Source organism: Zeus faber (assembly GCF_960531495.2).
Source record: "Zeus faber genome assembly, chromosome: 14".
Classification (NCBI taxonomy): Eukaryota; Metazoa; Chordata; class Actinopteri; order Zeiformes; family Zeidae; genus Zeus; species Zeus faber.
The window spans coordinates 20,844,636-20,914,138 of record NC_137200.1 but is presented as its reverse complement, the minus strand read 5'-3'; the positions used below and the strand labels follow the sequence as shown (position 1 = coordinate 20,914,138).

At 43.8% G+C, this 69,503-nt stretch overlaps 9 protein-coding genes across 12 annotated transcripts in view; 5 read left to right on the top strand and 4 right to left on the bottom strand.

Annotated features, from left to right (window-relative positions):
- Positions 1 to 7,851, bottom strand: part of LOC307239936 (complement factor B-like) — a gene marked incomplete at both ends in the record, with an annotated part of 18,213 nt that extends 10,362 nt beyond the window's left edge. The window contains 7 exons of the mRNA XM_080013513.1: positions 260 to 394; positions 499 to 609; positions 3,858 to 3,944; positions 4,578 to 4,754; positions 5,411 to 5,596; positions 5,688 to 5,863; positions 7,610 to 7,851. Coding sequence (XP_079869639.1) covers positions 260 to 394; positions 499 to 609; positions 3,858 to 3,944; positions 4,578 to 4,754; positions 5,411 to 5,596; positions 5,688 to 5,863; positions 7,610 to 7,851 — 1,114 coding nt within the window. The remainder of the gene's footprint in view (positions 1 to 259; positions 395 to 498; positions 610 to 3,857; positions 3,945 to 4,577; positions 4,755 to 5,410; positions 5,597 to 5,687; positions 5,864 to 7,609) is intronic.
- Positions 7,852 to 10,071: 2,220 nt separating this feature from the next.
- chek1 (checkpoint kinase 1) lies at positions 10,072 to 15,759 on the top strand. The gene is made up of 13 exons (XM_080013715.1): positions 10,072 to 10,269; positions 10,537 to 10,651; positions 10,808 to 10,916; positions 11,446 to 11,510; positions 11,596 to 11,665; positions 12,075 to 12,263; positions 12,443 to 12,547; positions 12,637 to 12,735; positions 13,077 to 13,155; positions 13,261 to 13,429; positions 13,515 to 13,646; positions 13,843 to 13,944; positions 15,431 to 15,759. Exons 1-13 carry the CDS (start codon positions 10,205 to 10,207, stop codon positions 15,524 to 15,526), a joined length of 1,395 nt encoding a protein of 464 aa, XP_079869841.1. The 5' UTR covers positions 10,072 to 10,204; the 3' UTR covers positions 15,527 to 15,759.
- A 352-nt stretch (positions 15,760 to 16,111) lies between these two features.
- Positions 16,112 to 24,440, bottom strand: vsig10l2 (V-set and immunoglobulin domain containing 10 like 2; the record flags this gene model as incomplete). Its single annotated transcript, XM_080013512.1, has 11 exons — positions 24,110 to 24,440; positions 23,387 to 23,662; positions 22,599 to 22,874; positions 20,428 to 20,715; positions 19,227 to 19,484; positions 18,824 to 19,117; positions 18,340 to 18,702; positions 17,193 to 17,315; positions 17,051 to 17,075; positions 16,848 to 16,948; positions 16,112 to 16,242 (listed from the first exon to the last, which is right to left on the bottom strand). Exons 1-11 carry the CDS (start codon positions 24,279 to 24,281, stop codon positions 16,112 to 16,114), a joined length of 2,307 nt encoding a protein of 768 aa, XP_079869638.1. The 5' UTR covers positions 24,282 to 24,440.
- A 4,588-nt stretch (positions 24,441 to 29,028) lies between these two features.
- Positions 29,029 to 32,224, bottom strand: nectin1a (nectin cell adhesion molecule 1a). 2 transcript variants are annotated; one of them, XM_080013230.1, is made up of 9 exons: positions 32,122 to 32,224; positions 31,467 to 31,725; positions 31,261 to 31,378; positions 30,970 to 31,151; positions 30,746 to 30,863; positions 30,350 to 30,501; positions 30,075 to 30,207; positions 29,913 to 29,976; positions 29,029 to 29,426 (listed from the first exon to the last, which is right to left on the bottom strand). In XM_080013230.1, the coding sequence occupies exons 1-9, from the start codon at positions 32,209 to 32,211 to the stop codon at positions 29,106 to 29,108; spliced, it is 1,437 nt and encodes a 478-aa protein (XP_079869356.1). In that variant the 5' UTR covers positions 32,212 to 32,224; the 3' UTR covers positions 29,029 to 29,105. The 2 variants fall into 2 exon arrangements, with proteins under 2 accessions (XP_079869356.1, XP_079869357.1); XM_080013231.1 differs by having other exon boundaries at positions 29,029 to 29,294.
- Positions 32,225 to 44,350: 12,126 nt separating this feature from the next.
- Positions 44,351 to 46,246, top strand: LOC307240308 (uncharacterized protein). The gene is made up of 4 exons (XM_080014051.1): positions 44,351 to 44,548; positions 45,021 to 45,077; positions 45,252 to 45,578; positions 45,745 to 46,246. The coding sequence occupies exons 2-4, from the start codon at positions 45,041 to 45,043 to the stop codon at positions 45,849 to 45,851; spliced, it is 471 nt and encodes a 156-aa protein (XP_079870177.1). The 5' UTR covers positions 44,351 to 44,548; positions 45,021 to 45,040; the 3' UTR covers positions 45,852 to 46,246.
- Positions 46,247 to 47,074: 828 nt separating this feature from the next.
- bud13 (BUD13 homolog) lies at positions 47,075 to 59,590 on the top strand (the record flags this gene model as incomplete). Of its 2 annotated transcripts, XM_080013141.1 has the most annotated exons (10): positions 47,075 to 47,208; positions 47,673 to 47,760; positions 55,069 to 55,153; positions 55,255 to 55,506; positions 56,283 to 56,542; positions 56,690 to 56,792; positions 56,924 to 57,062; positions 57,181 to 57,371; positions 58,736 to 58,817; positions 58,946 to 59,590. In XM_080013141.1, the coding sequence occupies 10 exons, from the start codon at positions 47,075 to 47,077 to the stop codon at positions 59,037 to 59,039; spliced, it is 1,428 nt and encodes a 475-aa protein (XP_079869267.1). In that variant the 3' UTR covers positions 59,040 to 59,590. The 2 variants fall into 2 exon arrangements, with proteins under 2 accessions (XP_079869267.1, XP_079869268.1); XM_080013142.1 differs by lacking the exons at positions 47,075 to 47,208; positions 47,673 to 47,760 and adding an exon at positions 53,744 to 53,913.
- A 737-nt stretch (positions 59,591 to 60,327) lies between these two features.
- On the top strand, positions 60,328 to 61,257 carry snrnp35 (small nuclear ribonucleoprotein 35 (U11/U12)). Its single transcript, XM_080013949.1, has one exon. The coding sequence runs from the start codon at positions 60,414 to 60,416 to the stop codon at positions 61,164 to 61,166; it is 753 nt and encodes a 250-aa protein (XP_079870075.1). The 5' UTR covers positions 60,328 to 60,413; the 3' UTR covers positions 61,167 to 61,257.
- Positions 61,258 to 62,345: 1,088 nt separating this feature from the next.
- On the bottom strand, positions 62,346 to 67,070 carry LOC307239934 (uncharacterized protein; the record flags this gene model as incomplete). The annotated part of the gene is made up of 4 exons (XM_080013511.1): positions 62,346 to 62,482; positions 65,340 to 65,631; positions 66,790 to 66,885; positions 66,980 to 67,070. 4 exons carry the CDS (start codon positions 67,068 to 67,070, stop codon positions 62,365 to 62,367), a joined length of 597 nt encoding a protein of 198 aa, XP_079869637.1. The 3' UTR covers positions 62,346 to 62,364.
- Positions 67,071 to 68,982: 1,912 nt separating this feature from the next.
- arhgap42a (Rho GTPase activating protein 42a) overlaps positions 68,983 to 69,503 on the top strand; it is a 25,380-nt gene continuing 24,859 nt past the window's right edge. For both annotated transcript variants that reach the window (XM_080013924.1, XM_080013923.1), the window contains exon 1: positions 68,983 to 69,192. In XM_080013924.1, coding sequence (XP_079870050.1) covers positions 69,039 to 69,192 — 154 coding nt within the window. In that variant the 5' untranslated portion in view covers positions 68,983 to 69,038. The remainder of the gene's footprint in view (positions 69,193 to 69,503) is intronic.

The following is a 69,503-nucleotide window of genomic DNA, read 5'->3' as shown; positions in this document are numbered from 1 at the left end:
AACAATAACATGTAAGCCATATTTACTACATCTTTGACTGAAGTTTGTCATTTTTAGTTCTTCTTTCCCTTTGGGCCAGGTTCGGTTCCCGTCTGTGGCTCCCACATGCAAGGAAATGTACATTTCGCTCATTATACCTCCAGTTGTAGAACGTTTTTGTGGAAGGACAGTCACTCCTACATGGAGTCTAGTACAAAAACACACAAATGAGAAGCTCCTTCCTAAAAATGCATCCTTATTTTTTTCAACAAGCACTTACTGATTATCTTATCAAAGGCCTTATCTAAATTGAATAGATCCTTGAGTCTGAAGTAATGCCTTCCTCCGGTACCCGTGGTGAGGGGCTGAAGGTCAGAATCATAAATAGAAGCGCCGATGCCAAAAATGTAAATGTCTGTAAAATAAGGGAAATTGAAGGCAATTTAATGTTTTAAGACATAGATTTTATACAGACCACTTCCAGATATGTCTTGGATATGAAATTCATTTAATCCTCACCAAGATGGTCATATCTTTTTTCTATGTCGGGTATACCACGGTAGTTCTTGTAAACCAAGTCCTTTATTTGTTCGACAGTGGGCCCTGGTATACCACCCGTATTAAAACCACCTGCAAATGAAAGGGATGCGTGAACACAGATTTTGAAGGTCTTGATCAGATGTGCAATACAAATTTGATCAATGACCTTTCATCGATCATATTTATTTCTCACATAAACTAACAAAAAGGAAGGGGTGGAGGACTCGAGTGAGTCTTTGGTTTTGCTGAAGTAACCAAACAGAGGGAAGTACATCAAGCGAAATCAGTGAGTAAAAATCGGATACTTTGTGTTTGCAGAAAAAAGTGAAGTATTCAGAGAGAGTCAAATTACCGTCAGTAAACAGTAGGAGGACGTGGTAGTAATCATCAAATTTTGTTACATTTTGTCTCTTTAAAAGAGCGAGTCGTTCGTTGATGGTTGAGAAAGCTAGGTTCAGATTTGTCCCAATGTTTTCTCCCTCTGGGACCAAACAAACAAATCCGTTAGATAGACAGACAGACAGACAGACCGACAGAGAGACAGACAGACAGACAGACAGACAGACAGACAGACAGAGAGACAGACAGACAGACAGACAGACAGACAGTTAGATACATAGACAGATATGTGGATAGATGGATAGATAGATAGATAGATGGATGGATGGATGGATGATAGATGGATGGGTAGATTAATAGATAGATGGATAGATTCATAGATAGATAGATAGATGATACGTAGATGATACGTAGATAGATAGATGATAGATAGATACGTAAATGGATACGTAGATGGATGGATAAATAGAGAGATAGATAGATAGAGAGAGAGAGAGAGAGAGATAGAGAGAGAGAGAGAGAGAGAGAGAGAGAGAGATAGATAGATAGATAGATAGATAGATAGATAGATAGATAGATGTACACGTACGTAGATAGATAGATAGATAGATAGATAGATAGATAGATGTACACGTACGTAGATAGATAGATAGATAGATAGATAGATAGATAGATAGATGGATAGATAGATAGACAGTTAAGGGCAATGACTTACCGTGTATTTCAAAAGCGTCCAGCTCATCCAGGATAGTTTGGAGGGGTTTTTTTTTGCCACCAATTTGCGTAACTATGTTGACAATCTCAAATGTTATGGCAGAAAAGAATAGGATATCATAATTTGGACTGACTCCAAAAGAAGAAATCTGCAAAATGAAAGGATTTGTGTAAGTTACATAGAAGGTGGATATCTGCCGTGGCACCCTGTTGTTGACTTGCATTCTTGTTTGAAATCATTCTGCTATTTGGTGTGGCTGTGTGGTCCACTTAACACATTTTAAGCATATATCCATAAGTAATCTACCAATAAAAATTGATTCAAAATTGAAGGTTGGAGTCATATTTCTAACAAGAAAGTATACTAGTAGAAAGTGTAGTGGATGTCATTCCAAAATACAAACTCAGAGTTTGTATTTTGTTTTTAACTCATATTCCTCCATGTGTGAAAAGGCATTCAGCCCCCAAAACTGTTTTCACAACTTTCAAATTTTTGCTCCTGATTCCAAATTTTAAAAATATGTTCAAATACATTTTTTTCCAGTTTATTTATAAAAGCCTGTATCAAATAAAAAGGAGATGTCCAAGGCCCTTCAACAGTTTACCAAAAATTTTAAATGAAATATTGTGAGATCTAAAATGTAATTTGACCTTATAATCATTTTTAATTTCCACAATAAATCTCACAAGTGGTGAGATTCACATGAGATGTACATCACTGTACATCGTAAAGATGATTTTCTGAAGGGGCCAAATAAGCATATCTAAATAGAAATACTGTTCCCCACTAACATGCCAAGAAGATAGCAGTGTGAAACTATATCGAATGAATTTGCTTGGGAATTTTTTTTTAGTTATTTTTCATTCCAAAACTGATTTTAATAATTGGTAAAACAAATCCGTCTGTTGTCAGGATCCTGCCCTGCCTTGTTCTCGCTCTCTAGGTCCCTCTGTCCGTCTCTGGCTCCCTCTGTCTGTCTCTAGGTCTCTCTGTCCCTCTCTGGCTCCCTCTGTCTCTCTCTAGGTCCCTCTGTACCTCTCTGGCTCCCTCTGTCTGTCTCTAGGTCCCTCTGTCCCACTCTGGCTCCCTCTGTCTGTCTCTAGGTCTCTCTGTCCCTCTCTGGCTCCCTCTGTCTCTCTCTAGGTCCCTCTGTACCTCTCTGGCTCCCTCTGTCTCTCTCTAGGTCTCTCTGTCCCTCTCTGGCTCCCTCTGTCTCTCTCTAGGTCCCTCTGTACCTCTCTGGCTCCCTCTGTCTGTCTCTAGGTCTCTCTGTACCTCTCTGGCTCCCTCTGTCTGTTTGTGTCTGGTGTCACATCCCTGTCACTGCACACCTGTTCCCAGTCAGTTATCTCACCACCTGTCTTCACCTTTCTCATCACTCCTTTTGTATTTAACCTAGTCCCCATTTACTCTGTCCTATGATCGCATGTGTTCCTGCATGTGTTCCTGGAACTCTGGGTCCTGATTAAAAGCCGGCGAGCAGGCGCTCCTCGTCCCTGGTTCCCCGAATCCCTGCCTGTCCCTGATTCCCCCATCTGTTGCCTGTTCTTGATTCCCTGTCTATCTGCACATTAAACCCCTGTACCTACTCCCAAGACTGTGTGTCCTGCGTTTAGGTTCACCTGACCGTATTCCGAACATTTGTTTCATTAACTTACCTTGTCTATGAGTAGTTTAACTGCTGATTTAGCCGCTGTAATTTCCTCTTTGGTTATGCTGTTAGAAATATCCACAGCAATGTAGATATTCAGAAATCCACTTTCCTTTGGTATAGTGATAATTCTTCCAGTTGGAATGTCCACTGAAAAACACCAGATGATATTATTCGAATACAATAACATTTTTGGTAAACAAATATGTTTTCCAAATGGGGCAGTTGTGATGGGGGTTGTTTGAAATGGAGATTCAAAATTTTCTGGTGGGGGATTTTTCGGCCGTAGGCTGGCTTTACACTGAATCTGACAAACGGCAACAACAAACCGGAAGTCCATTAAATTCTATGGAGAGTCAGATTTTGCGCACAAAATGCTGTGAAGCTTTGCAGTGCCAGATTTCTGCATCCACACTAGGGTTCGGGATGCGTTTACATTTGTCAGCTCTTGCGATCAGATCTTCTCTTCAGGAACCAACGGCTGACGTGGGAAAATATTTCAAAATTTAATGCCAATAATTCTGACTAATGTTATCATATATACAGTACATGTAAGTAATACTATTTATGCAAGAAGTAACTAGTATTGCGATCACACAAAAGAATGCATGAGAACAAGTACCAAACTCTTACCAGTAGATTTTAAAGCTGTAAGACTTTCTTTGAGTGAACTGCCAAACGCCTCTGAGACCTCCATTGAAGTGTCATAGGTATGTTTGTCTGCGAAAAGCGTCACAAATGTTACATGCAGAAATCCCAATGGATTCTGTAGAAATGATCTGAATTCAATATTGAGATCAGTTGTGGAATGAAGCATGCAGCCTGCTTGCTAACAAAACATTTCATCATAATGTGCTTCACAGCATCCTGACTGATGATAGTGTGGCTTACACACTAAGGATGTATAAGAAAATGAGCACTGGATGACCAAAAGTGGTTGCGCCACAACGCCCCTCTATGACATTTGGAAAATTAGCTGACAGAACCCAGTTTATCTGGGTAACCCTAGTTCAGGAAAATCTATTGACCAATTCTTTCCTGGGTAGTGAAAATACATAGTACCGGTAATAAGGGTCTTCAGTTACCATTCTGGAATTTGCAAGTCCAGCTGGGAATCATGCTAAGTGTCCATAGATCTCATCTAAATAAGCAGACAACATGGTATTGATTTAAGGTCAGCTACAGTATATCAAGCATATAAGGTGATTCCATGACTTCTTAAAATAACACCACCTATTCTCATGACCTGTCCAGGAGCTCTGCCCCAAATTTTCTTGGTGTCATGCATCCATCCATAAGAGATTCTGCAAATGTTGATGTGAAAATTGCGGCACGTATGGTGTAATGTCTTACAGAAGCATGTAGGCTCTATCCCAGTCCAATGGCCATTTTGTTGACATACTCGTTTCTTTGACCCCACCAAGAAGAGGTTGCTTGAACACATGTACTCCACTTCGTCACCAATGTTGAATATATTCCCTGATCGAATTGCCCCAGCAGGAATACCAGGATCAGCACAATGATCCTCAGCTTGTGTAAAATAAGGAAACAGTACATGAGACGGATTAAAAAAAGAAGAAGAATGATCCGAAAAATTGTATCACAGGACTTTGAAATCAATTCTTACGGATACTGGGAGCCAATACAATGTAGCTGAAGTTGGTTTTCAGACCAGATATTGAAAGAAAAGAGACAAGGGAGCTTATGGCATCAGAGAAATAAATACAGTAGTTTTGTATCATAGCTATGGAAATTGATAATATATTCTCTGATATCCCCTCAAGTGAGAAAAGAAGGAAAAACACAATACCCCTTCATAGTACTGTATATCATAGGCCAAGGATATCACAAAGCTGTTTGTATGGTTTGCAATTGTTTTAGTATTGTGAATTTGCGAGTGTTGCAATTCTCGGATTCTTTTAATTATTAACTATAAAAATAAGGTTATGCCTAGCTCTACTTATCCCCCATTATCTGTGATATGGCGAGTTCTGCAACTCTTTATATCAAAATTGCATACAATGACCCTACGTCTCTGTAAGTATTATCATCAATGTTCTCTGTTTGGGTAGCTTTGAATATTACATAATTTGAAGCAGTTTCAACTGGTTGGACAAATAAATTTGTTTAATAAATGAGAGAGAGAGACAGAGAGAGAGAGAGAGAGAGAGACTATTAGGACTTACTGCCACGACTGCATATGGGAGTTTGACCGCTCCACTTTCCGTTTGACTGGCAGACACGTGATTCTGAGCCACGCTGTGTGTACCCAGAATAGCATTCATACGTTGTCTTATTGTTTGCAAAGTACTTTTCCTGGGCTGGGTTGACAGTTCCATACTCTAGAACATCGGGGTCAGGGCATTCAACCTCTACAAATTAAAACAAAACTGAAGTTATGTCAATGTTTCATTTGGCAAGTTGGGCACCATAATATGCATCAAATCTGGGACAGCCACTTACCTCTACATCTCTGAGGAAAAAAACTGCTTGGCAATGGTTTCCATTTGTTACCGAACTGACACAGGCGCGACAAAGCGGGATATGGGTAGAAGTTCTTTTTACAGTGGTAGATCAACTGACTGCTGACATCCAGCCCCTTAGTCAGTGTGTAATAGCCCCCGGCAATTTGCACATCCCTCTCATTGCATTCACATCGAACACCATCACCTAGGAATTTGTTTGAACATAATTTGGATGGATTTGTCAAATACTGTCAAGCAGTAAAGCAAAGCTTCAGCAAAACATTCAGTTAAGTACAGTTAAATATAAAACAAGCAAATGTAAAATATCTGCTGTATGTACAGGATGTTGCAATGTCAAAAGAATGTAGAGAAAATAAACTTATGAGGCATACTTTAAGCTGCAACAATGAAAGTTTATGGAATGGGCTGAAATGTTCTATGTTGATGGCTGTTTTGTAAAAGAAAAAAAAAGTGCATGTATATATATGTATGTATATATATATATATATATATATATATGTGTGTGTGTGTGTGTGTGTTTGTGTGTGTATATATATATATATATATATTTGATAATCTTGAATAGTTTAAAAGTTCGAATATTGAAAGAGAATTAAATACTTTATTGATGTTGACAAATTTTGAAACTGTTACTTGCAACAGCACAGACTGAGTCTCTATCATGGTAGAATCGAGATAATCAATGTGATATGAGAGCGACATTAACATTTAACCAGTCGAGTTTGGAGCACCGTTATCCTGGTATTGTCCTCATATCACTAAATAGTGTGTCACCGACAGCAACAAAGGACTTTAAAAAAAAAACAATACATTTTTTGAAAAGCACTTTTTCAAAATATGAACGATACAAGAACACCAGTCAACCTCAACATAGTATTGCTGGAAAACATTTTTATATAATCAATAGATTTTTCTTAATTTGATGTAAATTAACTTACCCATTAATAGACATAGAACAACAGCAAACCATCCCCAGCAAACAGGAAAGAGCATCTTGACTTCACCACAGACTCTTTAGAAATGAGATCTCGCTGAGGAAGCATGTTTATTTATCTTTGGAAAATGGGACTCTCCAAACTACCATGTTACTTATTAACTTCATGTCAAATAACAAGAGATCAATTCTTACTAAGTGCCACAGAAAACTGTATAAGATGAAAAATGTTCAGGTGTTTTCACCACTACATTTAAATGTTTCAATTGCTTATAATGGTTATTCCGATGGAGCTGTAATATAGTCTAAATACAATATACATTTCTCTTTTTTTTTTTTTTTATTGGAAATTGGTCCTTCCATAACAACATATTCCTTTAGACTCCAACAGAATAATGGCATTAACAGGCACTTTAAGTCACCTTTGAATGAAATGGCGTGAATTGTAGAAGAAAATCTCACTCTTTTACTCTCGTCGGTTAACGAGATGCAAAACTGTTTTGTTATCTGTCCTGATTACGTTTTTTTTTATAATCTTGGGTTTCCTCCTATGTGTAAATAATACAGCTATTGTGAAACTTAAACAAAGTACAAAGACTTGTTCTGTCATTTCCCAAAAGCTTGGCACATATTGACCAACTGTATTTGCACACAACTATTACTTAATGCAGTTGTATGGCAAGCCGTTTTAACATTTAATCCATAAAAACAAACTGCTCACTTTTAAAAAGTCACAAGTACTTATGGTTAACTTACTATTTGCTATTTAAACAGTTAACGGTTTTTATAACAAAATTATCAGATATACCCGGGTTTTCCCCTGGTCAGAGTGAACGAGTTTGCTTTTCTTTTTTAATGGTGTGTCACGTTCGACATCACGAATGCGCCAGAAAAGGGGCGTGTGGTGTTTCCAGTGTGATTGGGGTAAAAGCAGTAGAAGCAGCATGGAGTATCCATGCCCACACCTGCGCACCGGCAGCGCCCGATGCCGGTCCTTCGGCGGCAGGAAGCGATGATGCTCCTCCTGTTCGGAGACCAGCCTGGGGCCATGCTGGAGTCCCTCGGAGCCCAGCGGGGAGTGTGGGGGTTCTCCGCTGCTGTCCCCACGGAGCGGCCCCCACGGATCGGTCCCCACGGACCGGTCCCCACCGTGCGGTCCCCACCGTGCGGTCCCCACCATGCGGTCCCCACACTCAAAACATTTCATGGTCCCGCATGCAGGAAAAAATTCATTAACTTCTGATTTTGATTTTGGATTCTACTTTGTAAATCAGATATGAAATGATGGAATGATACACAGATATTCCTATCTATTTATGCACCAACATCCGCAACTTCACTGCGCATCACATCGTGCCGGTAAAGGGGCGAAAATGAGTGTGTCTACCCGGGTGTCATGTTTCCCATCACCGCCGATCAGAGCTGGGGTCGAAAAATACCCGTGACTATTACAGTGTAATTTTTGCCGGGATTGAAAACCCGGTGTTTCCTTTCCCATTAATAACAAATGCCAGATATTAGCAGGTGTTACCGGGTTTTTCGTGCAGTGGAAATAGTAGGGTATAACTATTAAAAGTTTCGAGTAAACGGTAATTAGTACTAGTACTTATAAGGTACTAGTAGCGATTTAAATTATTAATAGTTACTAGTTCATTGTAACTAGTAACTAAAAATGTAATACTAGAAGGCCTACTTATTCATGTCTCATTCATTCAATTTTATTTGTACTAGTCAAAATTGTGACACTGACTTATTTTAGTTACTACAAACTATACAGATGAGAACTAGTTAAATAGAGAATGATGTATCTTCAGTACATGGTAACTGTCTCATGAATATTAATGAGGACCACAGCAAACCAGAAACCATCTCTTTCTCATCCCAAGGTTCATCTTTCTGGTTCACTGCTTTATAAGGGGTCGAGCCAATAGGGCTAGTTATTGTTATTGTTCGAGGAAGAATTATCTGGATCGATTATCTATTATCTGAATCATTATCTGGATTACTATCTGGATCACCAACTTCCACATAACACAAGAACACGACGTCTTGATTGACTCGTGCTGTCCCAAACACGTCGCTGTCGAAGTTTCCTCCAAATCGATCCACATACAGAGCAGATGTAGGGAACAACCGCAGACACGGGCCAATGCATTTCACCCCGAACAATATGTCCAACCCAGCTGCTTTGAACACACCCCCCGTTTTGTCGATCCATGTTGTTGTCTGATGTTTCTTTGTTTATGTTTTTCCATGTACATGTTGTTTGTTTGTATGTTTATTTGTCTCACCCATGGTGATTCTCCCCCTCTTGGAGAAGTGATTAGTTGTTTTAAGACCAAAGCATGGTAAGATGGTAGATGAAGACTCTGTCGTCCACAGGACAGAGTTATTGCAGCTGTTCTAGATGATTAAGGAATGAATAAAGAGTGGCAGTGCAGGTTGAGAAGTTGAACTCCACTTGCAGACTAACTCTGTCCTCAATGCAATGGCATACAAATACTCTGTGTTGTATGCACAGCATGCTGACAGCACAGGTTGTCGGCCAAAAAACAAAAATGTATATATGACCTCTGTCATCTCATTTGGCCACTTGTTAAGCTTTTACATTTGTGTTAACCACAGACCTTATTTCAGGCGTCGAACCAAAAACCCATTGACTTCGAGATGAGGGAACCGGAAGTGCAGAAATTATAACTCATTTCTGGGTTTTAGGACTCATTCTGCGCCCCTCTTTTATGGGGTGGTCTGCTGTCATCCTGAAGTTCAGTTGGTCTGGGGAAACAGGACGTTTCCTTTTAATATCAATTTGAATCCAGCATTATCATTTGTTGGTGGTAGTTATTATTTTTTCTATCATTCATTTCATTTATTATTTAATAATTATTCATTTTGTTTTATTCATGGCTGTATTTCATCTATTTATTTGCTTATTTATGTATTCCTTCACTCATTATTGACTGGCTGACTTAACGTGAAATATGAAATACGTGATAATTAATACGGAAATATATTTTGAAATCAGTTGTTACGTACCGCAAAAGACCGCTTTTGCCGTGTTTTCCCAAAAGCTATTCAATTTCTCTATAATATTATTATAATAAAATAGCTGCTCTGTGTGTGTGTCTGTGTGTTCCCTACTTCTCGGGAAATAAATAAAGAGGAAAATAAAACAATTAATAACGATAAATAAATCCACAAATAAGTGCAACATGTAATCAATGATTACTTAAAATAATTTAAAAAAAAATAAATCAACAAACGTTTCGCTGTCGTCACCCGAAGCGGACGTGACGGCAGCGGAACGTGGCGGAAGGCGTCGAAACGAGGGGAGCGCGCCAAATTTGTGCGCGCAGTGAGCGCTCGTAGGACGCGCCCGTCGCCGCCGTCGCCCCCGCAGCGCGACCACCTTTCGGCCGCGCGGCAGGAGATCGCCCCGTGAGAGCCGCGGGCTTCGGATCGAGCCGGGGCCGGGCCGACGCGCCGAAAGCTTCGGTGTCGCCCGTCCAACCTTTGCTTGTTGGGTTGTTGATCCCGTTTTGGGTTTATGGTTGCGCAGCATGGCGGTGCCTTTCGTGCAGGACTGGGACCTTGTTCAGACTCTGGGAGAGGGAGCCTATGGAGAGTATGATCAACATGTTCTTCTCTTTGTCGTGTGTGGAGCGGTTTGCATAAAATGTTGTGGCGTGATGCGAGATTCGGTCGTAGAAGGAAAAAAAATATGATGGGGTTTAATGGAATGTGTTTTCTTCCCTTAGACCATTATTTTGTTTTCAACTGTCAGCTGTTATCGAGCGGGACGTTGACCTCACCCCCCCCCCCCCCTATCCTCACCTCCAGCAGGATTTTGTTGATTTGTTCTTCTTCCCCGTGCACGCTTTTCCCTTCCCAGAGTGAGGTTGCTTGTGAACAGACAGACCGAGGAGGCGGTGGCGGTGAAAGTGATTGACACCTCTCAGTCTAAGGAGTGTGCTGAAAATGTCAGGAAGGAAGTGTGCATCCATAAGGTAGGCCAGTCGACCTAACGCTTGATTTTTTTTAATTTATTTATATTTTTTTCGTCATCCGTAAAACCTGTTTGTGGATTCCGAAATAGAAGGTTGCTGCGTGCATGCAGGCGCCTCTGTCCGATGAATTAATAATACTCAAGCACTGTTCAACAGATCCTCACCCATCCCTACATTGTACGTTTCTTTGGCCATCGCAAGGAGGGGCCGACTGTCTACCTCTTCCTTGAGTACTGCACGGGAGGAGAGCTGTTCGACCGAATAGGTGATCAGATCATCAATCATCCCCGAAGGGAAATTGCAATGTCCCAGCAGCTCACATCAACACGATAGCCACAATAATAATAATAAAGCAATACAATAAAATATGGGAAATTTGTATATATACACTTATATATATATACACACAATATACACTAAACCTAATCATAATCATATATAACTTAAAAAACAACAGTAAACAATTTAAATGAAAAGATAAAAATTAAAGCCCTGAAAAATAAAAGGTCATATACAATAACATGAAATAAACAGTGAAGCAGAAAGATGAAAGTACAATAAACCTGACATTAAATACAACTCTTAAACAAATTGTAATGGTTGGTTATAAGCCTTTTACACCAAAAACAACAAATTGACAGGAAACGTACTGTACATGCACCGCTGTATTAGCCAGTTCACATTATGGTGGTTGTGCAAATGTTTTAACGCTTTTTTTTATTATTATTATTATTATTATTATTATTATACACTGTTCGTTGACGCTCCTTAAACTTATTTTTCCTTTGTGTCAGAACCGGATGTTGGGATGGAAGAGAAAGAAGCTCATCGTTTTTTCCAGCAGCTAATGGCAGCTGTGGTGAGTTGTGTGAGGGCATTCCCTACTGGTCAGACCTGTTCCCATTTGTCTCTCCTCAACATTTTATTTTTTGTAATTATTGCAGGAGTACCTTCACAGTATTGGCATCACCCACAGAGATATAAAGCCAGAAAACATATTGTTGGACAACAAAGGTCAGTGTCAAAGAATTTTGAACTGATATGAACTGGCGTAATGATGGGCCATGTTAGTGAATTAGGAATTACATTCTGTCTTCATATACCTTGCAAACAGCCCATTTTGCTGCGCTTGAAATGTTTTAATCCAACCCCTAAAAAAACGGTGATATTGCCCCTGGTTTTGTTATTCAAATTGTGACGTAATGAACATTTTCCTGAAGGCCCATTACAACATATATTATCCCAGGGAAATGTACAAATTATTAGCCTTTAACTACTCTGAGTGATTGTCAAAATAATCTGCCCGATAGTTTGGGGCCCCCTTTCTTTATTTTTTTAATTTTTTTATTTAATCCACAAATGCACTTACTTTATTATTATTATTATTGTTGTTATTAACGGGCTGCTCTATTAAATAATACAGATAACCTGAAGCTGTCAGATTTTGGCCTGGCGACCATGTTCCGTCACAAGGGGAGAGAGCGTCTCCTGACCAAACTCTGCGGAACGCTTCCTTATGTGGCGCCTGAGCTTCTTGGCAAATCCGAGTTCAAGGCTCAGCCTGCAGATGTCTGGGCCTGTGGAATTGTCCTCACCGCCATGCTTGCTGGAGGTAGGACTGTGATTTATAAGTCCAGAGTTGCTTATCCACCTCTGAATCAAATGTATGAAAATCGGACTCAAAATGAGATCTCTAAATACAATGTCGATTCAAGATGACGCCATAGATTTGTTGAGATTACGTGTATTTTGTGTCATCGAGCTGGGGTCTTCTCGGTTGTACGCTTTCAGAATTGCCGTGGGACCAGCCCAGTGAAAGCTGTCAGGAGTATTCTGATTGGCTCCAAAGGAAAACCTACGTGTCCCCTTGGAAGAAAATACAACCAACTCCACTGAGTATGTCCCCCAAAATTAGATTTTTTTTTAACGGAAAAGAAAGGCTTTTCCACTTTTACAATTTTCCATCCACACATTTGACACTTTAGGTCTGCTTTCCAAATTGCTGTTGGCCAGTCCGGCAGAGAGGATTTCCATCCCAGACTTAAAGAAAGACCGCTGGTTCACACAGACCTACACAGCTGGAGGTACGCAACCGATGTCTGCTAACGGTTACCTCAAATTATTAAGTTCAAGTTCAAGTTCAAGAGATTATTTGTCACATACATATACATACGTTCATACATATATGCAGTGAAATGTCATGACACCCGGTGATTACGCACAATAAGCTCTATAAATACTAAAAAATACCAAAATGTGCGTAATCGACACAACTGAATTAAAAGCGATGTTATGTTTAATGGTGTGTGTGTGTGTGTGTGTGTGTGTGTGTGTGTGTGTGTGTGTGTGTGTGTGTGTGTGTGTGTGTGTGTGTGTGTGTGTGTGTGTGTGTGTGTGTGTGTGTGTGTGTGTGTGTGTGTGTTAGCTGGGAGGTGCCAGTCGGTCTTTCTCCGCTCTACAAAGAAGCTTCACACTGGTTCCGGAAGCATTTCTCGAACCACAAGGTCGGACATTCGATCTCGCACCTTGGCATTGCGTGACATATTTGCATTTTATTTTTTTTTTGTTTTTTGTTTGTTTTTGTAAATGTATGCTCTCGTTCTGTGCAGTGATGACAGGATGCAATTCTCCAGTTCCCAGCCTGACCCCGCCGATGGCGTGTCGGAGGCCATGTTGTTTATTAGTCAGGCAGGTGGCCAGGTCAGCTTCTCCCAGCCCACCAAGCCGGAGCATATGCTGCTGGGTAGCCAGCTGTTGGCCACGCCCGGCGCGAGCCAGGTAAGCCAGGACGTAATGACATAACCCTATGTTTGGTTTTGGCATTTTTACTTTATGGACGCACCTATTGTGTATGAATGTGCAGACTCCCTGGCAGAGGTTGGTGCGGAGAATGACCCGCTTCTTCACCACTCTGGACGCTGACGCCTCCCTTTCCGCCCTGAGAGATGCCTGCGTCAACCAAGGACTTGGAGTCAAACACACCTGCATCAACCAGGTGCAGTGGATGACTCACTTAAGCAAGAACCATATGAACCCTCCCCCCTAGCCGAGTACTTGCAGTATAGAAAATTGCCCTTGGGTGGGGGGGAAGTATTATTTAAGAACTAGCTTTGAAGCCGACACATGTTTAATGAACACTTTTTAGAGTGATACAGAGGTCGAGCCTCAATGCCGCTCTACTCTCCCTACAGGTGACCATAAACACGTTGGATAAACGCAACAACAAGCTTATCTTCAAAGTCCACGTGCTGGAGATGAACCAAAAAGTGCTGCTGGACTTCAGACTGTCTAAGGTGCGCTTGTTTTTTGGACGACATGTATTGAAAATCAGTGAATAAGATCCAGGAAAACTGGAACTACAACTGGTCACGTGGCCTGTTCCTGTCATAGTTATAGCAGTAAATGAGGGAGGACCGCCCCACGGCCAACCACGCCCACACACCGACCCGCCAGCGACCGGCCACCCCGGAAAACCCCAGTGCTCAATGTGTGCTGTTGATAATTGCAGTTAAAATTACGGGGTTGGGGGCGCGATTCCTTCAGGCAAGTCGAACCCGAGTCACTCGCACCCCTCCTGCCCCGCAGTCCCCGGTCTGGTGGAGTGTTGTTCGAAGTAGGATAGGTGTGCGAGTGTATGTGTTCTAAGTTAATATGAGTGGGATTAAAATTTCGGGACTGGGCAGGAGGGTGACAGGCAAGATGGCAGCTGCCCACCGCATCCCCACCCAAATAGCCTGCACCCCGCCCATCCCGCAAGCCCTCGGCCGGGGAGCAACCACGCGGACTCCCGGACCCAACCGTGCCCTAGCGTGCCCACCTCCCGTACCTGGTGGCAGACCAACCTACAGCGATCAGCCACGGGTGCAGAGCGGTCCGCCCTGTACCTCCGCCAGGCCGGGCAGCTCCGCGCCCCTGGTCAGCCCCCAGCCGCCGAGCATGTGGACCAGAACAGAGGGTGGTGCGCTTGTGTCGTATGCCTAGTCACGATTGACAGACATGTAACCAGATTACGCACGCGTACGCTTGAACCACATTGCAGGTAGAATTGTAATTAGGAGTGGCATTAACATTTGGACCCACGCCATGTTGAAACATGAAAATATGGTGATCAGTCATTGTGGAGTAAATGAGGCGTAGCTTGCGGAGCTAGTCGAGTCGTCAGACAAGTTGACGGCACCACCCGCTTCCACTCCCCTATGGGCTGGCCCATTTCTACATATCTAGCTCACCAAGCATGCCTATGTTCTCTGTGCGCCTCGCCGGGAGGGGGGTGAGCCCCGATGCCGACCTCAAACAATGCGAAATAAATGAAGGTCATCTCAAAGAAAATCTCAGCTGCTCAAAGTCTGTTGTGGCAGTTGTCGAGAGAATAAGCAGATCTTCCTTAAAGTCTCGATCATCGTCCGAAAACAGACGCGGGTGCGCACCCAGTTCTGCGCATACGGATGTCGTGCATGTTCCACACGTGCGCCGTAGAGATCAAAATTACACCAAAAAAACCCCAACACTAATTCACCGCGGGCCTCCATGTTTCGCCAACCAGTGCCAATAAAATACATTTAGCCCAAGGGGGCAATGCCTCCTCGGACCTACCGGGTTCAGACTTCCAGGGAATGCAGCATTCCTTAGCTTAGCCACCTTTAAAGCGCCTCGTTTTCCGGCAACTTGCCATCCAGTCACCCGAGGCGCACGGTAAACATGACAACACCCGTCATTGTTCTCTCCCTTTACTCGTTCCTGGGAGGCAGGTTATCATTTTTTTTGTGTCTCCGTTTCCAGGGCGATGGTCTGGAGTTCAAGCGCCTCTTCCTGAAGATCAAGCAGAGTCTGGGCGACATCATCAGCAGTCAGAAGATCCTTCTTCCAAACACATAGTCCGCGGTGTTTGTTTGCATCACTACATAATGACCGGACGGGAAGGAATGCGCACTTCAGTCCACCATCATGGTTATGCTCTTGGTTTTGGGGTGAAACCTGTGTATAAACATTGCTGATCTTACCCCCACCCCCCAAGAAAAAGTATCATTATGTCTTGATGTTGTTTTGTCCATATTAACTGTTTGAGATGTTACAGTCTGAGGGTGTTAATAAATTGAGGTGTTTTTTCTGAGAAACTAAGCTTTAATTTTATTTTTTCCCTTCTGTCAAAGCTAAAATCCTAAGCATTTGACAAAATGAACATTTGCACTTATCCGTGGCGAGTAGTAAACAAACAATTTTTATTGTACAAATTAGTCTCCCACCTTTTTTCAGCCTTTATTCAGTAATGCATGTACAGTGAAACAAATAGAATGACAGCTTGTTCATTTTTAAAATGCCCTTTTGCGTGGTGATTATGTGGGCTTGTTTGCATGGATTCAGTGAACGCAATGTGATAATGATGTGGAGTTTGAGGGTGGTTTTGTCAAGTATTTAAAAAAAACAACAAAAAAAAACGCTCTGACATGTTGCCATATACGTCTAGGACCCTGTGGCCTTAACAGTAATGGTTACGTTGACAGGTTCATTATCGTCTCCCGGGAGAGCGGCTTGGCCGGTGGTCGAAGTGGCACCCAGGGGCGAGGCAGCTCTGGGCAATACCATGGCTGGACCTGAGGAGGGCCCATGTTAATTACTGTTCGGTGATTGACAAATCATTTAGGGGACCTTTTGCGGTCGCAGATCAGGCCTCGTCTCAGACTAAATGACAGTTTTAATCTGGGCTAACTGAAATGGCCTTTCTCGGTCCTGGTTTAAACTAGTCTGATTTTGATTCAGCCTAGTCTTGGTTTAAAATCTAAGTCTGATTTCAAGAAGGAAGATTAGCGCTAATCTGGGTCTAAGTGAAGGCTTAAATGAAACCTGACCAGAGGCAGGTTTATCTTTGGATTAATGGACGTGGGGCCTCCAGGTCGACCTTGACAACAGAGGAAATGGATCATCTGGACTAAGACCAGCACCAAGAGCAGACAGAAGGAGCTGACTAGTCCTTCATCACCTCAGTCTAGGACTTCCTAGTCTGCAACTCATTCATCTGAAATTGAGCGACGTCTCAGAAAGGCATTTTTAAACTCTGGATTCATTAAGTAGGATTATCTTAGTCCTGATTTAGATTGAATCCCTGTGCCGAACCACACCACACTGTACTGTTCTTGGAGTACAGTTGGGAGGGCATCAAGCCGTCAGAGGGAGCGGCTTCATGGGGATTTGGGCCTACCTGGGCTGGGTGAAGCACCAATCTCTTCAATGCCTCCCTCAGCTCCGCTGACAACTTCATCCTCTGGGAAATTGATGTTCTCCCGGGACTGGCTGTGCTGCCTTGTAAGACAATAAAAAGTACACGTATCTCCAATAGTACAAGTTTGTGTATATACAGTAGTTGATAAATATCTCAACATGAATTTAAACCTCCATACTCACATGCCAAACAGCATATCATGCAGCCCTACAGGGGAGGAAGCACAACCATTGGCAAAGTTACCGTAGGTTTAATACTAAGAATACAGTCCTTGAAATGGCACAGTCGGGTGGTAGGTGAGAGAGGTGGTGATGGAGGACTCACGAGGGTTGTTGTTGCGGTTGCGTATTATGTACATGAGTAAAAGCGCTGTGATAAGGGCTGCAAAAATCATCCCTCCAATAGCAGCTCCAATCACAGCTGGGTAAGCATTGAAGGGTGGGTCCGCTGCAACACATCAGAGTTACCATAGCAAACCGATACGTCCATTTCAATCAAGAGGTTCAAGCTACTTCGACTCCAAGGGTGTTTCATTGGAGTGGTTCTCAGCTTTTTGTACTCTGTAGCTTAAGCCAGGTATAGATTCCTCGTTTTGTAGCAGTACTCATCCATTTAATGTCACACAATCACATTTTTGGATGAGAGTTTGCACTCAACCATAGCGGCGTAGACTTTAGAAGTAGAAGTGCAATCCAATATCCGATGATCGTTTTTTTTTTTAGTTTTTTTTTTAATATACATACTCTGAGACCGGAACTGTGAGCCGTGCGACCTCACCCTAAATTAAATTGACGGACTGCAATGAGGCCAACCTGCCCTGTCCTCAGCTGCAACCCTGTCAGCGTCACCCGTCCCTGTGACGCGAGCCCTAACCTGATCGACTACCCTGAACGGACAGGGCGGAGGGGAAACACCACACAGGCGAGTCGGAGGACAGGTCAGCAGCAGGGATGCACGTGGAAGGATGTGCAGAGGAAGGAGAGTTGAGAAGTTCAAGGAATGTCGTGAGATGTTACATGGGCGGTTGGGTTTTGTCAGTGTGTGTGTGTGTGTGTGTGTGTGTGTGTGTGTGTGTGTGTTTTTCACCTAAGTAGATAATAAAAGAGAACAGAAAAACATCTGGTTAGACTCAATAATCATTTTCATAACAGTAATCATGGAAGCATTACGGTAAGCTGAGCGGTAAGCTTGGATCAAACCATTTATTTTTATGAATGAATCCTTTACCTTAAGTATACGGATCAATTACTTGTAGGACCAGTGTCGTCACTAGTCAATTTTGGTGTTATTAGAACATAACAAATACTAATATTTAGTTCATCTCCTGCTCTGTCTCCTAACATCATTTGTTCTTGTTTTTTTTAATATATATCATTATTGGGATCCCCCTCAAAAGCATCTTTGTCTTCCTCAGTTTTTTGACCCCTGGGTCCATTTTACAGCGGTACATTACTTACTACCTGACACCTACCTGGGGTCTTGGCCGCTGAAGGATGTCCGATGGTGCGGTGGTTGACGGGGGTGATGCGGAACTGGTAGGTGAACGTGGGCAAGAGACTTCCTTGAGTGTGGCTTCGGACGCCTGGATCCTTGACAGTGGTCAGCTGCCATACCGCGGAACTCTCCTTCGTTTCCCGTGAGACATTGCGGCCTCTCCGTGCCGGTCGCTCGGTCACCCATCTGTGCTCCAAGATGAAGCCAGTCAGAGCTCTGTCTGCCTCTCCTCCGGTCTCCCCCTGTCCCCCCTCCATCCGCCACGCCAACTCCACCTCGCTGCGCTGGCGGCTGCTGTACACCACTTTGACCAAGGTCACGTTGGGTGGCATGGGGTGCTCTGAAGAGGGCACACGGAGGAAAGCGCAGCACAATCTTAGAGAATGTCAGCACCGCGGCCAACAGCTCGCCTTGGTCAGGGAAAATCGGGAGAAATGCTTGGTGGGAATCTGAGTCCTTACTCATAACCAATAATGTGACCGGAATCTCGGTTCCTCCCACCGCGTTGGAGGCGGCGCACCAGTACTGGCCACTGTCGTGCGTCCCGTCCGCCTCCCGCACGGTCAGGTTGGCCCAGGCGGCGGCCCGCTGGAGCAGGTACTTCTTGGGCGTGTCCCACACCTCCTTGCGGCGGTTGTTGAACCAGGTGATTTGACTGGCTGGAGGATAGTTGGCTCTCAATATGCACGTGAGCTCCACATCACTTCCTTCGTATACAGACACGATGCTGCGCTGCGTCACCAGCACAGGAGCCTCTGCACGTCCCCGCCAGAGGAGCAAAATGAGTAAAGGACGCAGTGACACTTTTTTTTTTTTTTTTTACTGCACTGCACCCAGACCGAGGTATTTCCGCGATGTACGAACCTAGAGTGAGCTGGCAAGCCTTGGTGTGGGCCACAAGGGGGTGTTTAGCACGGCAGGTGTAGGCCTGCCCACTGTGGGCCATGCCATAGCGAAGAACTAGTATGTTGGAGTTTTCTTCCCCCTCTTGGCCCCGGCCATCTGGGCCTTCCCACCACAACAGGGCCCTCGGAGCCCCTCCATTCCAAGAGCAGGAAAGCATCAGATACTGGTTGTTGCGAGTCGCGTAGGCAAAACACACTGGCTCTGCAGGGGGAGAATCTGGGGCAGGGAAAGAGGTTTGTAAACGGGGTCGGCTGGATATCAGACTTAAGAACATTCATGAATTCATCCATGCACACTAACGCATGCACATTAGTTAAGGTGCTTTTATATTTAGGCTCAGTCTAGAGCAGGGGTTCGAAATTTTCTTTCAACTAAGGATCCCTTATATGAGAGAAAATAAACCGAGGACCCCCTCACGTGTGTCCCAGAGAATAATCAAATATTAGGCCTATTTCTCACATGTCTACATACAGTAGGTTATGTGGAAAAACAAATGTAATGTATTAGAAATATTTGTACTGCACCATTTCTAAATACAGAATACAAAAGCAATGTGTTCAATTAACATCAATTATATTAACTAGTAAGATTTGTGGCTACACAAAATATCAACACGATTTAAGATCTAAACGGAAATAATTATATATGTATATATTTCATAAAAACAAAAAAATGTTGTTTTTTTTACGATGTACACCTTCAAAGGACACAAAAAGATTTAAACATTTAAAAAATATGTTTTTCACAAACCCCCTGGCCCTGGGGTCCCCGGACCCCACTTTGATTCTCAAACTTTTTCCTATCAAGGGCCCTCAATTTGATACTCATTTGATCACCGACCCCCTTTCATAGGATGTTTTCCCTGGAACCCCCAATCTGAGAGGGTTTTTTTATTGCTAGATATGATTTAGTCTAATCATCCCTATGTCAATACTGTAGTTAGAGATAAGAGTGGAATTATGATCAAAAGTCATTAAATTACATTCTCTAGTCTTTTAGTTAAAATGGTATGATCTTCGAATTAATAATTTTTAATTCCTAAGGGTTTTCAGTGCCCTCGGTGCGATGTAAATCACAATTATCACAGTCATTCAGCCTCTTTTCTTGCTCTTTATCTCGTCATTAACGACTCATTTGCATTTTTATGATTGGCACTCACAGGTGCGCATGCTGCAATACGTGGTATGGTTGAGGGCCGGATGGGAGCCCAAACAGGTGAACAAGGTGTTGTTGGAAGTCTGGGCCACGGACTGCAGCAGGGTGGCGTTGTTGCTCAGCTTATCTATTTCCTGTCCTGGACCAGCCACATCCTGCCCGAGGCCAAGCAGTCCTCGTGTCCAGTGGAGGGAGGCGGACGGAAGGCCCCCTGACCAGGAGCACAGGAGGCTCAGGGAGGTGTGGTTCTGAGCTGGCTCCACGGCACAGGAGGGAGAACCGTCAGGTGGGTCTGTGAGGGCGAAAAACAACGTGACAAAGCAGTGATGTGCACAACGGGGAAAGGGCAAGGATTGAGAATAGCAAAGAACAGCGTGAAAATAGTAAAAGTATTAAAAATACTACTAATGCTACTTACTACTACTTACTTACAATACTAGTTGTCGAACAAGATAATACAGGTAAGCAGTTAATGCATTTTTGATTATATGAAAGTAATGTAATCATAAATAAGGGTGGCAGGTGCACTTCCTGGTAGAGACCTGTGACCAGAGCCACATTTATGCTGCTGGCATTTTGTCATTCCAAGGGCAAAGGATGCCTTACTATTTTTGTGAATTTTAAAGGTTTAAGGGGGTTATCCATTGTGGTTAGCCGTTATAACATTTAATCCATAGGACCAACTGGTCACTTTTTAAAGTTATTAGTACTTGTATTTTAGTTACTAGTTTCTATTCCAACAGCCACTCATAACTTTAGTTTTACTAGTCAAAATGTATGTTGCTAGCAATGTTACTAGTAACAATTTGGACAATTTTGTCATTGAATCCTATGGGGCTCCATGTTTCAGATATCAAATATTTGCCTCCAACCAGTATCTATTCTGATTGTTGTTAGTAACTATTCTGATTGTTATTAGTATTGTAGTTTCTTGATGAATTTGATGTGTTGATGATGGAGGAGTGACCGCTGACGCTGACTTGGGTAAAATCATAGGTTTATTACAAAAGAACAGCATCAGACCAGACTTGCCTAGGACGTCCAGGAGAGAACCGAGCCGGATGGATTCTCTGACGAATGAAACTCGGGCAGGTTCTTTTATGCTTGTCCAGAGACAACGTTGACCATTTGGTTCCCCTACATAGGTCACAGGTCACATTTCCCCTCCCTTATCACCAGGACCCCTGGTGATGTGCTCTCTCTCTCGGGACCCCTGGCACCTTCTCTTAGTAATTATCTTATACGATAAGATTTTTTTATTTTTTTTTTACAAGTATCTATTCTGATTGTTATTAGTAACTTCTGATTGTTATTAGTATGTATTCCAATTTTACTAGCCACTATTAATTTAGTACTAGTCCTCAATAAATAAAAAATGACTAGTTTGTGCTATGGATTAAATGTTAGAACAGCTTGTAATCCTCTATCGCACTGTTGGCTGATTGCCTAATGCCAAAAACTTATGTCAAAAGTAATCTCCAAGAAAAATGAAGAAAAATAAAAACGGAAGAGCAAGACGACAAGCAGCGGCCCTCTAGCGAGACCAGCGCTTGCCATGGCTGTGACATCACAGCTCGGTACCTGTCAGCACCTCCTCAGTCTCCCGTCACCTTCCTCGGCGGTCGGACAGGAGACTTCAGCTGCATGTCCACTGCTCTGCTGTGTGTGGATTTTTTGGGGGGGAGGGCTGGGTGTGTGTGTGGGGGGGGTGACTGCAATGGATGTGTGTTTGTGTGTGTGTGTGTGGGGCGGGGGTTATGAGCATAGACCCGCAAGCTTGAATGGCGTGGATGTCTTTGAGTCAGGCTGTCAGGAAGGCAGAAAAGGCGGCGCCAGGAAAGGGGCTTGGAAGAAAGGGCAAAGAGCGTATGTGTAGATCAAGTAATCAGTGTCCGCAGAGATTTTAAAAATTGAGAGAGATCAACAAGCCTGGTTGTGTTCTTCAGTCTTGTAACAGGTAGCGGTAATACCTTTTAAAAAACCCGTTAGAGTTAACAATCGGCTGATGACTTGCTGACTATACTGTATATTTTTGTAGATCATGCATCGTTACATCATCTCACTTCTCTTTTGGTACTACCAAGATGGAAGAACACCAGGTGGGACTCACAAAGGAAGGCAATGGAGGAGGAGTATGGCTGGCGGCGTCGCCAAAGGTCAACTGGCCAAACTCACAGTAGACAGTCAGCCTGATGGTCTTTTTCGAGCGGGTGTTGAGGTAGGTGTTGTGGGCCAGACAGGCGTAGTTGCCTGTGTGCATGCGGAGGATCTTGGTGATGGTGAACTGCGGGCCGGCGTAGACCTGGGAGTTGTTGTAAAGCCAGACGTACTGACTGGGGGGGTTGGACAGGGCTTGACACATCAACGACACGGTCTCTCGCTCCAGGGCAGAGTACCCCCGCTCCGTCACGCTGTACGGAGTCACGTCTATCCGGGGGTCGTCGGGGCCATCTAGGACGAAGGGACACCGGCACACTCAAACCGTGGAGGACACTATTGGCAAATCTGTCCTCGCCATCCTCAACTCAGCACCCTGCTACTGCTGCAAACGACTTAGATCAGGGTTTCTCAAACGTTTATGGTCCAATGTCCCCTTATCCAAGGTTTCGGTCGCGCAATGAGAAACTTTAAACGTATTGTTGAAAATTGTTGAAAAGTTTTAAAGATTTAAGGATTTGATTTAAGAAACATGAAGCTCAGTGATGGGTTCACAGATGCTTTCCTAGCTATCAGCTACCGCTGTTGAAGGAGAGGAACAATTTGAGGAACATCAATGTATGTACATATACTGTATATACATATACAGGATATACAGTTTATGTAAAATTTGGAATGATTTTTAAAAATTGACGGCCAGCACCCGCCCCCCGTGCCCCCCCCTTGAGAACCCCCAATGTAGACGGTTGCAGTATACACAATCTCAAATGACAACTGTGAGCAGCAATTTCCAAAACACGACTCACAGATGATGTCTAGCCATATGCGGTCAGAGCGCTCCCTGTTGACGGCGTTGCTGGCCACGCAGCGGTACCAGCCCGTCTGGTTGCGGTTGATGTCCGTCACGTTGACCAGGCTGCTGTTGCCCTGAGCAACGGTCGTGACCAGGCTGCCGCGGGTTTCGTGCTCCCATACATAGTGGATGGGTCCCGTCCCATTGTCCAACCTGCACTGCAGCCACATGGACGATCCCTCCACCGGAGACCCATCGCTCACCAAAACATAAGGCTTGCTGACAGGAACTGTATTCAAGACAGAATTGCGGGTTGTAATGCAGTCTGATTCAATTCATTACGCATCGGGCCCGTGGACCCCCATTCGATAAAATTTTGTCTCCGGAACCCCAATCTGAGACCATTTTTATTATTAGATATGATTTATTCTTAGCCTCCATACCTGTTAATACTGCAGTTAGGGAGATGACAGTGACGCTATGAGCGGAACAGTCATTATTGTGCGTTCTCTAATGGCGCTTATGTCTTGTGAATCAAATGATTTGTGCAGTTTTACTATTGATAATTTTTGCTGGTGAACCTCGTGAAGGATCCCTGAGGGGGTTCCCAGATCCCACGTTGAGGACCAGTAGTCTCCACCATTAGTTATTAGGTGATTAGTGACAGTCAAGCGGAAGAGTAAACACCTCGTCCAAGACAGGCGTATGATATGTTTCTAAGTGGAGTGTGCCTTACCCCGGACCGTTAGGTGTATGTAGTAGTAGTAGAATTTTGCTCCCTGGTCGGTGTCATACAAGGCCTGACATGTGTACAGGCCCTGCGCAGCCAGGGGCAGCTTGTCGATGCTGAGCGACGCGCTCTTTGAGATGAGCGCCAGGTCTCCAAGGGTCTTGGCTAGACTCTGCATCCGCGGCCCTTTCCCAAAGTCGTAGACAACGGCCCTGATGGTGTCTGTCCCAGGCTTGGTGAATCCCCAGATGTACACGTCGGGTAAGGTGGCACCACAGTCCAGAATTACCGCCTTTCCCAAGACCCCATACACGAGCGAGTCATCGTACACCACCTCCCCGGGGTTGATGATCTCCACCGCTGAGTGGGACAGAAAACGCATGCGTGAAGGCAAAGGAGATGGCGTTGTTATCTGCCCCGTTGAGTGTTGGATTACAGGATTGATTACCCCGGTAACTTTTCCAACGGGATTCAGAGAGACCTCATAGGGTTCATTAGGGAATTGGGGGATTCTTCAACAGTGGTGATGTTACTATGGAGGCTGGGTTTCCACTGGAAATAAACAGCCCTTGTCTTCCTTGCCCCATCAGCTCTCTTTATTTCTTTATCGTATGGAATTACTTATTCTAATCCCCAATATAGACCTTTATTATATACTGTACAATTTTGCTGAAAAAAACCTATTTCTATAGGGAAGCAATATAGATTCAAACTATACCTGTTGTCAAAACCAAGACAGGGTAAAGCAATAGCAGACTTACCCTGTGCAAGAGCGACCAGGCTGATGAGCAGACAGAGAGAGGGCCGCCCTAGCAGGTGGCCCACCATGATAACATGATGATCCTTATTCCTTTTTCCAAAACGTCCGTCAAAATTCAAGCTCTGCGTTCAACGTGACTACTTGACTGCCTCGGGCTCTGCTGGTGAGAATCCCCTCGCAGTCACTGGCTCCATCAGACTCAGGGTAGGAAGGGACTGGGGGGTCACTAAACTGATTTTAGATAAATTATTGATGCCCCTCTCTCTCTCTCTCACTCTCTCTCTCTCTCTCTCTCTCTCTCTCTCTCTCTCTCTCTCCCTCCCTCTCTCTCTCACTGCAGCAGGGCTAGAATGACACTCATCTATTATGGAACATCGATAGATGGGTTGACAGGTTGGGATTTCACAAACTCACACGCATAGCGCAAACTGACGCAGCAAAAAACTAAAAACACAACAAAATCATTTTAAATACTTAGGTTTAGGTCTTCATTCTGTTCAGGATCATTTCCCATTTATTTATTTATTTATTTTTATTGTTTACAATTTACAGTGAGTTTTTTTATTGTAGATTTAACATTTTCCCCATATATGGCCACTTTATTTTTCATATTTATATTCTGTTGTTTGTTATTATTACTGCATCTATCCCATCCATCCATCCATCTATCTATCTATCTATTACCCGCTTGTGTACAAATGTTCACATGTGCACAAGTAACCTTCCTAGTCTTGTAGCCAAATGACACCGTCACTGTCAGATTAAATTTAAAAAATGTATGTTATTTAAACCTGGCGTTTCGTAACAAATTTTGTTTCGAAGTCTTGGTTTTTTACACAGGACCTCCAGTTTGGGGACATTCTCTAGGCCCGGTTCTCAGTGGCCACGGTCCTTCCCCTGTTCCACTAAACCGTGGCACAAGTGAACTGCTCTGCCGCTACTCGGTGTCCGCGATCATCATATATGGAAACTAATGATTTGAGCCAAGGAGATTGGGGGATAAAGAAAAGAGGGCGGCGACTGCTGTAATGCGAGACAGTCATGAATGAATGCAGAACACTGATCAGTTTCCCTCACTTGGCAGAGACATGACTCCAACGGCAGCATAACAGTAGCATTTGCATTAGGCAAAAATAAAACACTTTAATATCCTCGGGATTCTGGGATTCAGGGTTGAAAATAATTTATTAAAAATAATTAAATAAAAATGAAAAGATAATTACAAACTAAAGAAAGCAGCGGATGAAAACAGGATATTGCTGTAAATATTTGATCCGATTTTTTTCCATTGACTTTAATAACACCGTACAATCTGTAACAACTCAGTAAATACTTAGAATACTGTATAATTGTAATTTATACCCATACCAATTTCCTACCCTGTGCATAGAACCGCATTTGTATATTCTGTATATCTTTTTATATTTGACTATTTCTGTTTTGTAGTTTTTGCCTGTTTGTGTGTATTTGGCGATTTTTATTCTGTTTTATTTAATATTACAAAACTTTTTTTTTCTCAGGCTGCTTTTTTAAATGCTAATCATCTGCAGATAATCATGACAAACATGAAAAAATCATTTTAAATGCATCTGGTGGAATAAACTCAAACAAAAATACACTCTTAAATTAAATTCAGCATGGCTCATAGGAATACTGTAGTATACATAATTGAACTATGACGTAATATTTGAGGATTTTTGTATTTATTTAATGTACATTTCAGGGTTTCTTTTGTTAAAGTGGTGTAACTAATTATAATAATGTGCATGAATAAGGATTTAAATCTAAATTGTAGGGTTGAACTGTGTAAATTGGGATGTATGTTTCAACCATTGTGTTTTTATTATTATTATTCTTCTTGGCATTTTGGAATTACTCTAACACGACAAGTGAACCCACGGACATAGTTGAGGTCTCAGTAGAACTGGAATGTCTCAGACATCTCGTGGTTCTAGTCTGATCCATATCGATCCGCATACGGAGCAGGAATAAGTGAAAAACCGATTACATTTGACCGGAAGCAGCCGAACGTTCATGCATCGCCGACACGCTAAGGTTCTATACCTTCCGGTCGGGTGGTGGAGCAGGTTGAATTTGTTGAGTAAGACGCTTTGTGACATCTCTTCTAATACGTTATATATTTGCAGGTTGTGGCCCCAAATGTCCATTCGCATCATGCAAGCTGTGTGATGTAGACTCCATCGCTCCGTAGTGGTTACAAACCACGCGTGTGTAGGTGTCTGTGTCGTCTTACCTGCTTGACGTGGGCAGGGCTTTTAGATTGATATTTTATCTGTTTTGCTCTTTTTGTAAATTAAGCCATTCTGTTTGTTGTGTCCCTCCTTACTTTGCGGGATTCGAGGAAGTCGTAATATACAAACTGTAGGAATCCAGAATGCGTTTCATGGACTCGGAAAGCATCGGAAAACTAGGACACGGAAAACTATAAATAATCACAGAAAGTCGTCACTGCCTCATGTTCAATGTAAACTCGGGAAGTCGTGCTGCGTTTCAGAGAACCTGGAAAACTGTAATACGTACCGAACACGACTAAACTGGACCCTGTGTATTGCTGCCTGCGTCCATATTCTGTTTTTGTTGTTTATTTAGATTGTGTTAGATTGTCTAAGCCTGCATGTATCGAGCTGTCAAGGGAAACAGGGTACGGAACACATACCTAGTACAAAGAGAGTATTCATAGTGATAAATTAAAAAATGATTTTATTAAAACCCGTTGGTTTATCTTGCTGCATGACATTTTTCTTTTACAGCAAATGCATCTTTTGAATCAAAAATGTATAAAAATGTATACATAATAAGCAAAATATAACCATAGTTAACGGAACACTATCCAACAACCTTAAATGAACAGCCCTTAATTAATTTGTGACTTCACTGCTAACTAGATTACTTTTGAATTTTGTCACCTAGTTCTATTTATTGAGAAAATGAAAATGTGGAAATAGAATTATAACACCAAACAAAAGGGAAATAATAATATAAGTCTTCAGTGTCTCCCTATTGTATACATTTGTTGAACAAGAGCAACCCAAGGAACTCCAATGAATCAAAATTAATGAATGGGATTAAAAAAATAATATTGGGAGCTGAGTTTTTCTTTCTATAGTTATTTTTCTTTATCCTGCAATTGAACCCAAATTCGGAAATGAACATCGCAAGCTATTTTCTTCCTAACCCACAATTTTCAATGTTGCATTTAATCGTAAATTGTCATAATATCAAGTGAGTGAAGGGTTTTGAAGGTGGAACCTAAAGATGTTGCCTGTAAATATTGACAAACACATATAACGTGAAAACATGCCAGTTTAGCGTCCGTGGATGACATGGTTGATTGTCGTTCACATGAAACGTGTTTTGTTCTTCTTCAGCCAACGTCAATGAACACTAGACACCACAAAATAAAAACAACAATGTGATAAACCAATCAAATGTCATAAAAATGTTCTTTACAAAGAAAAGCAAATAATACAAAAGAACCAGTACAGTAAAAAGTATCATGTGGGGAGGGGGAGAAAAACAAGCTAAACAAAAATATAAAGCAAACATCAGAATTGGAGATGATTTCCTGTTTCATATATATATATATATATATATATATATATATATATATATATATATATATATATATATATATATATATACACACACACACACACACACACACACACACACACACACACACACACACACACACACACACAAAGGATATAGTAAAGGGCTAAATGTGGGGTCAGCTGCATTGTACACCAGGAGATAATCTCCCCCAAATTAATTCCAAACTCATTTCCACTGAAAGCCAAATAATCTGTAACTTTAACTTCATCTCCGGCAAACTCTAACCCGGGGACTTAGCCGCTGCGAACCTGAATCCCACCGCGTTCTCACATAAATAACGGCAAACGACACGTACGACAATAAAAGACAAGGAGAGAGAGAGCGAGAGAGAGAGAGAGAGAGATAGAGAGTGGTTAGGTAAGTAAACAAAAGGGACAGGAAACGTATCAAAATTTGACTTGGATCGTACAGAATCAGAATCCTAAAATCCCAAAAGCCATCGAGATCGTCCCGTGTCTACCTGCCGCCCGTCATTTAATGTTCCCACTGTTGCTGAATGAATGGGGCGATTTCGGTTTCCGGTCGTGGTCCCATGATGTCCCGCGTCCCCGCGTCGGTCCGGTACGGGAGTGGGGATTAGTTCACAGTATGCGATGACCAGTCGACTCAGACGTACTGCTCTTTGGGAAACGTGTACGGGGCGACTCCCGGCGGCGGGGACGACGCTCCCGGTACGGGAGGGTATTTGAAAATGGCGGTCGCGTGCGAGGGCGGACAGAAGGTGTTTTTGGAAGGGGGGCGGTTCAAGGAAGCAGTCTTGGAGCCGGCTTCGGGGTCCGAAGACTGATAGGGATGCTGTGGGAGGAAGGAGAGAGGCGGATTGATGGGAGGGGAGTAGGGTTCCGGGTAGTCCTCCTTGTTACACGCCAATCTGTAGCTCACATAGTCGGCCGTGTTGGGAAGCTCCTCGTAAAACTTCCCAGAATGCTGCAGAGGAACGAGAAACATATACACACGTACGGTATGTCTGCTGTACCGAAATGTTTTTTTTGCCGAGCCTTATGCCCATTTACGCAGGCTGACGGGGGCAGAAAGGAGCACAACTTGTGAAAAAATAACAATGAAAATTTGATCTTCAGAAATTACTAAACTTTTATTACTTATTATTTTTCATGAAATGTAATTAGTCATGTTAAGTTAGTGCTTAAAATATATATGAAATTCCTACTTTACTATTATTATTATTATTTATTATTTTTATCTCAAATTTCCTTGCATTTCCTCTGTGCTCCGCTAGGGGGCGGGCCCCAGAGTTGGAATACCACTGATGTCGGCTGCAGCAGAAATCCGAATTTACCATTTGCAATAGATCAAAATGCTTTGCAATAATTGTTGCTACATCCATTTATTCTGCCTTTCCGGCAGCATTAAGTCAATATCTACAAACAAAAGATCTAGATCACAGACAGATACCTGAATGTCGTCCACCGGTCTTTTCCTTATAGGTTGTGACAATTTTCCGGAGGGAGAGTCGTTACTGGCCAATGAAATGAACGGAAAGCGGAGCATTAATTAGAAGAACACTGAAGGTGGATCGAAGCATTAGCAGATTAACGGAACAGACTGTGTACATACTTGTCAGCATTTTTTCTGCTTCTTATTTTGAGCACCAAGACCGTGACAGTGATGCCCATGAGTACACCAGCAGCCAATAGCAACGCGATCACACTGATGACATCACTTGTCGCTACCTGAGGCAATGGCTTTTCTAAAAACAAACAAACCAAAAACAACAGCACATGCGTCAGTTGAGTTTAAAATGATTCAGGGGAGAATAAGTCATACTTTTTTTCCTATTTAGTATCACTAGCAGGTGTCACTGATAACAAATTGACCCCAGTCAAACGTACCTATGATGCTGACCTCCACTGCGGCTGATCGTGTGCCAATGCTGTTGGTTGCGTCGCAGACATAGGTCCCTTCCAGGTCGTAGGTGAGGGGTCCTTTAAAGGTCAGTACATTGTCCTGGATCTCCACATTGCTCGGTATAGTACTGTTCACCCTGCAAAATGTATATAGTTACATCAATCAATCAATCACCCCCCAAAACCACAATGTTCAACACTACAGTGTCGTCCATGTGGAATATGGTGGCTCTGTACACAACGCTTAACTGCCACGATCCTAATGGGGTGAAAAAAGTGATTTACTTTGGTTTTATTGTTGTTGACTTAAAATAAATATCTCCATCTGTGTTTTTCAACCGGCAAACAAATGTATTTTGAGGTAAATACAGCTGTACTCACAGCCTCCATTGATAGAGCGAGACGCCCGGGTTGGCGTCAGCCTGGCAACTCAGCTGTACGTTCTCTCTGTTCAGGTACCAGTTTCCATCAAATCCGTCCACCAGCACCTCTGGCTCATCTGACACACAAGCACAGTCACAAAAAGCACGTCAGCACACACGCGCGCACGTGGGCGCGCCCCTTTTTTTCCACGAGGTGTTTGGTGACGGCTGTGAGCTTCTCACATTGGATGTCCAGCATGACGCTGTCGGTGAAGACCTCATCGTTGTGCGTGGTGACGCAGGTGAGGGTCTCCTGGTGCGTTTCCTTGCTGGGAACCAGGATGTAGTCGCTCTGCACCGTGATCGTCCCGTCCGAGTTCTGAAACTCTTTGGTGGTCGCCTCCCCCGGCACTCGAGTCTCCCACCTGGCCCCCCCAAAACACCGGCGACAAACAACGACACGACAGATGTTCACTTATCGCAACATCGTTTACGTCCTGACGGATATGCGGCGTGGAAAGACGGCCATCTCACCTGATCGTACCGGGTGGCTTCCCATTGGCGGAGACGCAAGTGGCCACCGGCATTTTTGCATTTGTAGCCCGGGCTACCAGGGTGGGTGTGGACAAACTCATCTGTGTCGTAGGGCGAGCTGAACCGAGGAGGAAAGGGACACTTGCATTACTCCACCACTGACTCAAAAGACTCGCCATGGGGACCCAACGCGGAGGCGGTCTTACCGTACACAGTGAGGTTCACAGAGCCCTCTCTGTTTCCTGCGGGGAAGGTGGTGTATTCACAGATGTAGGCGGCCTCGTCAGAGAGGCGGAGTGAAGAGAAGGTGACGGTGGTGTCCTCCAAGGTGGGAGTTCGACGCCGCACCGCCGCGTTCCTAAAGGCGACGCGGTCCCTGTAAGGCGGCGCCACGGACACGCCCAGGGAGGGGTTGGCGATGGCCACGTTCTGCTTACTGCCATTGACCAACTTCTGCCATGTGACCTGCGTAGGAACGGAAAGGGGCGATGTTTTATCTGTCGATAAAAAGCGATGCGGTTTTTTTTAAGGCTTAAAAGGACACTGCCGAAATGGTAAACACATTTTTATTTTATTTTACAAGAACAGCCTCCTGCGCAGTGTTTCCGTTTCATGCATATAATTGTAATCAGAAAACCATGGACGAGATGTGGTGGAGGTGGTGGAAATTCAAGGTCCAGAAAGTACGATTCCTGCCATGTTTTCCCTCCAGCCAGGCACCCATTAGCTTATTGGACCTCTGAGTTGCCGCTAATGAGCAAATCCACATGGTTGACTCAAAATCAGAGAGTGGAATTTGACTTTTCCGAACCCGGGTTTTCCACCACGTCTGTACCAATTGTTCCGTGGATGTGAGTTCACCTGGGAGATTTTCACCGGTGGCACGCTGTTGATGAACTGACAGCGGAGGTCAACTTTGGAGCCCACGTATCCTGACTTCCCAGCGTCCATTTCCACAGACTGGAAATTCATCCCTATCACAAGAGTTGCACAGATAAAAATAAATACACATGCACTTGTCAGGTGGCACGCAATACATAGATATACATCAATATGGAAAATTCCAGCTCCAGAAAGTAAAAATCCTATCATGTTTTAGCTCCAGCCCGGAGAACCACTCCGGATCTCTGGGTTGTTGTTAATTTGCAAATCCACATGGTTGACTTCAAATCCCGGAGTAGAATTTTACCTTCTGAATCTGGATTTTCCACCTCTGAATACATAACTCAACACATACATAATACACACATATACACATACTCCTCGTATGTACCTGTATGTATCCCCAAAACAAAGACACGAATGACTCAATAAGGGCGTACCGATGCACCAGACAAATACGCAAGACTAACTTTGGGGCTCTCCGCAGTCGGCAAAAGCGGGCGGCGCTTCCAAAATGCGAGCTTATCAGTCAACGGTGTTACCTGCTCCAGCAGCGGGACAGGTCAGCCGTTGTGCACGGGCATGGATTACAGCGCGGTATAAATAGGTGGAATCTGTTCTCACTGACTTACTGATCCCTTTAACAAATCCACAGCAAAGTTCATCCTCCTCCTTCTTGCTGGTGCACACCTCGCGTGTAGGAACTTTGTGTCTGCGGAGCACGAGCGGCTTCTTCGCGAGACGCGTCTGTTTTAACCATGTGTTGCGCGTGGGCCGTGTGCATTCGAGGGCAGCTATCTTTGCTCTGTGTTACTCTAGTTTTGATAAGGCGTCGGAGGATACTAGAAATAAACAACCATCTGTGACGTTAACATTTCCAGATCATCACAAATATTTCAAAAATTGTTGATATCTTTACCTCATTATATGTTTATGTTATGCATTGGCAATGTAAGAAAAAAGCTAAATGCAATTGAATTGAACTGAATTAACTTCAATTGAATTGAACTGAATTAAGAGATATTTGGTCTCTTACTCCAAGAAGCCAAGGGTATTTTTCACACTTTTTGTAGTGTGATAGTAAAATCCTGCATATTCAAGTAAGAAAAGACTACTATATCAATTATCATCCAGCCAAGTCGATCTAACCTGACAAATATTTGTTCCAAAATTACCACATTTTTTGTGGATCCTATTGATTCATATCTAAATATCTACGTTTTGCAAAGCATTGTATTCCTACACGATTTTTTTCTCTTCAAGCATTTCGATTACATTTTTGACAATTATTGAGTATTTATTTGGAGGTTAGTTTATTTGTCAGTCACAATGTCCATTAATAAACAATACTTAATCAAAATGCCACAAAAGCAAATTTCATCAAATATTAAACACACTCTAAATGTAAGGCTTCGATACACTTTTGTGAACTGGGACATCAGAAGTTCTCCTCCATGTTATATTCAGATTGCTCAGATTTATAAAAAAATTCACCGTGCATTTACGGTTATGGCGGCGGTGCAAAACAAAACACTGCATAAGAGAGAAAAAAAACTGATATTACTGATTTAGAATTTTTATCTCCTATCCTAAGTTATTACAGTGATATATGTAATGGGTATGTAATTCCAGCCCATGTTTTTAGGAATATATTACAAGTCCAAAATGAAATGAGTGTGCCTGCGTTAATGTCTGCGTGCTGGTGGGCCATCGGGGTCAGACGTGGGAGTAGATTACTACATTTAGGATATTAAATTCTGTCCGCACAGGGGAAGTTGTGGTACTCATATTTCTTTTTATTTTATTGCATATTTCTCGTTGGAAGATTTAAGTTTATGATGTTTTCATTCGCTCAATACCTACAGAAACCTATTTAGCAAAGCCACAGTGGTCAGCCAATTCCTTGATCCGATTTTTTATTTTGGTGCTTAAACCCAGCGTAGCATGGAAGTAAACAATGATATCATAAGAAAAACTATGGTAAATTAAATAAGGTCAAATGTTTTGAAAATATATAAACGGGATTAAATAGACCATAAGAGAGCTATTTCTAACAGGATTCCGAGGAAATTCACTAATGTGCCGGAGAAAACAAAACAAAACAAATCAAAACACAACCTACCTACAGTATTAATTAATTAAATAATTCCTAAAATAAATTTGTAATAAGAAAAAACAAATAAAAAAAACAAAAAATCATGCAAAGTTTTGATAAATTTTGCATCAAAAGCTCATTTTGAATGGAAGCATTTGTTGACTCCAGTCATTTTGTCTCGGAAAGTATATATTCAATGGCTAGTTTATTTAGACATTTTTTGAATAAAAACAGGAAAAACTAACTCCATATGGTCTTATAATTTGTGTAAAACTTTTAAAAAACCATGCATTTGCTGATACCTGAAAATACAGTATTTTAAGATACATATTACGCTTTGAGTGGTGAAGGTTATACATGATTTTATACCTGAATAATGATACTTCATAAGTGACAAAATAACTTCACTTGTCCTCAGGGGACATAGACTGGATCAAAAGACTTATATACCAAAGTTATTTTTGTTGCGATCTTTTGCTGTGGTGTGGTTTGAAGGTACCCTGAACTTGCCTTAAAAATTATCTCAAGTAAAGTACATAAAGATTTCTAATGAATCAATCATTGTATTCAGTCGTTCATTCAGTAATTCAATTAATCATTGTATTTTTTAATATATTGTCTCCATTTACTGTCTGACACTCAATTAGCTCAGAACAATGGAGCCGTATGAATGAATTATTCATGGGTGAAAATTAGGGGTGGGAATGGCAAGGGATTTCACAACAACATTATCGCAATACTTGGGTCATGATACGATAATATCGCGGTGTGGTGTGGGGATGGTGTGGTGAGCAGCCACACCTGACCTGGATCTAGGTGATTGGGATCAGGGTGGTTGCATACCTGTTGCTCTTTGGTTGGTCTAACGAGCAACAGGTTAAAACCCCCATCCCCACACACACTCAGGATAGGAGCCCTGTGTCATGACACGTTCTACCTGCTGCTGGGCTAATTCCAGGTAGCCCACTCTCTACAATAAACTGGTAATTACAACCCCCTGTCTTCTGTGTGGCCCTAAAACGCCACTTGGGTGACGTGTGGTGGCGAAACTGCCACACTGGCACCTGAACAGGGTCCAGCACAGGGAAGGGACACAGAAGGGCCGTCCGAAGATGTCCTGGAGCCACCAGCGGTTCAACGGGCGGCCCCAGCACCAACCCTCTCCCGACTGGCAGCAGCAGCACCTAGGGGGTCGGGCGGAGGACCAGGTGAAAAGCAACGCAGCAACCACCACAGGTAACCACTCGCAGCTAGCTTCTCTGCCCAGCAGCCATTGCTGGGACCATCCAGCAGCCAGGCCAGCCCTCCAAGCAGCCCCCGTAACAACCAAGACCGGCCATGCCTTCACCAGCCAACACAGGAGCTCGAGGTCCCATGCTCCAGAAGAGAGGAGGGGAGTCTGCATCGTCCATCTGGAGGAAGGAAGCCGGTCGACCGTGGTGTTCCAGGGGACCAGTTAAACATTTTTTTGGGACATTTGTTTGTTTCAGGTATGGAAACCTTGTTTCAGAGTTCAGTGTTCTTAGCATTTTAGGTATAGAAACCCTATGTCAGAGTCTGTATTTTAGGTGGGGTAGGCTTCGGCCAGTTGGTCTTCCTGGCCTCAGTTTGGTGTCGGGGGTATGTAGCGTGGGGATGGTGTGGTGGGCAGCCACACCTGACCTGGATCTAGGTGATTGGGATCAGGGTGGCTGCATACCTGTTGCTCATTGGTTGAACTTTTTACTAAATCGTATCTTAATATTTTGTTCTCCTTTTTCAGACTTAAGCTTCTTTTTTTAATGGTCTACAGTATCACGCACCAAACCTCACCAGAATTCCTAACACGTAAACGTACCTGCCGGAATAAACTGATTCTGATTTAGTCAATACGTGTCTTCATATACTTACTGCTTGTGGTGTAAATCAGACAAGATTAGCAGTAATTATGCACTCGCATCAAATATGTCCCATCATACAATATGTCACAATAGTGATGGTTTGATTGATGGTTGATGCAAACAAATATGCTCAAACAGAACAGGAAACCCAAATATTAACAGTCTGTGTTGTGTGAGTATACAGTTTCCTGGAAGATCTCCAGCTGGTTCAAATGTACACTTTCGCACCCACACCCCAGACGTGTCTCTGCTGAGCGACATAGCTGAGCTGATTAGAGGCTTTACAGACGGCCTCTGACACACATACAGACACCGGGGCTGGTTACCGTTTAATGGTCAATACCCGCACCTTGTATTTGATAACGGCTCACTTTTTCTTTTAATCATATTTGAAATATTGAGTTAACCCGAATCAGTTTATTCCCCCAGGTACATTTATTTACACGTTTGGAATTTATCATGGTGAGGTTTGGGGTGTTTCACTGTACAAAACAAAATCTTAAGATATATCTATAGATGTTGAAATAGATTAAAAAGCGAAGTAAAAAGAACATTGTCAAATATATACAAAAAAAACAAACGAAAGTCATATACAAAAATAAACACATCGACACATTTTATACTTAGGTTTTCCATACTAGATAGCATCAATGCAAGGACGATATCATAGAATTTAGAACCAAGCCTGAACAGACTTGTCAAGCCCCTGTCAAGCTGTGATTGCCCCAGCTTCCTCTTCACTCACTGGCCCCCATTCAGCACATATTCTGCTTTTGTTTAGTGTATGGGAAATGACCTCACGGGTCCAGATGACTCTAACACAACAATCCATAAACACTGGCACACAGGCAGAAGGAAAGACCATGGGAAAGCAATGCAACAATAGCGGCATTGTTTTCAAACTCCTATTATGTTCAAGAGCACTAAGAGAACGGTGGCATGATGACGGGGTGTTTTTTTTAGCTGTCTGCCCTCCGGTTTTTCTCATGACATACATAAGATGACAACGGCGTGCCTTTGTATCTACGGGCCATGAGAAAGAACTATTTATTTAACCTTGTTGAGTCATCGAAATATCAATACTAGTTGGAGCTGGGTGAAATATCGTTAGCATGTCATGACATAGTTAAAAGTCGTCATAGACTGTTCTAGCTCTTCTAATCAACGGCTGTACCTGCTTGGTCACATTACTAATGATTGTTTATTGTATGAAAATAAATCACGAAAGCACCAGTGGGCATCCCCAAAATATTGTGAAATTACCAAGGTATTTTATCAAAAAACGATTGTGACGCAGTCAATATCACCAAGCCCTAATGCCGATAAATATGAAACGTCATCAAATCCTGTAAACCTGTATCCACAATTCACATGGATCCACCGCTTCCCCTCGGCTGAGCATCCGTAGACGTTGAGGAATATAAGTACAGTACATGTTTGGCGAACATTTGTTCTGCATCCAATCAGTACATTTCAAACAGACAAATCTGAGGTAGTGAGCGGACGTCTGGTGAAACTGAGCGGAGCATACTGATGAGGTTGACTCCAGGTCAGCAATTACATATTGTACTGTGGTATTGAGTCTTGAGTGATGCCTAAAAAATATATAATACTGACAACTACACCTGAATTGGTAAAGATAAACAAGAATGTAAATAAAAGATCTTCTCGTGTGTGTGCGTGCGTGTGTGTGTGTGTGTGTGAGTGTGCGCCCGCCTGCGTGCATGCGTGCGTGCCTGCATGTCCGTTTGTTTGCATTGCTATACTTGTGAGGACCAAATCTTGACACACCCTTGCTCTGAGGACACTTCTGGTTGTTAGGATATTCAGGACATTTTAGATGTGCAGTTGTGTGGATGGTGTGTGTGCACGTATGTGTACGTGTTTGCTCGACTATACTTGTGAGGACTGGTCTACGAATTGATAATTTCTTTGGTTTAGAAGTTCACCGGAAACATGGGTCCTCAATTAGCAGGTGAATTTACTCTGATCCCACTTTGATACCAGTACAAGAGTGTGTGTGCGTGTGTGTGTGTGTGTGTGTGTGTGTGTGTGTGTGTTCTTACGTGTTTGTAAGTTTTGCAATACTTGCGAGGACCAAATCTTGACATGCCATTGTTGTGAGGACATTTCTCATTGTGAGGACATTTTGGATATTTTAGGTGTATGTGTGCGTGGGTGCGTGCGTGTGTGTGTTTGTTTGTTTGTTTTGCTAAACTTGTATGGACCAAATGTTGACATGCTGTTGTTATGAGGACATCTCCTTTTTTTTTTTTTTTGTAAACCTAAGCTGTCAGCATGTTGGGCATACAACACAGAGTATTTGTATGCCATTGCATCTAGGAGTTCAACTTCTCAACATGCAATGCAACTCTTTATTCATTCTTTAAGCATCAACAACTGCTGCAGTTATCTCCATCCTGTGGGGGACCTGTGAGATGACCAGAGCACAGCTTTTTGTTACACAAAACCACCACCAACCCCCCTCTTTAGAGAACCATCTTACCATGGTTTGGTCTATAAACAACTAATCATCATTACTACTCCAAGAGGGTGAGAATCACCACGGATGAGACATTAACATATAACCAAACATGTACATGGTAAAACAAACATAGAAATGTCAGATGACAATATGTGGCAACAAAACAGAGTTAATTAAGTCCAGGAAAATTGGAGCAGCAGTTGGGCATGTGGCCTCTTCCTGTGATAGTTATATAGTTATGGCAGTAAATGAGGGAGAAAAGGAGAGGGATGTAATCAGGAGGATGCTTGGAGGTGTGTTCAAAGCAGGTGCTAGTGGTGTCTTTGTGCCTGCGATGAGTACAGTGTGTGTGTGTGTGTGTGTGTGTGTGTGTGTGTGTGTGTGTGTGTGTGTGTGTGTGTGTGTGTGTGTGTGTGTGTGTGTGTGTGTGTGTGTGTGTGTGTGTGTGTAATGGGGAGCGGGAAAGGCCCCACAGCCATCCCTGAGGCCTGCAGCCGTATAGACACTCCACGAACCCAGGAAGGCCCTGAGCACCCCGCTATGCAGCCACAGAAGACCCCTCAGCCCCCAGCTTGAAAACAATCCCAGAGAGGGTGAGGCATAAAACGCAACCGAAGGTGCAGAACCCGGGCCGCGGACGCCAGCCATGGCCCTCAGGCCCAGAGCCAGGTCCGCGCCGACAAACCGACACCCCACCGGAACTGCCCGCTCTGCAGGCGAGCCGGCGGGGCCTCCATGCCCACCAACGCCCTGCGCAAAGGCCAGGCCCGCCATACCGCAATCGGCTAGATGCCCCACCCGGCCACAAGGCCTGAGGGCGCACCCACGTAGAGTGTGCTTGGCCGGATGACAGCCCCCCGCCCTATGAGGACATTTAGGACATAGTTGTGAACACATTTTGGATATTTTAGGTGTGTGTGTGTGTGTGTGTCGAGGTCGCGGGGGTAACTGGATAAGCGTTTCACAGAGTTGCCCTCTGCTCAGTGGCTCACTGGCTCACTGTGGTCGACCCCAAGGCTTGCCACAGCGCAGACTGGGGGGAGATTGGGGGTAAACAAAAAAGAGAGAGAGAGGGGAGGGAGAGGACAGATTAACGGTTTAATCTTTGGGCCATCAAATCTGTGAGTGATCAGGGATTACACACTGTGATTGTCTCTTTGGCCTTGTGACTTACTATGAGGGGAGACCTGAAGCTGAGCGCACAGAGGCAGAGCAAAAGAACAGCTGGCACACAATGACGCACGCATGGTGGTCTTGTCACAAGCCCATTCTATTTCATCGGGCATCAATTTCAAAGACAAAGCGCATTAACTGCGACTGGGTCCAAAAAACCCCCCAAAAAAAACCAAAAATATTTTCAAAATATACGGTGGTTTATTGGCAGGGGAGCCTGCGGAGCACGGGTCGGGGCACGTTTGCCCTTATACAATCACCGCCCCCCCCCCCCCCCCCTCGCGAGTCGCAATCAAAAGTTGGGGGAAAAAAATTCAGACGCGATCTCCACTCCGCTGCTCGATCAGGGTCATCTCCACTCTGATGCGTTTCTCAAAACAAAAACAGAAAAACGTGTTTTTATTGTCGATGTATTATTTTCCTGTCTCCTTTTTGAATTAAACAAAAAATTCCCCGTGTGTAACGCCACTGTTCATTGTAATTTGATGCGACGGGAACCTTTTGCGCTAAATCAAAAACTGGAACAGTTTGTGAGTGAAAAGTGATATTTTGACCAATAACAGACATGTTCTTTATGTTTAGGATGTGTACCTAAGCATGAGTAACTTTGGGCAGTAAACAAAATCAGCTTCTTTTCAAAGTACTTTTTAAAATCAAACATAACCTCTTATTGCCCTTTACTGAAGTCGGTTTGTCATTATTTATGTGTGTGTGTGTGTGTGTGCGTGCGTGCGTGCACATGTGTAATCTTTGGTACTGTTGGAATGTGGAACGTGTGCTTGGAGGCTGTTCAAGGGGAGCTCACGGGATTAGGATGACTATTGCATCTGTATTTTGGAGCATAAGAGGGGAACAAATCAAAGACGGACAGAGGTGAGGAGGAGGCTGTGGAGGGGAGTCAACAACAAACAATGATGAACTGAATGTGCACGGAGGGGTCTTTTCTGGGAAGGGGTAGCGCTCAGTAAAACGATCGTAAGCCCAGCAGAAAACAAACAAGGACAGAGCGGCTGTGTGTTTGTGGAGCTGGATTATTTCCGAAGGGTAGCGTCTGCGTGTTTGGCCCAGTGTTCCAGCTGTGGCCAGTAGGATTATGGTGATGTTCATAACGGGTGTCTGTCTGCCTCAGTCTCTGTCTGCCTTTCCTGCCTCTTGATGTGCACTTTAAGTGCCGTCAACCTTTATCTGAGCGGTGTTGAATGGAAAGATGCGCCCGCCGCCAGTAATACCACCCTAGGGCTGCCAATACAAACTGGAGCTAGCATCTCCCAGTTATATCCTCACAACCCGACCAAACCAACCCGACATAACCGACGAGCCCAGAACAGAGAGTGGGCAAGCTCTTGGCAGCAGCGATATTGTCACACCACGCCCGCTTCTGCCGGAACTCTAATCCCCAGTTCTGTCCCTCAACATGGCAATCCTATACACACATGGCACAGGCTTACACTCATACAGTTCACCAAGATACACACACACACACACACACACACACACACACACAAACACACATTTGCACAGTCGTGCATAGGAACACAAACACGCACTTACACGCGTGCCGCTGATTACTATTCGACTGGTATTGGGATTTGTCACCGAGTGAGTGAAAAAAGCAATCACACCAGATGTCAGCGCAGATCGACACATACGTATGCCGCGGAAATCCCTTTTATTATTGCGTAATATGTATACCCCCTTCATTACAAATGCACAAGTTTCCATGCCAGCTGCGAGGGTTCAAGCTTGGTGCGATTGCTGCACTGCACCTGGTACAACCCGGCGAGGGGTCAGTCCATTCATTCAACGGCGCAATTCTACAACTGGCGGCAGAGCCAGCTGTGGGGCTGGCCACATCCCAGTCTGATTTCACCACTGCACCTGTCGAAACCAGGAAGGCCTTTGTTTCTCTCGTTCAACCGCATATTGAACGAGACATGCATGACAATGTGCAGCCTGTGATATTTGGTTACTACTAACTGAAATATATATATATATATATATATATATATATATATATATATATATATATATATATATATATATATATATACACACACACACATATATATGTGTATATATGTATATATATTTATATTTTTTATATGTATATATTGATAATAATGTCCATATATATATGGACATAATTATTGTCAATACATTATCATAATAAAAAAATTATAATAATATGAATTATTATTGTTGTTATTATTATTATTATTATATAAATTATATAATAATAATAGTACTGTAGTAGTATCAGTGTCTTTGTTATTGTTTTACATATACTGACGCCTGTGGGAAGCCTATTAAAGAAAACATCATTTGGGTTCGTCACAACTTGAGACAAAAGATAACACAAGTCCATAACAATCGGGAATGGGAAGTATTTGCATAGACAAAAAATTAACATTTTGAGAAATTGGACTGAAAGTCTGCAATTATACATAGTATGGGCTACGGTAGAAAACACAAAAAATATATATTTAAATTAATTAAATAAATACTTTTTTTGTAGTCAATTTTAATAAAGAAATAGATAGGTAAATAGACAAACAAACAAACAAACGAACAAACAAATGAATAAATAAATAAACACTACCTTGAAAAACACAAATTGTCATCAGGAATGTCCAAAATCCAACGCTTTCCATGCCCGAATCGCCGATGCCAGCCTCCTGATTCGGCTCAATTCCCAAAGTGGGCTACACCGGGATCACGCCGCGCCGGTCCCGCAGCGGAGAAAGGTGTCTGGGTGTGGGCTGGATATCACAGGGGCTGGCCCGCGGATGTCCCCATGCGGCGCCCGGAAGACGCGGGTCCGGAGCAGACGGGCTCAGACTGTGACCAAAACCTCCGCGGTCGGTCCCGTTGTTCTAATTGGGACCTGTGTCTGACATGCTGCTGAAATGAGCTCCGGGCATGGTGGAGGCTTGGCGGGGATAAAGCCGAGCAGCTTAGCGCGGGCAGATTATTTCCCAGATAGTCTCCAGTCCCGATCCGACGACACGTTTTCACAGTTTACAATGAGCCAACTCAAGTTTACGTTGGTGGAATTTGGCTGGAGGTGTTTGAATGAGACTTTGACCCATATTAAAGTGGTAATCCTCCAGGATATTTTGTTTTTAAAAAAAAATGCATATTTAAAAAAAAATAAATAAATGTTTTGGTTGGCACTCTATGAAAAAAACACCCATTCAATGTATTTGAACATAGCGTTATACACGTGCTCTGTCCATTTTTAGTGGCGGGGTCCGCCTTTCTCAGCTGAGAATTGCAAAGATCAGAAGACAGTAAACTATCAATATGGATGAGCACTGGCAAAAAAAAACTAATAAATACAACAAAGGCACCATCGAATGAAAAAATATATCGAAAGAAATCAATCGATCAGAGGAAGCCGTATTTCAAAAGATTCTAAAGATTCTAACGATTTATGCGTCACATACATACAAACATGTAGTGAAATGCTTTTTTTTTTTTTTTTCTTTTCGCAAACTCCAGAACATAAGCAGAATATATTACATGAAACGCTGTCTTTAGCCCGGATTTGAAAATAAAACTTTGAAGTTTCAAATTCATTTCTGGGATTTGCAGTGAGTTTACGGGTGAATTACAGCAGTCACTTAAATTAAATGACTCTCAGACTAACCAGGTGTATATAGGCTTATAGCCCAGTTTAAAATGTGTGAATTATTATTTCTCTGTTGACCTTAACAAACCGGTCACAATTACTTCCTCTTTCAACAGAATACGTTTCAAATAGCCATATTGTATTTGTGAAAACACAGTTTTAAATGCGATTTACATACAATTATTATTATTACACTATTGTCATTTCTCCTCTGTGGATGGGAAAGCCTGAAAGCCTAGTGGGTCTATCGCATAATAGGTCATAATAGGTCTATCACAAAATGATTACAATGAAATGAGTAAAGGTGAGATTTTCCTCCTTGCAGTTTTTTTTCTCCAATTAATACAATAGTTTAAACAAACGTCTATGAACATTAGCCTCTGAGCCCTCCCACTTAAATAAATTGTCTAATTGTGGGAATTGGCTTAAAACGACCAACATCACATGAGGAAAAAAGTATAGAGAACAGTTGTATTATGATAAACTGTAAATCCTAGAGGGGAGGTTTTAGCCCTTTGGGGTTTCTTACCTCTCCCGCACAACCCCTGCTATTTGACCTTATGATTTTGGTTATTGATAGGTTTTTTTTTACGTTTTTACACGCTTGCGGTGGTAAAGGTGCAGTGTGCAGTGATCAGTGGCATTGGCGGTGGGTTTGCAGGACTTGCGGCCTCCGCTGGTTTGTCCGTTCTGGGCTACTGTAGAAGAAACATGGCGGTGCAACATGGCGGCCTCCGTGAAGTGTACCCACGCCATGTAGGCAAAACGGCTCCTCCCAAGGTAACACAAACACAACGATTCTTATTTTCATGGGGTTATACACTAGTTAAAACGTACTTGTGAATATTATATTCCGTTCGTGCCAAGTCCGTTACGTAGCTTCTACACACTGCGCCTTTAAATCAAACGCGTGACGGGGTTCCACGATCCGTCGGACACTGCAGAGGAGAAGGGCGAATCAGCATCCCCCCGTCCGTCCGTCCCGTACCCCATCCCCTCCCTCACTTCTCCGTGTCCCCGCGTCCCTCCCTCGGTCTTCCAGAGTGGGATGCTCCGCAGCGCTGCGCCGCCACCAAAAAGCCCCGCCAGGCGGCCGTACCTGCGGTGAACACCGCGGCCACACCTCCCAGACTAGCCCGGAGGTAAGGTACCCGGGAGGCTTCCAAGCAGCGCGGGCTCTTTGCGGTACATATGGGCCCCTGGGCTGAGCGGTGGGCGGGGAATGAAACATGCGTGCGTGGCAGGAAATACTCCGAATGATGCTCACGAATGTATGTCTGACTCTGTTCAGTCCAAGAGGTCGTTTTAAGGTGTGGAATAGTGCCAAGTTACAGACGTCCAAAAAGATTTCGAAACGAAGTAAAAACATACATTGAGCTTTAACTATAATATAAGATATATAACAATATAACTTAATGGATCATCTTTCTGTGCCTGTTGGCTAAGAATATTTCCTGTTGCTTACTTAGCTCACGAACCCTAACCTAAACGGCAAATACAGAAACAAACAATGTCTAGTATTGTGTCTAATTGAAGGTTGCACGCTTGCTATGACATGTGACTACTCTTCCTTCTTCGTGCTTTACCTTCAAATATCCACATGCACATTTCAAGGTGGAGGGGGCGGCTCCATCATGGTCCTGTCCTTGTGGGTCCTAGGAGTACTGGGAGGTCAGTGAACCTTTCAGTGTGTTACAATCAATCGATATTTATAATCGTGAATTGACCCTCGGGGGAAAAACACGTTTCATGATAAATTAACCTCAATCAATCCTTTTGTTGACATCAGACTTTTTCCAGCGTCAATACCATGAACATTCTATTGTACCCCACCTGCTTCTCTAGCCTTGCTGGTCCCGGGGATGTGTGAGCAGGTAACGGTGTGTGTTGAGGAGGACGACGACTTGAGAGTTGACTGTCGTATCAAGCCCAAACCCTCCCAGATCAATAGCTACGAGTTCTCCTGGACCTCGGGCTCCAAAGAGGTAGTCATCAACACCAACGTGTCCGGCTCCACCCGAGCGTCACAATTGAGAGACCACAGCTACGTGGAAGAGCTGCAGCCTTACGGCTACCGCCTGACCCTCACTGGCTTCATAGACCGGCTCCCATACAACACCACCTACATGTGCAAAATGACCGGAGTGATCGACTCTGTCTATGTGGAAAAAGGTATGAATGAGTGTGTGGGTGGAGATCAGTTAGTGGGTGGATGGGGGGTTAAATGAATAAGTGAATGAATGAGCAGGGGAAGGCAGAACAATGCAAGATGTTTCTTGAAGACAATCCTTACTGCTCACATTAATTCCCCCCTCTTTTTTTTTTTTTTTTTTTGCAGAGCATCTGCTTCCATGCTCAGCCGTCAGCGTATTTCCCCCAAGCTCCTGCCTCTGGATTGTTGGTGCGCTTCTCCTCGCCTGCTGCCACACAGCCGGCCTGTGTTGACCCTCACAATAACATAATGCTCACACTGACAAACCTTTTGCCATCTCCCCACATCCACCCAAATTACATTACTTTATTACATTGCATTTAGCAGACGCTTTTATCCAAAGCGACTTACAATTATTCAAAAACCGACGGACGCAGCCATCAGGAGCAATTAGGGGTTAAGTGTCTTGCTCAAGGACACTACAGCATGCTAGCAGGAGGAGCCTGGGATCGAACCAGCAACCTTTTTAGATTACTAGACGACCAGCTCTACCTCCTGAGCTACCATCCCCCCCAAATCCCTCATGCTAGTGTCAAATGTATTAATCTGCGTCACCTTGCTTCTTTTCTGGCCTGTATAATGTATAATGAATTAAACAGAACATGATGGTACAATTTTAAGAATATAAGCACTTATTATAGAGGCATAAATACTAGAGATATGTGCTGTGTGTGTGTGTATATACCGATTTGTGCTTTGGTGTCTAAAAGTACTTCATCGCTTGCACGTGCGTCCTCTTGCATACACATGCGTGTAGTATCTGACCCATCATAAAAGTAACTATAGAGCTATGAAACTTTAATCAAGCTACATTCACTTATCCACTGATCCACAAATATAAGAAAATGTGCTAAATGTTTTGGGTCATCCCACACAAACAGCACATTTGGAATCCTCAGGGCATAACTGTCAACAACACTGAATGTGTAATTAATACATATACTGTATAAGGCAGATTTACAATCTTATGCAGTCATATATATGACATCATCACATGATCTTTAAACATAAGTTACATCTTTAATACATCAAATGCAAACATTATGGATGTGATTGCCCTGTTCCTCATGTCTTTATGACCATTCTTTTTGCTTCACGAAATGCCACAGTCATTGCTTCACTGGTCAAAATTTGGAATTTAGAATTTGGAACTATTTCATGTTTATTTGAGTATCACATCAGCTCCTTTTATTATGTCATAGTCATGATGGGAGCGCCACATTGATATATTGAAGTTATTACATTTATTAAATGTTTTATCAATTTTAAGGAAAATGCACTTATTAATTTCAAATAAAAATACAATACAAGTAGTAGGATGCTTATGAACAAGAGAATAAAGAACATAAAGGTGCTGTTGCCTTGATTCAGTTTAACTGCCGCAATTTCTACGTCTAGTCTTTTGTGGACCCCTTGGCATCCCGTAGCTTCTGACGTCACGGCCGTCGTTTCAATCATGGCGGCTTTCCCTGGCACCAGCAAAGGAACTGAGTTATCTAAAGCTGAATATCTGAAGCGTTACTTATCCGGCGACGATGACTCTAAAAGGGCAAAGGGAAAAAAGAAACGCCGTAAAATTCCGGAGAAAGGGTAAGAATACAAAAGTAGTCACGCCAAATTTCTCCCATACAATTTATATAGTGTTAGCATAGCATGTAGCCTCGTAAGAGTCAACAGTGTTAGCCTAGCGTTTAGCCCGGTAGCAGTCAACAGCATCGATTCAAGATTCAAGATGTTTATTCGTCACATACATATACATACTTTCATACATATATGCAGTGAAATGTAATGCAACGCACCCGGTGATAACACACAATATGTCCTAGGAAAAATGTCTTTCTAATAGACCAACTACTGACTCCTAAAACGTAATACAGTAAGTCGAATACTTATAGAATAAAATAAAAATATATAGAATCAAATGAAATACAATAAAATGGAATAGATAGAGGGAATATGCTTATGTATATGGAATAGGCAATTATGTATATACAGATATGTGCATTAAAGTGGCATGTGATGTAACCATTATTTCATCGCTCTCATTGTTCAAGGTTAAAGATAGTGGATGATGATATTGACTGGAAGCAGATGAACACCCAACCAGAAGTTGAGGTTGAGGAGGACGAGGAAGCCCCAGTGGTGAGTGAGCTGACCATTGTGGTCCAACTGGCTGAGTGTGGTCTTCCATTGAGCTAACCCTGCGAGGGATCCGCTGTCACGTGTATGAACCTCAAAGAGCATGCCAAATGTGATCCATGCAACGGGGCTGAAGTTAGCAGCCAATTCGCAGCGTGTTTTCATGGTGCATTCAAATTTATCAAATGTTTTTGACTTTTATGTACACACAGAGACCAGGTCTAGATCAAAAGTTGTTGCTGTCGTTGTCCAATCTAGACTACATTATAATACCACACCTGTCTATACGTCTATCTATAGCCCTATATGTAATGTAGGGCTAGATGTGAATATCCCTTAACTGCCAATGTGATATGTGCTGCCTAGACTCTGCGCAATGGTCAAGTGAATCTTGGTTGTCAAGTGGGCACCCTCTTTCCTCGATTTTTTTGCTAATAGACCCACGACTCCCCCAGAGGGTTCAGCAGTGAGTCCCGGCCTCACCCCCTGGAACAGGGGTGTCAAACTCATTTTCACCCCAGGCCACATCAGCATTATGGTTGCCCTCAAAGGGCCAGTTGTAACTGAAAGGCTGTATAAATGTAACTCCTTTTTAACATATTGTTAAATAACTGTCTCTGCATTTGATTATTATTTATTAAAGTGTACAAATATTGTACATGCATTTACATAAATGTAAAAAAAATACAAATATCATCAAACACAAGTTATTACCTCAACTTTGTTCAAAAGTTGAGAGCTGCTAAGAACATGTGTGACAGATGTGGCATTTTACAAAAACGAATGGCTGCAGACAGCCTTGCAGAGGGCATACATGCAACTAATGAGCGATGGTTTTGATTGCAGTAAACATTTGGCTTCATGAACACATACTGTACACCTGTAAACACACTGAATACATTGCTATACATACAAAGTAGTATATGTGAGATTTCACTGCATATACTGTATGTATGAAAGTATGTTTATGTATGTGACGAAAAAAACCTCTTGAATCTTCAATATAATTAACTCAAAATAACAATAAGGGTTGTCTCAGTTAACAACTATATTGGTCAAGTTTTGGGTGAAGTTGATGAGGTGATGCTACTTGGCCTTGAACACACCAAGTAGATCCTTCCTCACCCTAGGACACTATCACGCCATCCTCATCAATTGATAATGTTCTGAAAATAACAACAAACACAAAACAAAATGCAAGCACAACTATTAAATTCCACACATATTCCACTGTACTTATTCTTGTTTGAGATGTATTTTATTATATTTTTAATTCAGGTTTTTAAAAATGCTTAACAATTTGTTTTCTGGCCAGATGTCTGACACCGTTTTCCCACGGTCAGTCCGTCAATGTCTAGCTTTAGGTCTTGTGCTGTAGCAATCCTTAAAACTGTGTGGAGGTTGTCATCGGTGATGCATGATCTGTGCTTGCTCTTGTTTGGATTCATTATTGAATGGCATGGCAATTGCATGGCAGCTACATCCAAGAGCTCCTCACTGACAGTGAAGTCTGCCTTCACGCCTCTTATAAAAATGGATAGATGCACTGTATCCGTGTTGTCTGTGCTTTCATCAACAGCTAATGGAAAAAGCCAGGTAACTGCGTGTCTCTTTGGCCAGCTGTGTTGTCAGATTGTCTGCTAGTTCCTTAACTCAGTCTGCGATGTTGTTTCTTGACAAACGGACATTTTTGAAAGTGTGTATCTGGCCGGGGCACACCTGCTCACATACCTTTAGCATGCACCGCTTCAAAAATACGCCCTCTGAAAAACACTTGGAAGCTCGGGCAACTTCTTCAGCCACAATAAAGCTAGCTTTCACTGCTGCATCATTTTTGGCTGTAGCTTTTGTAAACATTCTGTGGCAATTGCAGTCTGCCTTTTAATTCTTGGACAATTTGATGTTTTTCTTGGAGGCTAAATTTAGCAGACTTGGCTCCGTGTTTGGTGTCAAAATGCAGACGGGAATTGTATTCCTTTCCTTCATCACCAACACTGCCTCGTAACACAGAAGACATACTGTTTTTTCTCCTTGAAGCACAAACATGTATTCGCTTTCCCATCTTTCATTAAATTTCCTTTCCTCTGCATCAATTTTTCTCTTGTTGGCCATTTTGGGATTATTTGTAGATCATTTTCGGCTCCATCAATAGTTATGAAACCGGTCACTGTACGCTGTAAAACAGCATAGACTTTTTCCTTTAAGCTTTAAGTGCTCGCGGGCCACATAAAATTATGTGGCGGACCGGATTCGGCCCGCAGGCCTCGAGTTTGACACATGTGCCCTAGATGTAATCTACTGGCTTAGGCCCTGGAGTCCTTTCTCTTCATCCAGAGCCACTGACTACCCTTTTCAGCAGTTCTGGAGAGGTCTTGGGTCTGTCTTGGAACATGTTGGTCGGTATTCCCTCTGCCTCTTTTGGCATGTCAAATCTGTTTTCTCCCTCCGGAGCATACAGGAAGTAGAGTACAGAGAGTAGTGGCCAGGACTGCGGCACGCCACACCCCCGCCTGGCCTGGCCTTCCTCCACTCCCCCTCTTACCACCTGGTAGAGATGGAGGGGGAGCTTGGTCCCTATCCCACAGATATTTGGAAGGACCCCGTCATTGACCACATCCTGTCTTGGAACATGTTGGTAGGTGTTCCCTCTGCCTCTTTTGGCAAGTCAAATACATTTTTTTCCTCTGGAGTTTACAGGAAATGGAGTACAAAGAGTGGTGGCCAGGACTGTCTGGGCCTCCCTCCACTTCCCCTCTCGTCTCTGACACCTGCAAGAGGGTTCAGCAGTGAATCCCGGAGTCTCGGCCTCACCCCCCCATATGCCATCTACTCCCTTGAGGGCCCAGGTGGAGTCCTTTTTCTTCATCCAGAGCCACTGACTGCCATTTTCAGCAGCATTAGAGACATCTTTGCTTGCCAATGGGTGTGGCTATAAACCCTCTGCAGCTTACTTCGATCGGTCGGACCTTTGCTTTCAGGCCACATTGTTGCGCAAGCTCAGCGTACCTCATCTTGTTGCGCTTGGCCTCCTCCACTGCATCCTCCCAGGGCACTGTGAGCTCGATGATGTAAATGAGACCGAGTGAGGCCGACCATAGCACAAGGTCTTGTCAGAGGTTGGTTGATGCAATGTCAGCTGGGAAGCAGAGCCTCTGGCCTAAGCATGCCCCAATCTTCCAATTGCATGCCCCGCCTGTGCGCCCAGTGTCTGGTCTCGATGTGGCGAGTCTGGCTTCACCGTCACCTTCCCGGTAGTGGTGTAATGGAACGTATTTGATCTGTACAGGTCGCCCTGTTGGAAGAAGCTATCATGCGTGCCTCATATGGCACTTAAATTTAACTCAATTAAGTATTGAATATTTTAAGATTTTATTTAAACATTGGACATCTTGTATGTTGTTTTCATTTAAGACCTTGGGCAAATGTTTATTGCTTTAAGTGTTTCACAGAATAAATTGAAAGCTTAAAAGTTAAATTTGTCTCCCTTTTATCTTTTATTTTCTAATATTTATTTTTTTATTTTTTTGCTGTTCCGAATAATGATCCGATCTGTAAGTTTTGTAATCAGTGGCACCCCTACTTCCTGGACAAATGCTGTTGCCGGCCAGTGGGGTGAAGGGGAAGGAAGGGCGTTGAAACTCATCCACTGACCTTCTAGTACTGCTGCAAGACACCAACACCTGGTTGTGCCGACAGGTGTAACGACCTTGAGTGATGCTGGTCTTGTGGCCCACCAGGATGTGTTTTAGTGTTGCTGGAGTCGGGCAGAGGTAGCCGAAGGCATCTTCTCGGTACCACTGGCTGAGATTCTTGGGAGTTGGCAGGACATCATAGGCAGCCTTGATGGTGAAGCTTGATCTAAATCTCTCCATTTCCAACAGCTCTCTTTACAGGAGATCTTTCTCTTCTTCACTTTCTTTCTCCCATCTCATCTATGGCCCTTGCCTTACCTGAGCAATGGCCTTTGCGCACCTTGCTGCATACTCCCGCTGACATATCTCCTGTACCACGAGCCTGTGTCTCTGAGACAAAGTAGGCTTGTTCCGGGCTGATGTGCCTGCCCCAAGGCCAAGACCACTCCTCCCTTGCTGCACTCGGCCCACAATGTCCCTGTGCTTGAGCGCCGCCAATGCCTGCTTGGTTTCTTTTCATTGGGCCCTTCCTGCCATTAGCCAGGGTGGGGGCAGCTTGGACTACAAATGGATCACTCGACTCTGTTAGCATCATCTCCGTTCTTACTTTGGCGCACTTGTGCTCATCTGAGAGACTGGAAATCGGTAGCTCTAGGATTCCTTTGCCATAGAGCCCTATGCTGCTGAGGCATTGCCTCTGGATTGATGTGTCAATCAGATGTTTCTTTGCAGGTATTCCGGCAGCCTGTGAGCCACCACACAAAAGAAGATTTTGCCCTTAACATTAAGGACGCTTATCTTGCAGAACTGGCTGATTTCTGATGAGTCATTTTCCTTTGGGATCAGGATTCCTTGGGCTCTCCGCCAGGATGTTGGTATCTCTTGCTTGCGCCATACCACCTTCATGAGCCTCCAGAGGAATCGCAGGACATCTGGTGAATTTTTGTAGAGCCTGTATGTAACTCTATTGGGACCTGGAGCAGATGAGGCCCTTGCTCGATCCAGTTTTCTCCACTTGACTCCATCTAGGTGGGCTAATATCTAGTTGGTGTTCCGGTGGATGGATTGGTGGCATGTCAGGGGTGATCTCTTTGTGGAGTCTGTTGTCTGTTCAAGACTTTTCCAGATGTTTTTTCCAGGTCCGCCTTTGACACTGAGAGACTTGTCCTTTGTGAAGAGACCCTTCACAAATTTGAAGGGATCTTTGTAGAAGCTTGTTATTGCCCGCTCCTTTTTTCTGCGCTTCTTCACCAAGTTCTCAGCTCTCATCAGTGTCGCAAGCCTGCTCTGGTTATCTGCCCGCAACAGGTTTATTCCTTCCTTTTCCTCCTCTGTGGCCTTCCTTCATTGCTTCTTCAGCTGCCTCCTCTCTCTGACTAGACAATCCATTTCCTTCTTCCTCCTGGACCTAGCCACTCCAAACCGTGATCGTGCATAATTCCAATTGGCGAACGCTGGGAGGCAGCGATAGATGATTACAGCGGAAAGGCGGGGGGTGTTATAATGTGACAAATGCAGTCTCCCCGTAACAGAAGTGCAGGATTTATTATTTTCAAGTAAAGTATTCACACAATAACATCAAGTTTTTACTAAATTAAGTCTTATTGCAACGGGGAAATGTGCGTGACATGGGGGGGCAGGCAGGGTTTTTTTTTTTTTTGGGACGAACGGGACAGTCCTTTAGGAAACAAACAGAAATAACTTCATCTATAATATAAAAACACAGGGGAACCGGGAACTGCTGTCTGGAGGAAAAATAAAAAATAAATGCCGCTCCAGTTCTGAGTTAGGTTTCCATTTTTCATTTTTTAATTATGTAATATTGCCAAGTAATAATCATAGGAAACAAAATAAATCAAAATCTTTCCGTATGAGATAATAATATATAATGCTATATAATAAGCACAATATGTTGTAAATTTGCACATAGAGCAGGGAATTGGGATCTGATTACAAATGGTTACTGGAGATGCACTCTAATGCCAGGTGTGAACAGACATATTGGGTACGACTCCAGTTGACACATTCAATTTCTGTGGTCGTAGTTGATTCAGACAATACACTTCACAATGAGGGTTAGAAGAATACAAACTCATAACAACGAGGGGGATCGCAATTTAATCGTCAATCTGCCCAAGCCTATGCTACATAGCTGTCAGTTAGTTTCCCCATTCGACCCAACTTCTTCATGGTGTTGCCTCTGAGCGTCTCTAAGATGTTGCAGAGGTCAGCGTTGACCTCCTCCCACATTGCCTTTTCGCCAGACTTGGCAAGACTTTGGCCACTTGATCAACGGCTTTCGCTCCTGGATCTTCTTTTCCGCTACAGGTCGCAATGGGCTGGGTTCTGGTTGCTCTCCTGTGCCTGGCTCTTCCTCCGCCGGGACAGGGTTGTCGATGTCCTGCAGACTTCAGGCACCCTTTCCTGCCCTGATGTATTTTCAGGCCTGTGGTGGAAGTAACCTTTGCCCAGCCGCATGTGCAACTCTGAAGCTTGTGTCCTGCTGCAGCTGTTGCAGCCTCAGGTATGCTGATCATTCAACTCTATATTGCATTTTAAATACCATTTCTGATTTGTGAAACTTTTGTTTTTGTTAAAACAGGAGATAAGTTGATGTGACTGGATTTTAAAAAATATAAAAACCAGTATATTTCAAAAACGGTAAGGAAATGGTATATCGAATGCAATATGGGCTTGTTATTATAATCATTATAAACAGTGCTGTGCAAACGTTTTAGGCACTTTAGATGTTTGACATAAACTTTTGTCTTATATGGTTATTTTATATCTTCTGCATTGTTGTGTCAATATGTCTGTAGCATGAGTACGACCCCAAACATACAGACAAGAGTCAGAAAGAGCTATCTTCAGCGAAAAGAAGAACAAAGTGTGCTGTTACAGATGGGATGGCCCTGGTCTGGGATTACATGAAGAGACAGAAGCAATTGAGACAGACTAAATCCGCAGAAGAACGGTGGCGAACCCTCCTAGATTCTTGGAACAACCTACCTGCCCAGTACACTCCAAGTGTACCTTGGAGAATTGGTGCTCTTTTAAAGGCAAAGGGTGGTCACCCCAAATATTGATTTGATGATGGCTTTTTTCTGTTTACCGCATCTGTTTACCAACATTGCATGTCATTAATTGTCAAAAACTATTCATGGAATTGTTTTTGAAAGCAACCCCACTTTACAGTATTTTCTCACAAGTGCCTAAAACTTTTACACAGTAGTGTGCGTGCGTGCGTGTGTGTGTGCATGCATGTGCATGTGCATATATATATGTATGTGTGTTTTTTTGAATGCACCATGAAAAAAGACGCTGCTTCAGCCTCGTATTTATGAAAACCAATGCAAGATGCTTGGTTTTTCATTCAACACAAATGCAATTTTATTAATAATATTAGTCAATGTTTTATTATTGTTATTATTGTTTTATTCTATGCAATGCCTTTCCTCCATTTTTTGACAGTGTGAATTGTTGATGCAGATGATAGATTTGATAGATTTGTTGCATATTGCCATTGTTTCCTGTTTTCCATATTACTTTATGATGATTGCCTATTGTTTTGATGTTAGCTGCTGTAACACCGCCACTTACCTTCGGGATGACTGAAGAATCTATTTATCTAGCTTCTGGAACTTAGAATGCTACTCCAACTCGGTAATTGTCTCCTTAGATTGCTGAGGTGATTGATGATCGTCCGGAAGCAATCAAACAGTTAGAAGCCTTCAGGACTAGCAACAAGTGGAGAACAATGGGAGGTAATGGTCTGATATTTAACGGAGGATGTGGACAAATAAATGGATGGAAATCTCAGTCTTTGCAGAAGAAAAGTAAAAGTAACCCATTTTTTTTTTCTCAGCTGATGAGAAAGAGGTCACAGAGGAGGTTCAAGACAGAACGGGTCACTCTCCTGTAATAGCCCAGCGTACCCGCCACGACTCCCCAGAGCCAAATAAAAGAACTAGACACGATTCACCGGATGCGGGTTCTTTCAGAGAGACCCAGGGTGACTCCTCAATTGCAACACCTCCCAGGAAAGGTCGTCATGATTCACCAGACTTATCACCTGAGCGACAACATAAAGGAAAACCATGGAAGGCACAAAGCAAAGGTGAGGAACAACTACTATGCTTTGTGGCGTATTCTGGGCTTGGACGTTTATTAGCCTTGTAAATGTATGTTGTTGTTTTTGGTTTTTTTTTGTTTTTTTTCCCAAGCATCTGTGGGCTGAAAGTGCAGGTTTCATCACATAAAGTCATTGAGCTAGATGCTTTTATCCAAAGTAGGGTTCTTACCAGGTCCTTGAGGTGCTTGAAAAGTCCTTTAAAAAGAATGCTGAAACCTGTGATATTCCCCTTGGTTTTGTTATTCAAATCATAATGTAGTAAAACTTTTCAGGAATCCCTTTTATGACATAACGGTATATTATGCCAGAGAAATGTAAATTTAATCCAGAATGGCTTGAAATAAACACTTATAAATAGTAGATGGCAATTGGATTAATAATAGACATACTAATATAAATACGTCAATGATACTAAAATTATAATATATTTTAATAAATATAGATTACATTGAAAATTGATTATATTTGTTTCGGCCTTGAAGATAAAAAAAATGGTGCTCAAAAAAGTACTTGAGAGTCCTTGAATTTCATTTTGTAATGGCGGAATTGACCCCGCAAAAGTGACCTGCAATATGTACATTTGCCATTAGTGGTCGAACAGACTTGACATGGTAAAGCCTTCAATGAGAATAGTTTTGGTTATTGTATTCTTTGTTCATTAAGGCTAAATGCAACCTCAAAGGAGGTCTTCAATTTACTGCAAAGGCTAGATGGTGATTTAGCTATTCAGACACTCGGACACAATTTGTCCTCCTCCCCAGATTCTCATCGGGCCCCGCTGGAAAACAGGGCTCGCAACAGGCACGGCTCCGGTGATTCCGACCAGTCTCCTCCGAGGAAAAAATTACAAAAGGGCGGGGCCTCGGATTCGGACCAATCGCCGCCGAGGAAGCAGCCGGGGAAAGGTTCAGATTCTGACCTCTCTCCACTCCGTAGAAGACCGAGGAATGGCCAGGAGAGAAGTGGAAGCCCCGAGGACGACAACGACCTGTCGCCCCCTCGCAGGCCTGGCCCATCACAGGTCGGCAGCTGCTGTCGCCGCAGCTTGAGTTTCGAATCATCACTTTCTCCAATTCGTGTCCACGACCCATTTAATCTAACGCTTTGCTTTCTTGTTTTGTTTTGGGTTTTTTTGTTGGGTTTTTTTTCGGGGTGGCGGGTGGATCAGAGCATGCTTTCTGGGGGTCAAGCGGGTCTGGTTTCCATAGAGGTCCTGAGGAAGGAGCAGGAGGAAAACCGACGGCGGGAGAAAAACAACCACGGTCTAGAAGGTCTGGTGAGCTTTCTCACACGATCGACAAAACGAGCCCAGGCGTAATTAACAATCCATGTACTCTTTCAGTTAAAAAAAAAAAAAAAAACAAGCTCTCTTGAATGACATTCATTCCCCTGCTCTCGCCAGTGGACTCGCGCGACGCCCAGACTGTGTTCCGAAAGAAGGATGGCAAGAGGAGAGATTTGGATTTGGAGCGGGAAGAGCAAAAGAGAAAAGCCGGAGAGAAAGCGGCCAAGGATGAGAAATACTCTCGGTGGGGGAAAGGGTAAGAGACCGTTGCAAATTTCCGAAGGGAATAAATGTGGCGTCGATGTTTTTCCTTTCCGCATGCAGATGCGGTTGTCGTGCGCTTGTGTTCATGTGCGTGCCTGTTCGACACACAGCATGGCCCAGACCCAGATGCACCAGCAGAAAATCGCAGACGCAATCCGCGAAGTCCAGAAGCCGCTGGCGCGTCACTGCGACGACGAGGACCTGGACCGCATGCTGAGGGAGCAGGAGCGGGACGGAGACCCCATGGCCGCCATGCTCAGGCGCAAAAAGGAGCGAACCGCCAAGCTGCAGGGCGTCAAAGGTTAGACGGTCGATGCCCCCCGAGGCTTCTTCACCGCCAGTTTGTGCGTAGGCATCCTGTATATTATGACAGGGTTCTTGCCTGAGGCGCTTGAAGTGCTTGAGAGCTGTAGTTTGTTTGCTTTGTTCCGCTTCCGGGAATAATATTGCATGTTACGATGTCGCACTTGGACCTTGGTTCGATTCGTGTTCACACTGCAACGCTTAAAAGCGGACCAGAACTTGTCAACAAAGGCCGCGCGCTTGCAAACTTTTTAACAGCGGTGTTAACGGTGAACAACGTTCCCTTTGTATAGATTAATTATGACAACACACATAACGCCGTTTTTAACTACTTTTTGAGCCCAAAGTTGCGTATGAGAAGCAGACTTGGCAACTCTGGTGCGTACCTGCTGTTGCAAACCTCATGACATAATTAGAATACATTTGACTCATATCATTAAATGATCATAACTACATATTGTAAAAAATAATGGTCATGAAATAAAAATAGCAAAAATCCAGATATCAAAAAATCTTGTGGGGCACCCCCCCCCCCCCCCCCCCAGCTTGAATGGGCATGATGCCCTTGTTGTGTATGACATTACAGTCTGCACCTTGGCCCCGCCTCCATACAGCCCCGCAGACTAACGAAAGCGTCCCATTAGGCACAGCCTTCGCAGTACAGCAAGTGTGTTGTATCGGTTTGTTGGGGGTCGGTTGCATTCCTGCTGCCAACGAACCACTCCCTGGAGCAATTGCGAGCGTGCTGAGACCTTCCCCCCCCCCCCCCCCCGGGCGATTTCGCTGCGATTGATTTGGTCTAGGGTTGGGGTTAACGCTCGAGGAATCAGAATATGTGCTCAAAACAAGATAGGTGTGAATACACCCTGAAATTTGTCCTCAGGAATTGAAATACTGGACACTTCTATAGACACTTCTAATAGTAGATGATAATGAGACTATTTTATATATATATATATATATATAGATGAGACAATGATACTAAGATTATATTTTAACTCATGAAGATCACATTGAAAATGTATTACATTTGTTTTGCATGAAGTCCTTGCAAAAAAACAAGAATGAGTGCTTAAAATGTCACTTGAAAGCACTTGAATTGAATTTTGTAATGCTAGAATGACCCTGATTTAAAAAAAAATAATAATAATAATAAAATAAAGTTGGTCAAAATAGTTAAGCGCGCTCTGATTTTATGTCAAAAAATAAAAAATGATAATCCTATCTGAGACCTTTGAATGAAAGGTCTCAGATAGGATTATCATTTTTTATTTTTTTTGTAATGAACTACTTGAAAGTCTTTGAATTTCATTTTGTTATGTCATAATGAACCCCGATATAATTCCCCTGGTTCTTTTATAGAGAAGCCGCGGTATAAAGGCCCAGCACCACCGCCAAATCGCTTCAACATTCCTCCGGGTTATCGCTGGGATGGAGTCGACAGGTAAAATCTTGCTGAAGTGTGGTGTGTGTCTGGATGACTCGTGTGCGCAATGTGTTGAGTTACATTTATTACTTTTGTCTGTATCTTGGCGAATACTACACTGTTAAAAAAAAAAAAACTCCTTCCAGGTCCAATGGATTTGAACAAAAACGCTACACCCGGATATCGGACGCGAAGGCGGTGGAGGAGGTAGCTTACAAATGGAGCGTGGAGGACATGTGATGGCGCCGGATCCTGACACGCGGCCCGGCGGCAACGGGGGAAGGAGGCAGTAACGCCCAGCCTGACAACACGCCGCTGTTGCAGCAGAGTCGTCTCAAGACCCGCTCAAAGGGAAGCCGCCACAGAGGACACGTCAAATCGATGCGATTCGGAGATGCTGGGAAACGTCGTTTTTATCTTAGAACTCTCCATCGCTATAAGTTTGACCACATTGTTGTACTTTTGTAATTATCCATCCGACTCAGGCCGATGTGATAAAATAGTATAAGAGGCTTTGTTTTGTCAAGCAGACTATTGACTTTGTTATAGTTTTTTTTAGGGATCAGCATGTGAAATTCATTACAAAAGCTCCGGTATCGAGCTCACACAGAGAAGTTGTGCCTCGTTATCGAGAGCCTCTTCTAGGAACGTGTGAGGAAAGACAACTGTGTAAAGACATTGGGAAAAAATGGACCCGCACTGATCCTTCACAACACCTTTTAGTATTGTAAATCAGGCCATTTATATGTTGTTGTTTTTTTTATAAAACAAAACTCTTGACAACCTGTCAATGCGTCTCAATAATTGTCACAAAGTATGAATACCCAGACAGAATGACCAGCAAAAGTTTAAGTACTGCAGACAATTCTACTTAATTCAAAGCATTAAGGTAAACGCATACTTGCTCATACTGTAAATGTACCGCAGAGTATTTAGACTGGTATTCCTCTATGAACCAATGTTGAACGCAAGTTGCTCTCCGGAATATTTAGTCCGGTACTCCTCTAGGAACCAAAGTAGACGAACACTAGTTTTCTTGTCCTTTTTTTTTTTTTTTTTTTTTTAAACCTTTTTATTATGTAAATTCAAAATAGACAAACAATATGGCTTCGAACGTTTCACAATGCCGAATCAAACACAGGAACGGATTCAAATAAAATAGAAGACATGAAATAAGAAAAAAAAAAAGGGGGGGGGGGACGAGCTTTTTGTACAAATCATATTCATCGATTATGCTTACTGATGCAAATTTAGTTTTCATCTATTTAAGAACACAACGAGTTGTTCTCTGGGAAATTTAGACTGGTACTCCTACAGGAACCAATGTCGACGAACGCTAGTTGCTCTCCGGGATATTTAGAGTGATACGCATACAGGAACCAATGTAGAAGAACACAAGTTGCTCTCCGGGATATTTAGAGTGGTACTCCAACATCAACCAATGTAGAAGAACACAAGTTGCTCCCCGGAATGTTAAGCCTGCTACTCCTGTAGGAACCAGTGCGGAGGAACACAAGTTGCTCTCCGGAGTGTTTTGATCGGTGCTCTCGAGCGTCTTCTCAACTTGTTTGGGGGAAGTTCATGGAGGTTTCAAGGTGAGAACTTCCCAGCGAGATGAACGAGTGGAGCCCCATCGCCAAGGTCTACGACCCGCTCAAGGCGGGAAGCATCGATGGCACCGACGTGGAGCCCCACGACCGGGCCGTGTGGCGGGCGATGTTCGCCCGCTACAAGCCCAACAAAGGCGTCGCCGGCGACCCTCTCCTCACGCTGTTCGTCGCCCGCCTGAACCCGCAGACTACGGAGGATAGGCTGCACGAAATCTTCTCCAAGTACGGGGACGTGGGCCGCCTGCGGCTGGTGAGGGACATCGTGACGGGCTTCTCCAAGGGATACGCCTTCGTGGAGTACAAGGAGGAGAGGGCGGTGGTTCGAGCCCGCAGGGAAGCGAACAAACTGGTGGTGGACCAACACGAGCTGCTCGTGGATTTCGAGCAGGAGAGGACCCTGAAGGGCTGGGTTCCACGGCGGCTGGGCGGCGGGCAAGGGGGCAAGAAGGAGTCCGGGCAGCTCCGCTTCGGTGGGAAAGACCGGCCGTTCCGCAAGCCCATCAACCTGGCGTCGGGCCCGATGATGCAGGAGTGGACGGGCGGCGCGAGAGAGAAGGAGGAGAGACCCCGAGAGAGGGACCGAGGCCTGTCCGCCAGGCACGCCGAGAGAGGGGCCGAGTGGACGGGTAGAGGTGGGAGAGAGGACCGCGAGAGGGGGCGAGACAGGAGTTCCCACAGAGAGAGAGACAGGAGTGAGACAGGGGACAGGGAGGACAGACTACACGCCGACAAGCACAGACACAGAGACAGAAGATGAAACGCATTTGCATCATCCTGATGCATAATACATGTCAAACCCATGTGATTATTTTTTTTGCCACAAAATAATAAAACTTTTTTTTTAATTATTTTAGTAAACATACATTTCTTCTTTAACTATTCCACATCCCCAGTTATGGATAAACAATAGCACAGGTGTAAATTATACTAAAACTTCCTTTGATACAATACGTATACTTACACTCTAAATTCTACCAACAGGGTATTTTGCATCAGCAAATGCCTAAATATACGAACAATTAAATGTAAGCATTAAAAAATGTTTGTGTGTGTGTGTGTGTGTGTGTGTGTGTGTATATATATTTATATATATATATATATATATATATATATATATATATATATATATATATATACACACACACACACACACACACACACACACAAGTCAAATGATTGTCATGAATTGTGGCTGCCTTGTCTTTGTTGTGCTGTTTCTCAAAAACATCAGAATCATTAAGTAATTTCCCCCTGGAATTATTAAAGTATTTCTGATTCTGAATCAGAATAATCTTTATTGCCAAGAATTTGTCTTGGTGTTCGGTGCACGCATGAAACATAAACGTAAAGACATTCTGCATTGTTTAATGTTAATATAACCGCGTTGTTTTAATTTTATAATCCTGCTTTCTTTTCACTTCCGACATAACTTGAATTGTATGATGTCAAACTAATTTAAGAAGGACCATTCTAACGGAGAGATTGGTGAAACAGCACTTGATAGTTAAGTTTAATTGAATAAACCCCTAGAGAGCGATTTGAATCTAGGGAATTTTGTTAAAGCTTTATTACCTGTCTTATGGTGATTTCGACACAACACATCTGGGGCTGGGAATAAACCTTATTGTAGTGACCCCACTGCATTTACAAGTGAGGTCCACCACACACACACACACACACACAGACAAAAAGAAGCACACAAGACTAAAACCACAGTTCCCCATGGGCTTAATTTTGTACCCTGGTTGAAGGAAACACAGACAAAAACTACAGGGAAATGCTGCACAGTACCTTTGCCTTTATCCAATTAATAACCTTATTAAATGACTTCTACTCCTGAATAATGTCAATGCAAAGTGGTTATCACAATTTTATTGGGTTGAAGGATGCCACATGTTCTACTGAAACACCCGTACCCTCTACCAGCGTTGGTGATCTTTATTTGTGAAGGATTTTCACTTGGCGGTTGAGTTGGATCGTCCAGTCCGGGCCTCCCTCCGTCTGGAATGATTCCTGTGTTTTATTATGGGCCAACCAGGGTAAGTCTCCCTCTGGACTGTTTTGAACTCGATCCTGTGAACCACCACACATATGAACATAAATCAGCCAAGAACTGTAGATATACAAGTATAGATCAGGGTATTCAATTAAAATTGAAAGAGGTCCAGTCAGAGAAAATTTCCTCAAGCAAAGGTCTGTAACCTAACGTCTAAGTTGCTTTATGATTCAGTGTCATATTGAAGTAGCCTAGTAGTTGTATCAACGTTTGTATGTAGTCAACAACTGACTGTCAAATTAAGTACAATTCAATAATATTTAAACAATATTTATTATCATTGTTCACTATGAACTGGAGGGATTATAAATAATACGTACTCTAATAATAAATAAATATTCTTCTCATTTCAAATAAAATAAGATAAATAGAATAACAGATTAACAGCTTTTCAAAGATGTGTTTCTTAAAATAAAATGCTTCATTAAAAAAAATGCAGCTTGAGTTTACCTTTCCCTTCTTTTTTGTTAACTCCATTTCACATCTTAACTAATCTTACTAACTTATCTAAAATAAAAAATTAAAAAAACAATCCGAACAATTGAACAGCTTTAACATTGTGCGTAATCACCGGGTGTCATGACATTTCACTGCATACTATATGTATGACCGTATGTATATGTGTGTGACAAATAATCGCTTGAACTTTTCTCTTTCCTTCCCTTTTCTATCACGCTCCGCCACTTTCTCTTGTTCAGTGAGAAAAGTGGGCTTCAGTTTGTTGTTTGTCTGGAATGGTGTCAGGGTCATTCTCATGCACATGTGTAGGTGCTCATCGGTGAGCCTGGAACCATATTTGGCTTTAATAATGTCCGTTGTGGAGAAAGCTGCCTCACAGCCGGACATGGTCAATATGTACAGGGCTACTTTCCTCAGACCTGGGAAAGCTGTCTCTGAAAGCTGAAAGTGGCGGGGTCAGTTCCTCCAAAATGCTCTTTCGGGGGCCACATTTGATTGGAGATCAACCCGTTGCATTCGGAGAGGCCCAGCGTTTGCCCACTTGAAGTGCCGTGTGACTTCCTTTGAGAACCCCCTTGATCTCCCTGATGAGGAACGGGCTCTGAATGAACGGGGTGAGCTGCTGCCCAGGGCTGAAGCTGTCAAAGCGTCCGCTGAAGTTTACAATCAGCTCGTCAACAAAGTTTACGAAAGAAGATCCCGCCCGCTCACCCCGAAGCTGTCCCTGCACCGTTGGGAAGCGTGCACGGTCTCCCTACGGGTCTTCCTGGAACACCTCGAGTTTCCTCTGGAAGGAGCGAACCGCTGTCGCCAGGTCGGAAACTGAACTGTCCTCGCCCTGTGGCTTTAAATTGCGTTCATTCAGGTGTGAAGTGGTATCAACCAAAAAAAAACCCACAATACCCATCTTCTTCTCACTTTCTAAAAAAGAAAGAAAATGGTGTTGCCTTTTGGCTCTTCAGCTGTGCCGACAAAGCCGCGATCTCCCCTCCGGACGGAGCAAAAGCGCCCCGACACCTTGCCTTTGCTGAGCCGTCTCGCCGCAGCTCCTTTCTCTCTCCCTACCACTGCAGGGGCTCCATCTGTGGTCATTGAAGCCACCTGCTTGGGCTCTTTCCCCCCCTGTTGGCGAGCATCTCCTCGATGGCCAGGTAGATGTCCTCTCCTCTTGTTACCGGTCGCAAGGGGTGGTAACACCCAACAGGTCTTCACGGAACTCGTCCTTCTCCTTGCTGAAGAACCTTCCATGAACTAGCAGCCGAGCGTGGTCGGACACATCGGGCGGACTCATCTGCAGCTGAGCCCACGCACGGAGCCCGGTGAATCGCTTCGTCCAGTCGTGCGAGCACATCCTGGGTTAAGCTCCCGCGCTCCTTGACAACCTCCCCGTCGCTAAATGTTTTTGGTTTTTTTTGTGTCCACATAAAATCCAAGCAACTCGAAGGGAACATTCGTGAGCACGTTGTTTGGGCAGTGAATGAATGTGTGGGGATTCCGGTGGATCCATCATATCGGGCTTTTAGATCCTAGATTTTATGTGTTCTGTGTGTTTGTTCAAATGATTTGTGCTTCGTCTCGTAGCGGGTGCTTCACGTCGCTCCGCGGCCTCGGAACATATGAGACATAGTGGTTTTGGACTGGACCGTGGAATCAGAATCAACACGTAAGGATCTGCCTCTGTTCTCTCTCAGTGCAATGCAATTAGTCTGTGATGTTCCTGGACCGCTCCTCCAGTACCGTAAAGGCAATAAAAGTTGTGCAGATTAAAATAGAAACGCTCCGTCAAAATGTATTAATTCCCAATAATTGATGGGTTGTTGGTCCCAATCCGGATCGCGGCCCCGCCAATTAGTGACCTCTGGCTATACACCTAAATCCTTATCTTCTATTAGCCTTAAAGTGTCGTGTGTTGAATTTATGTAATGGACTTGGCAGAAATGGAATATAATATTCATAAGTATGATTTGATTAGTATATAACCCAAGACAATAAGAATCATTGCGTTGGCGTTAGAATTAGAATGAGTCGTTTATATCTACATAGGAAGCGGGTACGCTTCATGGAGGCCGCCATGTTGCGCCGCCGTGTTGCGCCGCCGTGTTGCGCCGCCGTGTTTCTTCTCCTCCAGTAGTCCAGAACGGACAAACCAAATACTGGCTCTGCAGAGGGCCTTTTGTGTTTTTTTGGGAGTTTCGCGGCCCCTGACTCTTCCGCGGACGCCGCCATGTTTTTGCCACCATGGAGAGGGGTGTTCGGTTGGTTGCCATCTGCGACCTCACCGCTAGACGCCACTTAATTCTACACACTGCACCTTTAAACCTACAGTCCAAATTGAAATGATGATGATGATGATGATGATGATGATGATGATGATGCGTGCGCTGAATCATAGTTTTACCGAACGAATCGCCTGACCTGAGCGCGGGGTTGATGGCGATGTTGTCGGGCTGCGGGAGTGCGGGGGTCCGCCTCCTGCACCGGGAGGCCGGAGGAGGGAAGTCTCGCTGGTACAGAGTCTGCAGCTCCCACGTCTCACGCTCCTCCCCGGCTCCGTCGTCCGCCATCGCCTGCGGCGCTCTGGCGTCGTCGTCCTCCCGGTCCGCCGCCGGCGGTGACTCCCCGCGGCTCCTCCTCGCCCTCCCCGGTTGTCCCGAGGCGGCGTGGCGGGGGCCATTCCCCCGCCCGTTGCCCCTGGAGTCCTGCTCTCCTGAAGCAGAATTTCGGTTTTGTCCTCTGTTTTACCAGTTATATTCTTGACCTCGCCGGGTCTCACTGAATTCCTGAATTTGTAAAATCAACCGTCAAAGTCTGATTATTACAGAAGTAATATTCAAGCTGTACCCCACACCCCCATGGGGCGCAGATGAAACGCAAGGGGCAGGCAAGAAAATGAAAGATACAAAAAGGAAAAAGTAGTCCTTTAATATACGTACATTCACTTAAAACTTTATGAGGAAGACACGTACACCTACTTATTCATGCAATTATCTAATCAGCCAATCGTGTGGCAGCAGTGGAATGCATAAAATCATGCATATACGGGTCAGCGAATCAGAAACAGAGGTCGAATCATAAATGTATGTGATCTGGTTTATTATAACCTATGTTGGTTTGCATGACACATTTAGTATTTGGGTTTGTTTTTTTTGGGGGGGGGGTGTCCTTGAAATCCCAGGGAGGGAGGGCTCAGCAAAAAAAAGTTTGAATACCACTGCACTACAGGATAGAACTACCTGTAATGGAAGAAAATATGAAATAGAAGAAATCTAGGACAGTCTGAATCTCTTGCTGCATTATCCGTAGTTTTAACCATCATTTAGAATTTTTCGAAGGAGGCAAACTCCTGCAGTTCTCGGGTTTGGCCGAAATGCTCCTTTTGAGCATCGGCCTTTGAGAAAAAATAAAAATCATCGACTTTTTTGCGTTCTGAAATCAACACCCGGCTTTTGTGCGATTTCGGCGTCATTGGCAGACCGAGTAAAGTGGCTTATATCCGTTTATGTTTTGTCATTCTCCCGCGCTGCCAAACTTCTCTTTTCATCTGCAACATGGGAAATTCCTGTTGAAATGGAAGCCATCTCCCTCTTCCAGTCCTTAACTTCCTGCCTGATGTTCTGTACAACAGGCCCCAGTCACAAATAAATATTCTAACAAAATTCACAACTATATGTGACATATTGTTATTGTATGCCCTCAAACCTGGCGGTCATGAAAATAGAACGGAATTCAGGCAAAAATGGCTGCTTATAAATCTACAAAGAACACAAAAAAAAAAAAGCTTCTCAGACCGAATCCGGTTCGAATCAGGTTTGTTTCCGAGTCAAAAAGGTCGGGGAAACCCCCTGCCCCGCGTCGCCGAACTGACCTCTCCCGGCGTCGCGCCGCGGACCCGGCTGGAGGCCGAACGCCTCGCGCGACGTCGTCTCCATCTGAGCGGGCGTGTCCGGGTAAAGCAGCGATCCTGCCGACGCCGAGGAGAGAGGGCAGGGTTGAGGGAGGGGGGGGAGGGTCGAGAGGAGTCGCGTCGGTGCCCGAGGACCCGGAAGCGCGCTCACCTGCCACCGTCGGGCGCTCCCCTCTGTAGGGCCGGGCGCGGAAGGGAAACGTGGGCTGCGGGCGTGGCGGGTCGCCCCTGTCGACGAACATTCTTCCCCCCGGGCTCCTGACGGGGCGGCGGGTCCGCCGGCACCAACGATTCCCGAGTCTCCAGTCACAGGGCGTCACGAAAAATGTATCTCTCTGTTGGGAAATAGCGCGGCGTTAACATTCGGCGGCGTCCGTTTATGACATTTCTGTGAAGTTGCGCTACAGGGGAGTGTTTGTATTCTCAACTGCAATCTGTAAATAAATAAATAAGATAAGATAAGACAAACCTTTGTTAGTCCCACAAGGGGGGAAATTTACATTGTTACAGCAGCAAAAAGTGACAGCAGAAAATCAGGATAAGCATATCAGGGTAAGCACTATAAACAATATAAAATATAAAGAGAAAAATACCATAAATAGGAATCAGAGTACTAAGTCCCACAAAAAGTTTATTTTAAACGTAGTCAAATACAATACTGCTTACCTCGAACGTATCCAAACAAAACGGTATTAGATCCGGTGCTGTTGTTCCCTTTTTTCCCCCTACTAATCCAACAGTTTCTCCAGTGTGTGTGTGTGTGTGTGTGTGTGTGTGTAGGTGTTGATAGGCTACCGTGTGTACTTGGGTTGGTATGCGTTTCCGTGCATCCCGCCGTACACAAAGGTTCTTGGAGCTTGTTTACCTCGGTTGCCACGGCCCTCCATTCTCCTGCTGTGAGCGGCCCGCGGTTGGCTCCGGGGCAAAGCAGTCAGGGACGCAGGGTGAGAATAAGCAGAAGAATAAAGAGCGGAGCTGGGGATGTCGTGCGCAAAGCGTGTTTGATAACTGCTGTGGCCATGCAGGGAAAATGCGAAGCGGCACGGCTGTCATGAGACGAACGCGCAATCCTCTTGACCTTCTTCGGTGATCGACTGGAACGGTTCTTTGACACCGATCTTTAAGTTGAAATCCATAATATGTTGGGTGGATTAAACTCCAAGTCCCAGAATTCCATTAGAAACTGCAACGTGGGGAAGACAGGGTTTAAACCCGGATCAGGCTTATTTTTATCATCGAAATTCACCTTCTGACCGACTGGTTTGTTGTGTTTGTTTTGGTCACTTGAGGCGGAGCTGATATTTTTCTTTTTTCTTTTTTGGCGAACGTTCATCCATATCGACAATTTACTGACAACAACCAGCTATGCCGCTTCATCGAATGACCCACGGCTGCCTTTTCGCTTCTTGTGCGTTCTCGCCGGTTAAGGCGGACCCCGCCACCACCAATGAAAACGCATATAGAGGAGTAATACGCGTAACACAAATGCCTTGACTTTCTCTTTTCTTATTAAAAATGTTGGCTTAATAATATTGGATTACCATATATATATATATATATATATATATATGTGGGATTGTTGAAAAATGTATTGGATTACCACTTTAATCAAGATTTACGCAACGGTATGACGCAAGGGCGGAAGGGGACAGACAGGAGTCTTCAAGTCTCCATAGTAACCGGAGTGATTTCCCTCCCACGAGTCCATAGATGAACAGTTAAAATATTACATTAAAACATGTTTTAAATAAAAACACAAACAACAACAACAACAACAACAACAACAGGTGCTCTCCGGCTGCAGAGGATCTGATGGCGTAACGTGGAAACGTCCGGGGAAGCGGCTTCGAACCCGGGAAGGGTGCGAGCAGCTCCCTCTGCCGATGCTGCGGAGCGGCTCGGCCTGTGCGGAAGTTCGGGTGGAAGGGGGGAAAGAGAGGGGGAGAGGAGCGTGAAAAAGAAGGTCGCAGGAAACTTTTCCCGTCCCCCCCCCCCCCCCTCCCCCCCCTCCCCACCTCCTCAACCGAGCCCTAATTCGAGCCGCGGCCGCGCGTCGAGAGCCCTCCTCCCGCCCCCTCCCGCCCCGCGGAACCGATCTTTTCCCCTAAAACACACAAACAAAAAAAACAAAACAAAACCAAACCAAAAACAAGAGCAAACAAAGTGACTCGCGATCAGATCGGTTCGATCGCACGTTCGGGTCCGCCTCGATGGGTCTGCCGACGCTGGAGTTCAGTGACTCGTTCCTGGACAGTCCGCAGTTCCGAGAGCGGCTGCAGTGCCATGAAGCGGAGCTGGACCGGACCAACAGGTTCATAAAGGACCTGATCAAGGATGGAAACATGCTCATATCTGCCCTGACGAGTGAGTGGCTTCCCCGGGCTCCCCGGGCTCTTCCTACTCATATGATCGTTGCTATTATTGTTATTATTGTTATTGTTGTCTTCGCCGGGGCTCCAGCCGCAGCGTCTTTCTCCACCAGTCCGTGCGGAGCTGTGCAGATTCGTGTTATTTTGTTCTTTATGTCACATCCTGATTTGATTTATTGTACATCGCGCGCGCACACACACACACACACACACACACACACACACACACACACACACACACACACACACACACACGCACACACACACACGCACACACACACACACACGGTACTTGGGTCAAACCAC

Coding starts and splice junctions, on each gene's coding strand:
- chek1 (XM_080013715.1), top strand. CDS start 10,205: ATGGCGGTGCCTTTCGTGCAGGACTGGGACCTTGTTCAGACTCTGGGA. Junction 12,736..13,076: donor ACAGACCTACACAGCTGGAG/GTACGCAACCGA, acceptor TGTGTGTGTTAG/CTGGGAGGTGCCAGTCGGTC. Junction 13,647..13,842: donor AACACACCTGCATCAACCAG/GTGCAGTGGATG, acceptor CTCTCCCTACAG/GTGACCATAAACACGTTGGA.
- LOC307240308 (XM_080014051.1), top strand. CDS start 45,041: ATGGTCCTGTCCTTGTGGGTCCTAGGAGTACTGGGAG. Junction 45,078..45,251: donor GGTCCTAGGAGTACTGGGAG/GTCAGTGAACCT, acceptor CTGCTTCTCTAG/CCTTGCTGGTCCCGGGGATG. Junction 45,579..45,744: donor CTCTGTCTATGTGGAAAAAG/GTATGAATGAGT, acceptor TTTTTTTTGCAG/AGCATCTGCTTCCATGCTCA.
- snrnp35 (XM_080013949.1), top strand. CDS start 60,414: ATGAACGAGTGGAGCCCCATCGCCAAGGTCTACGACCCGCTCAAGGCG.
- nectin1a (XM_080013230.1), bottom strand. CDS start 32,211: ATGGACGCTGGGAAGTCAGGATACGTGGGCTCCAAAGTTGACCTCCGC. Junction 31,379..31,466: donor TGTGAACCTCACTGTGTACG/GTAAGACCGCCT, acceptor TCCTCGGTTCAG/CTCGCCCTACGACACAGATG. Junction 29,977..30,074: donor AGCAGAAAAAATGCTGACAA/GTATGTACACAG, acceptor TTCATTGGCCAG/TAACGACTCTCCCTCCGGAA.